The following is a 66,646-nucleotide window of genomic DNA, read 5'->3' as shown; positions in this document are numbered from 1 at the left end:
AAATGGATCATCAAAGAAAGGTTATTTCACAGGAAATGTCCAGAGATAATGAATAACTTATTCTCATTTGGTTCTTGAATGAAATATTGATAAATATTTATGAAGAGGTGTTTATGGAAGATATCGTTAATTCTCTTTGACAATGGCAAATGAGTGGATATATATTCCACATCTGTATTGAACGAATGTACAGGGAAATTCAAAAATCAAATCCTGAATTTTTTATTACTACATATTGGTCTTTATAGATATAGGTAGACTCGATAGACGTTGTTCTGTAATGTAGAGTTTAACATAAACGGAAAACCAAATTTCGACTGAAAATTCGATAGCAAATAATGTGCTAAAAACAAAGCTTTTCCATTTAATGTGTCGATAAAATTCGAATTCGAATCTGTCTGAAGGAAAATTTTTTATAATGTGACTGCAACACACAACTCACACATAGAATTTTACTTAAATCGTCCCAGCCGTTAAAACGACAGTCGCCTATTGTAGCTGGGGAGCCCACGATGCTAAATAGAGATATACTCAAGCGTCGTGGAGACCTAGTGGATTTTGAAGATTAGATGTGTAACGGGTTTAGTTTTCAAGGGTCTAATCTCGAGCGCCAGCTATTCTTTCAGTAAGGGAGAAATAGCAGACCCACCCAGGTACCTACTAGTCGGAGACAGAGTTCTGGGTCATCTAAGGTGGTAGCTTGAAAACCGAATTTATTACAATAATCTAAATTACAGTGAACCATACAATGATTTCCGAGTCAAGAAATATATACAGCTTATGACCCAGTTCAAAATGAGGAAAACAGAAATGCAACAATTATTCTGTCACGGTGGTCAGAAATTCAAAGTCAACACAGTGAAATTAATGAATTAAACAATATTCCAATTAAATATGTTCAGTCAAAATATCAGGCGTTAAAGAGAGAAAGAAATCAATATCGGTCACTTTGATTCCTTCTGAGACAATGAGGGATGTACGGGGTTTACACAAAATTTACAGTAACAGGTTGTCTCAGAAAGATCCAAGTCCCTGTAATCGGTTAATTCAGGGATAGTTTGATCCCGAGCACTTTCTGTGATTTTCAGTATACAGGCCAATCAGAATTGAAGCAATTAAATAAACGGGACGGGTTTGATTCAGGTGAAACACAATGCAAGGATTCACAGGATAACGGGGTAGTTTATCGTGGTCTTTCCGTGGCAACCTTGGGTGTACACGCCAAGCATTACCGGCGGAACGACTTCGAGACTTCCGTCGGTTGTTCTTGGTTCACCATAGAGCCAGGCGACAGAAGTCTGCGCTAAACATGGGGATTACCAATAAGGATTAACACAATTGAAAAAATAAAAGAATGCAATTTCGAATCACTAAGTATGCGGTATCAAGAAAAGACTTAGGGTTTGCTCCGGTACGGTACAAACCACCAATAAGAGAAAAGAGAAAAAAACAGATCGCAGGATCTTCGAATTTAGAAAAATTAATAGCAAAATCAAATCAAGAGCTTAATGAATGTCGCACACAGATTAAGACAATCGCCGAATCATGAATGAATAGCCTAATCATGAATTGACTGCCGAATAACGTTCGTCTGGTGGTGCGGCCCTATTTATCAACTTTCAACTTTCCAACATGTGGACGGTCAAAATTGCATCCAAAAGTTCGGTATTCTCGAATATTCTTCCCAGAAGAAATATTCTCGGTGGCGGTTATCTCTTTATCGGTAAAAGAAACTGTCGTTATCTGCAATCCACGTTGTTTTAGGCTGAATTCGGTATGTTTTTGTGGATGGAAAAGCAACGCCGAATGCAGAAAGACACTTTTTCTTTGTTTTGGATTATTACGGCGGATTACGGATGGGAATTTCAATCTTACGGAATTTGAATTTAATTTTTCAGGATCTGAAAAATATTTCTGAAATAAAACGGAATATCTATATTAAAACTGAAATCTTCATCAGACGGTGTTGCATTGCTTCAACTGGAAAATTCAGGGAATCGTACATTTAAAACGAGGCTTGATTTTAATATATAACAATCAAGTATCGTTACAGATGGTAGAAAGAAAAATAGGTTCTATGATGTATGCACTTTCAGCGGTTAGGAAAGCGTCTGCAAGTTTACAAATATATATATATATATATATATATATAGAATCTCCTCTGGTTCAAAAGCTGTAGTGTTAAAACATCGAAATTTGCCCACCCTGTACATTATGTCCCACATGTCGCCGATAACAAATTCATTTTAATCTGAAAGTTTTTCGAAGGATATGTTAATTGAACACTTTTCAAGAGAATGACAATTCGGACGTGACGCAAAGTCACAACGGCTGTACATACTCGAGCGTATCAGATTTTCATACAGATGGTTAATCTCCGTGTTGCAGACATTTTGACCCATCAATCTGACAAAAATCAGAAGGGGGTTCCTTAATCTGACAGACATTTTCGTCAGATTAGGAGAACGTATCCTTTTCACATATATCTGAATCTGACACGCTTGATCATGTACAATGATCGTTTCTTCTTAGTATTCTGACAGGTTGTCCTAGAACATTCCCCCTATATACAGGTTTAATTTTTGGAAGAGGTACTCTACGGGGTCAAAGGTATCTGCACTTAAATCAATCTGAGATGCTCGAGTAAATCCTGAATTTCCCTCTTGGCCTACCCAACTATTAGTCTGGTTCACGACTGACTTAACAATCAAACGAACAAAACGAATGTGGTTTCGATATCTGGAAATACCTATCTCAAAAGATATCCGAAAACCCAGATACCGGAGGAAAGATTCTCAAAGATAAGAAAATTTTCCATTATGAAGTTCTGGAATCGTATTGCCTGCATTCATTATTTTATTCAAGCGCTATCAGAGTCTTCAATATTTATAAAGAGAAATATATTCTAGCGTTCTCCGGGTAATTAAATTGTCCTCTTTCACACAATGTTTAATTTATTTACACACCTACCACACTAATATATGTACAAGGGCTTACTCTAATTTATTTACACACTTACTAATTCTCACATTTAACTACTTTGCAATTTGTAACTCTTCGGGAATTTTCTGTTCACTCAGGTCTGTTCAGAATACTAACTGCCAGGGGGTAAACGATGCATATCTTTTATATCCATACGCCCCTATTCCCTATTCTAGAACATTCGCAATGTTCTCGAGCGGCGGCAAGGGCCATTATTCAGGGGATTCGGAAGTTACACTAGGAAACGCCCTCATATTTTTAGTATTAAAAATTCTGGCGTGTGTTTGCCACATTTGATGATGAGATGGCGCTGAAAACGTACTGCCAATACAATAAAACTGTTTGAAAAGTTTTCTGTTTTATAATCGAAGGGCGCGAAATTCAAATTCTACCCCTTGTATTGTATTTCAATATCGACTTTGTTGAGACCAGAAAAAAAATACCCTGAGCCACAAAACAAAAATATGTCTTTTTTGTGACCAGGATGTTAGTTTTGTTTGGAATCAATTGATATGAATGCTATATTTATATTTGCAATCAATGAAAAATAAAAAAAATAAATCATGGACCAAAAATAAGGCTTTGAAATATAGATATAGTGATCTGTTATGAGTCAAAGGTGTTATTTCTGTACCATACATTATTTTGAATGGATAAAGAGGTCTATTCAGATGTCTAAAGGCGCATTTATACCAAACGAGCATTATTCGCGAACACTGTTTGCAAACAGTAGTACGGGCGGTGTAAACAGTCATCGGCGCCGAACAGAGTTCGCAAACCCTGTTTTCGAACGTTTCAGAGAGCTCGAGCTCATTTCGCCACATGCCGTTAAAGTAATGTTTCATTATAAGGGAGATCGGCCACCGAATGCGAAGTTGAGCGAAGCTGAGAGTTTTCAATGCTAAATGATGAGCTACGTCACTCGATTCGTAGCTTGTCGATTGTATTAGTACTGAAAATGCTCAGCTTCGCGCAACTTCGCATTCGGTGGCCGATCCGCCTAAGGCAATGTTTGCGATCAATGCACGCAATATGCACAGGCGGTGTAAACACTCATCGACGCCGAATAAAGTTTACGAAGCCTGTTTCAAAACGTTTTAAAAAGCTCAATCCCGTTCCGTCTCATGTCGGTAAACCGACGAATCATCACAGGGATTCGGATTTCCTTGCACATCTGACGTCATATCATCGAAAACACCTGTAGACCGTGATAAGTTATTGTGTCTTGGTATTTAATTTATTTTGAATTTTGGTGAGATCTCTCGAATACTGATTTCATAATTAATTAATTCATTTGAAATGGAGTCCATTTACGATGGCTTCACAGACAGACGGTAATAATTTTCGATATTGATGGTTTTGAAATTCGGTAAAGGTACATGACACTTCCATAAGAATCTCCCGTAGCCAAAAATCGTTAGTGCCACTCTAACTGACGCTGGAATGCTCTCTCGATAATTGGTGTCTTTCTTGACATTTTTTCCTCAATTTTGTCCGATAATGACATGCGGCAGAAATTTCTAAAAAGTTCAGTTTCGTCCGCTCCCAAGTCATCTAGCAGCTGGGTATAAGTTCTTCCTTTCAGAAAAGAATTCACCCAGGTTGTTCGTCTCCTCCTTTGGCGTAGTTCTTTAATTTGAGAGATTATTACTATCAGAGATTCTGATTACTATAGATTCAGTAGAAATTGCAATTTTAGATAATGTGGGCTCCATGTCGGTGCACTTTAGAGAGACCTCGTTGAATTATCAAGAACAACTGCTCGTTCGGACAGGCGCGGGCTGTGTGAACACCTCCCATTCTGAGTTTTCCAACGTTTGAAAACATTTCAAAACATTTTAAAACCTTCGAAAACAATGCTCGTTTGGTGTAAATGACATAAGACATATGAAGAAACATAAAAATCAATTGACTCTAGAATTTGAGGACAATTTAGTTAATATGAGAGTATCTTATAAATAAAAATTATATAATTCGTTATTGATCTGTCCTTTAAACTAATGCTTCGAAAATGTCTTTAACAAACACTGTAATTATCCGAATCGCGAGGTATCATAACCATGAAATACCAAAAATACCTTGGTACAAAATAGGATGTGACATACCCATTATATTTAACACAATTCACATAACGTATTTTCAATTCATTTCTTTCGATTAAATATCGCTGAATTTGCCATAAAACTCTAAGCTGTATCTGTCCCGGACGTTCATTTATCTGATTTGTTTCTGCCTCAAATTCCAACAAGAAAGGTGATAGTCCAACAACACATGAATTCTCAGCTGTAGTTCTTGATTATCCATACAGAAAACTGATGGTCATGTTGAATAAATGAATATTGTACAACCTTTCTCGAGGCTAATACATTTTCAGACACCAATAATCGCTTATAAATATAGCACATTAGCGAATCGTATGAATGTATTCAAATAATTTTCAAATATCAATTGACAACTTTCAATTATTTCTAAATAGCGCACCTACAGTGAGAAAAACGAAATATTTCTCTTATTTCCAATGTTGGAAAAGCAAAATTTCATCAGTGCATACGCCATGATGTTTTTAGAAATATTAGCCTTATCTAAATAACGTTGTAATGCTGTCATGTGAAGAATGTTGTACCTCCCACTTGAATACGTCATTTCTGCTTCATAATGACGTTCACGCAAAACTATTTGAAAAATGTTCAGAGCAGGAGATAGTACAAAAAGAACACAAAAAGTGTAATGGTGTCTTATATTTTATCTCTTGATCTCTAGATTTCATTCTAAGATCATAAAAACTAGCTGAAATACTTCGGCAGCCACAGGTCAATGGTCATAGACCTTAACCCTGAAGGAAGGTTACGAAATAACAAAAACATTGTTAAAAAGCTTTATTGTGCTGTAAATTTTATAATTAGTAAACTTTATAATCATTAAATTTTATAATTCTGCAGTCTAATTCTATATGATTCAATGAGTATTCTATATCATTTTGTTCAGAATAACACCAACGCTCATTTCGAGAATTAATTCATCTGCAGCATCATCATGAAGAATGAGTAAATACTACGTAACATCTAAAAAAAGAAATCAACTTCGCCAAAATTCATTGGAACATGATTTCACTTTCTTATGACAGTAAGATATAGATGAGGATTATTGAAAATAAAGTAATGTGGGAGAAACATTTGGTCCTGTTCCAGCAATACTGATGATATTTCACAATTTTTTTCATTATCCAAACCCAAAAATCACTACTGGAGTCGATATGAATTTACAAGAGGTCCTCAAATTTTTTATTGCGATATTTCGCCAAATAATAAATGAAACAAAATTTACCGAGAGATAAAATGGCTTCTCTATTATAAACAAAATTGATTTCATCTTGAGAGGTATCTGGAGTTTCATGAGAAAAATTATGTAATCTTTATTCATTTCTTTGTCCATTTCATACCAATCCATACCATAAGCTGCCTCTTGGATAATTTGACCCTAGAAAGAAAAAAACAATATAAAAATACAGACTGATCATTATAAATTTTTACAAGTACGGTATCAAACTGGTCTAGCAAAATACGCTTCTGACTGGCATGGAATGAATAAATATAAAAATGAAAGTGATCCTTATCTACGACATTTATTTCTGATGAAAAATGCTTTTCACAGCATAGTTTTTCAATGGCTTTGTCATAAAATGGTCTTCGAATAGGTCAGAATCTTAGTACGATTTTAATATTTTTATATTTTATTTTTATAAATTTTTTTCTTTGCTTTTCGTGGATCTGTTGAATTTTTCCTGCGTTTAAATTTGTTTTTTAGGAAGAGTTTTTTGTACTGAGAACCACTTTTTTCTTTTATTATTATCTGTGAATACAGCTTCGGGTGTGAAAGTCACCTGTTCGTATTCCTAATTTGTAAATAAAAAAATAAATAAATAAATGAAGAAGAAAAGTCGGAAAATATGTGGTCCTATCAAGGGTTTGATTAACTGATAGAGGAAAAGAAACTATTGTGGCAAGTTACGTCTTCAATATGTGATTATATTATAAAATAATCTACCCAATAGGCATAGACGTATTCCCAAAATGCACCTTCCAAAAATGGAACTTTTTTTTCGGTATCTGTGGTGTTAACACATTCCGTCGTGAAGACGGAATTACGCCAGGCGTCGTCAATGTGTTCTGCAAAGCTTCGGAGTGCTCTCAAATATATGATAGTTATACAAATGCATACTGTTGTTTTTTCATGAATATACCTACTCACTTTATTATCAGTTCACTCCATTGGCTATGATAAATATGATATATTGATTATCAGAAAAAAAATCTTGATACTTACCAAATCTGTAATTCTCTGAATGGAATCAAAGCAAATGTAGAATATGAAAACAGTTAATATAGAAATCTGTAAACAGGCTATATTGAAATCCTGAAAAGTGAAAAATATTATTCGAAATAAATCAATAGTTTAACACCGAAAGTCTATGAGAAATAACTGAATCAATCAGACTGGCAGAAATATACATTATGAGTAGGTATACCAAACATTTTAAAGGAGAAAAATTGGAAACGCACTCATATATCTAGTATATGGAGGGTATATATTCTAGTACTAAAAACCTATTACATTTTGGTCTGCGTTTGATACATTTGACAATGATATGGTACTTTAAAAATATTTTCAATACAGTGATCGATAATAGTCTATTTCGACCGGTAATGGCAGACATTTGTTAACGTTTTCGTTTGAAGGTCGTGCCTGGCCGCCATAGTCATGCCATTTAACTAAAACTGAAACATTTTGTTTAGATGAAGATATCGTCTAAAACTAGCTTAAGACCGTTTTATATATTCTGCTAACAGTGTACCGTGCTATAGTGGTGATCTGGCAGAATTCTGTTAGTTGATCATATAAACTATGTGTGTGAACCGTTGTTCGCATTGAGTTATTCAACTCAGAAAGGAGCCTACGTGAGACATAGATACATAGAATGGCCATTCAGTGCTACAATTGAATGTTTTGTTGTATTCACATATTTTGCTATTTATTCGTACTGAAAATTGATGTGACACTGATGTCCAAATCAACTGTCTCATTTGAGACATTTGTGATTGGCGACACTAAGCAACTATCTCACTCCAGTCTTGGGAATGTGGAATGATTATTTTCCATTTCATGTATCTATGTTCTAAGACGTGAGTATGGGAACAGGTATAATATATTGATAGAAAAATGCAATGAACTCGGAGTATATTTGTTTCATATTTCAGGTCAATTTTTACTCTAATTACGGCTGAATCCCAAAATCCATTTGGATCATAGGTTTCGACCATTAAAAAACAAAACAACAAACTTCACAGTCCCATCAACAAACTTCAAAAACAGTGGCGGCTCGAGCATATTTATCGTGGGTCGGCAGATATATATATATATATATATTTTTTTTTTTTCAAATATTTTCTATACCTATGTATTATGCAGGTTTCCACATCACCATGGGGTACTGCACTGGCTGCGTTAGTTTTTCATAGTGGAGTTTCGCCAAAATTTTTGTTTCTGTTTCAATAATCTCTGAAGATTATCCGGAAAATAGAAAATGATTGAGAAATAACTATTTTAGCCCTGCATACCACTTGAAAAATAAACATAATTTCGGAACAAATATGAAAATAAGAACCGAAAATACAAATAAAAATACTCTAAAAATGCTTATCCATAAAATAAAATTGAAAAAACGAACAAATGTGCATTCTAACGAAATTGAGATTTGCGAGAAATTAACATCACCTCGAGCGCAAACGATCGGATCGAGATATCCCGAACGATCCATTCTTCGAGTTACCGAAGAGAGGCATTCTAGGGTCGGCAGGGTGGCTGCCTGCCGGACCTATATGTCCTACACCGTGCGAAGTATTGAGCCAACAATATCAACTTTCATCATAGTTTTGGTCTTTATTCTTTGAAAAGGTCTTAAAAAATTGTCGGAATTTCATAACTATTATATATTCAGCACTCACGTTTATAAAAATTAACAAATACATTAAAAATTCGTTTTAAATAACAGCGATCTCTTGTAATTTGTTATGTGAAACTGAAACTATCGGATATTGACGGAAAAAACATTAAATAAGAGGCTTATCTAATTTTAATTGTTATCCGAATGAAATTCCAACAAAAATTATTCAAGTTTGAAGCAATTTGACTCATTGATATTAGCGCTTCTTCGATATGTTTACAATCTAGATCCGGCATGCCGTACTAGAATGAACAGAACGAACGGTCGGTCACTCGGTCGCTAGAGAAGGCATCTGCGGCGCTGTCTTCATAGCTCGATTGGAGATGAGCGTATTTTGTCTACGGACCGAGTAGGATTTAAATTGAAACAGCGTATTTCAAAGAGTTCCATATTCCATTGATATCAGATATCATATACCTAATATTTTTATGAAATTTATTGAGAGCTATGTAATGTTTGGAGAATTTCTAATACATTATTATTTTACACAAGTGAGAATTCACATTTTTGCTGCTCGCGAAATTTTGGGTCGGCATTGCCGACCCTGCCGTCCCTGACGGGCCGCCACTGTTCAAAAACCATTTGTCTAAAATTTATGAATTAAAAGTACTATTTCAATATAAAGTTCTTGAATCCTATTTTACTCACCCTCATAAAATAAACTGTTTGGGTTGCAGCAGCTGGGATGAAAACTGTGACTCCTGGAGCAATTATTCCACATATTATATCCCTTATCAATCCGAAACACCTATAAAAATAACATAAAGGAACTGATTGTGATTGTTGGTGAAAATTGGGAAGCACACGCTATGTTGATCTGACACGTTTCAATACAGAAGAATTTCAACGATTGCTGTATGAAACACACTGTCAATATTATGTTTTGGACACTATTGTCACTAAATAATGAGTTACAGTATAAGAATTAAAATTCCTACATAATAGGACAAATAAGAACGATACAACAAATTATCCTATAATAAGTTTGCAAATTCATTGGCTCTACCTGGTATGCCACCTCACAATCCAGAAATGGAAGTATGATCTATTGTCATTATGTTAAGAAATCTCAACCAACATAGTGTTTCTAGAAGTTTAAAAAATTAGATATGTGTGTTTTTAATATGTCTGTAACTAGAATAGTTTTGTGTAGTGTTATAGTCGATGCTTTGGTATTTGAACCATGATGTTTTTAAGACTCTAATTTATATAAGAAATCTATTGTACTTTTATGTTTGGTCACATGTGATGTCACATATCATGAACAGCTCATTTCTATTATAGGGAATACTTCTTCTGACGAAAATGATTTATTTTTTATGGAATAAGTTTGAAACATCACATTTTGAAATAACCATTTCAACCGTTTCCCAAAAAAATTATTTTAAGTACTTAAAAAGTAAAAATAAAAATGGGTATTGAAAATTTAAAACGTTTCGTTTCTATTGCACAAGTTGGCAACATCAACTGAAATATGCGTTGATAATAAAGGACTACAAATACACTATCTAGATGAGATAGACAAAGATGGCTGTCTATGAAGTCTGCGACGAACGAGGAAGGTCGTTAAATTTTATGGGATTTATACGGCCGGTTGCTGTTGAGGCTCGCCAGTGAGTATTTGCCTTCTGATGGCCCTAAATCAACAGCTGTTATTTTGTTCTTTTTATATTCTGGTAGGCGCTGTTGACAAATCGTAAACTAGAAACGAAGAGATTTAAATTTTAAAACCTCATATTTGAGGAATGATTTTGAATAGTTTCCGCGGGGCATTCGAAAAATTCATGAATGAAACTCATAATTATTCAGTTGGAACTTGCATATGCTTTGATAACCCAAATTGAGGAGAATTCCCCATTGATAATGTTTTGATCATAGATGTTTTATAAATCTATGGTTTTGATGGTGTAGGATTCTGTGATGGTGTAGGAACCACGAAAATAACGATTGAGTGAGTTCTTGCTGAGTATCTTTCAACCACCTGAGTTTGACATTCTGTGGCTTCTTTTGCAACAGAAGACCGCACCCTGTCGCCAACGTCCCGTCCGCATGCTGTCATGTCTCTACACACACTGACGATCTCCAGGCAGCGACTTTTTTTCCGTGGCTTCTCGAAATCACTATGTAAATATGTTTTTATTCTCGGTTCTTAATAATAGAAGAGTATACTATTCAACTTACTCGTGAAGTTGCTGATGATAATTCACGATATCGTGTAGCTTTTGCTTCACAATTCCTAAGTGCTGCTCCCGACTCAACGATGTATTGTGCATTAGTTCCATCAATTGTTTACTTTTGTATTCAAAAAGTTCACTGAGAATATAGGCATCGATTGACTGATGCACCGTTATCAGCACTAGACGGTATGTAATTATTACTTCGATAATTTGAAGGATTTCTCTCACTGAAAAAAATAAATGAAACTCAATTGCTCCTAGTACTTGCTGCATTAATCCAGCATCAGCTACACGTCATAATGATAAGCATCAACTTAAAGATTACAATATTGAACTGCTCTAAAATAATCAGTAATTGTAAACGTTAATGCATAATAGGTTCGTAAGTTAACTTTTATAAAAAAATAAGTTTTTTAACGGGAAAATGCCAATAACAACAGCAGCCAACAACAGTTTTTATGCTTGAAATAAAACGTTCACGTTTGAATAATTGATAATAATATTGTAGTAGGATTTATACAGATACCGGTGAAAGCGAGTTGCAATACTACAAACTGTGGTTACCGTCGAAAATTGAACTTCTTAGAGAGAAATGGCAACTGACTTTTAGTTTTACTACGCCTCTCCATATGCCTTGCCACCTCTCGGCAATACCGAGGCGCACAGCTACATACAGGGTGTTACATTAGTACGCTTAAATATTCAAGTGACGTTTCCCTGACACAATTTTAAAGAAAATAGTCTATATTTACTTGTCCCGAAATGCTTCGTTTCGGAGATTTATATCTCCGTTGTTGAAACTGAATTTTTTGTTCGATTTTCGAAATTAATTATTATTAATAATTAATTATTACCCGGGGTTTTTTTGACGTGAGAAATCATAATTTCATATTAGTTTTCAAATGTTTTTAAAATATAAATGTTTATCTTAACATCAGATTTGTATTCCTAGATGAAACTGATGTGACGTCATCTTGGTCCAAGTCCAAGAAAAAAACCAACGTTTAAGGTGCTCACAGATTACTCTAACGTGACGTGGGACGACCTCATATTGCGCATGATGGAAAAATCTAACATAGAGTTCACATTGTTTTGACGAGACGTGGGAATGTACGTCCCACGTCACGTCACAGCAATTTGAACGCTTCTGCGCAGAACCGTATGTTTTGAATCATGCGCGTTGTGACGTGGTCTCACGTCAGATCAGAATAATCTGTAGGAACCTGATCTCTTCTCAAGCATCTGCATGTTATGTGTCATTTATAATTTCTTCATAGCAAAAATAAATATAGTCAAACACTGATGTACTTTTCGTGGAAATAAGTAGATAAGGTAGCCCTTCAATTAGTTTATCTGTATGTTTGTTGTGTTCATCACATATTTTCGAATCCACATTTTCCGAAGTAAATTCACATTTTGATGAAATACATAATAACTGAGACTTCAACATACATGGGGAAGCAACATAGGGGTGATTTAAAACACAAAAATGTTTTGACAAGACTCATCACCTCACATGTTCGTACTATACAGTGTGAAATGTGTCAAATTTCCATGACCATCCGACTGCTTCCATAAAAGTGAATGGAGTATGTGAAATCACTAATTTATTTCTACCAAAATTAGCAAACGTAAATAAAACCTAAGGTCATGCAAATTACACGGGTCAACACCAAATTTGACTTTGACTGCAAAGCATAAAATTTCGATAGTTTAGATCCTACTCAGACGAAAAAAAAAATATATGGCATGAAAAAGTTTGCTTCTGTGTTTAGGAGACTGATTCAACGATAGCATTTACAATAAAAACAAGCAACATGTGGAGCCCATGGCTTGTCTTGATTCCAAACAGGAAAGTCAAAATATGCTTCATAGGCTTCAGAGAACGTGAGATGTCTTTAATTCGTATTTCACTTCACGAATTATAATAAATTGGCCACATATAAAACAAAATGCATCAGCATCGTATTTACACTTTCTTGACGATATTTGAAGTTTGTCTGGGCTAGTAAACAACACCTGATCATTGTTTATGACGTGAGTGCCCTCTAGCGGCACCTTGTAAACGTAAACACCCCACTCTCATCGGACGATCTTTTTGAATTATTAAAAATTATAAAAAAAATTAAGAACGACTATTAATACTATAACTATCACAAAAGCAAACTTTATACCAAAAAAAGTTATTTTTTTTTCGTTTTTGTGCATAATTAACCGGAAAATCTTAGTATAAAAGTTAGGACAAAGAACAAAATTTTTTTGTAGAGTCGTGTTATTTCTACTCACCTGGAAAGTAATTAGTTTCAATTGGCAACCATAATGGTACGTAGATCCCACAAACAAATCTCAGATCTTTATCAGAACAGGCACTAGCCTTCCAAATGTGAATAAACATACACACTAACGAGTTATAAAGATAGAACCTTTTGAATATAATTCTCTTCAGGGTCAATAATCTGTAAAACTCCCTCGGAGGCCGTGGTAATCCTTTGCATGTATCCATAAACTTAGTTATTAATTTTACCATATTCTCCGATTGCCAATAGTACGTCAATACTTGTGTGGGAGGTTCGTAAAATTCTGTTAAGCTGAATATAGCAACGATAATAAGTGGCTTCAACTTTTCATCTAAAAACAGATGTATTAAGTAATATACTATAGTACACAAAGAAAATGTGGTAATATTGATTGTGAAAAATTTTCTTTCTATCTGTCGACTCATTCTTGTAAAAACCGCTCTAAGAATTAACAGTTTAATTTGAATATATGCAAAAACTCGCACTGCTGGATAATAAAGTATTATTTCCCAAAGTTATATTCTTGGCATTTCTCCTCCATATACATATGATGGAATCAAAAATGGTGCATCCTACAGGACAAACGTATTCATTTTTACCAAGTTTCGTGCGATAAACTCAAGAAGTCTCAAAAATATCGACGAATTCTTTATTCATTGGAATACATTCAACGAAGCATTTTTGAAGAGCTTTACGCAGTCCGAATAACACAGAAAACGATATACTCTATTTGTTGGCAATGTTAATAAAACACCCTGTACATCCTTACAGTTGTTACCAAATGATTCACAAAGTGCTTATGTGATAGCTAAACACGTGATGAAATACAAGGATATATTGAAAAATTCTTAGCCTACTATAGAACCAAACAAAATTTCAATGTCAAAATATTTTATTACTCAACTAATACTTATTACTCCTCTAAATTGGATACATTCATTACAGCGAAACTGCAACGTCTCTAGACCTTTCGGAAAAAATGTTTCTTCTTGCTCTGCAGACCAGACCTCCTCGTTGGAAGAAAATTTGCGACCTTTTAAATTTTTTTTCAGTTGAGGAAAGAGATGGTAGTCAAATGGAGCCAAATTTGGTGAATAAGAGGGCTGTTCTAGTAATTCAAACCCTAAGTCATGAATTTTTTGTATGGCAACATGAGATCTGTGTGCAGGGGCGTTGTCCTGCAAGAAAAAAACACCTTTGGATAGCTTTCCGCTTTGTAACGGGTTTAGTTTGCAAGGGTTTAATCTCGAGCGCCAGCTATTCTTTCAATAAGCCATTTATTACAATAATCTAAATAACAGTGAACAATGATCTCCAAGTCAAGAAATATATACAGCTGATGACGAAGTTCAAAATGAGGAGAACAGAAATGAAACACTTAATAACTAACTCGGTGGTCAGTAATAAATTCAAAATCAACACAGTGAAATTAATGAATCAAACAATATTCAAATTTATTATATTCAGTCAAAATATCAGGTTTTAAAGAAAGAAAGAAATCAATAGCGGTCACCGGTTGTCTCAGAAAGATCCAAGTCCCTGTAATCGGTTAATTTAGCGATGAGTTTGATCCCGAGCACTTTCAGTGATTTTCAGCGTGCAAGCCAATCAGAATTGAAGCTATTCAATAAACGGGACGGGTTTGATTCAGGTGAAACAAAATGCAACAATTTACAGGATAACCAGCAAAGCATTACCAGCGGAACGACTTCGAGACTTCCGTCGGTTGGTCTTGGTTCACCAGAGAGCCAGACGATCGAAGTCTGCGCTAAACAGGGGGATTAACAATAAGGATTAGCACAATTAAACAAATAAAAGAATGCAACTTTGAATCACAAAGTATGACGTATCAAGAAAATACTTACGGTTTGCTCCGTACGGTCACACCACCAATAAGAGAAAAGAAAAACATATCGCGGGATCCTCGAATTTAGAAAATTAATACCGAAATCAAATGGCCTCATAATGAATGACGTTCGTCTGGTAGTGCGGCCCTATTTATTAACTTTCCAACATGTGGACGGTCATGAGACCAAAATTGCATCCAAAAATTCGGTATTCTCGAATATCCTCCCCAGAACAAATATTCTCGGTGGCGGTTATCTCTTTATCGGTGAAAGAAACTGTCGTTATCTGCAATCCACGTTGTTTTATGCTGAATTCGATATGTTTTTGTGGATGAAAAAACAACGCCGAACACAGAAAGACACTTTTTCTTTGTTTTGGATTACTTCGGCGGATTACTGATAGAAATTTCAATTCTACGGAATTTGAATTTATTAATCAGGATTCTGAAAAATATTTCTAAAATGAAACTGAATTAAAACTGAAATCTCCATCAAAAGGTGTTGCATTGGTTCAACTGGAAAATTCAGGGAAACGGACATTTAAAACGAGGCTTGATTTTTATATAAAACAATCAAGTATCGTTACAGCTTTTTTTCTCTTTAATTTTTTCCCGTAGAGTGGTCGGTAATGTCGAATAGCAATCTCCGGTTATTGTTCTACCCGTGTCCTAAAAATCTATCATGATTACTCCATGGCAGTCCCAAAAAACTGAAGCAAGAACTTTTCCAGGAGATTTTTGGACACGAAACATCTTAGGTCTTGGAGAATCATAGTGTCGGTATTCCATCGATTTGTTGCTTTGTTTCTGGATCGTAGAAATGTACCCAAGTCTAATCCATAATAACAATTCGGTTTAAGAAGTCTACATAGTTTTCAAATCGAGCACAGATCGAACGCGATGCTTCTACCCTTGCACGCTTTTGGTCAACATTCAAACATTTGGGGATCCATTTTGCAGGTTTTTCTTGTGTCCAAATTGACGTGAACTATATGATGAATGCGTTCGTATGAAATATTCAGTGCTTCAGATATCCGTTTCAGCCCCATTCTACGGTCTGATAAAATCATGTCATGAACTGCATCGATATTTTCGGGGACTAACACAGAAATTGGCCTTCCCGATCCGATCGGTCATCATCCTCAATGGATTTTCACCTCTTTTGAAGCTTGCAGTCCAATTTTTCACGGTCACATACGAAGGACATTGATCACCAAGGGTATTAAGCATTATCTTCGTAAATCTGCTCACCTCTTAACCCTTTTGAATACCAGGTACTTGATAATATGGCTCGATACTCCAATTTTTCGATTCTCACAATTTTCGTGAACATCTTCTTTCTTTTAATTCATTGCGTAACTCTGGTTTACTTTTTTGACCTCAAACTTCCCACTGACACTTCTAATGAGTTATGGTAACGCAATATTTATGCATGGAACTGGTCTAGGCTAACTAGATATCAATACATCCTCGTAAAAATCAATATGACCAGGATGGTTGATCACTGAGTTCACCAGTTGCTGCGACTTGAATAACTTCCTTCTTCTTCAGTAAGAGAGGAATGGTTGTTGGGATTTGTTTCAAATCGGTAACAAAAACAGTTGTTTTTGAATTCTTATTGTGGACGCTATGAATTCGTTTTAATCGATAATATCTACCACTACCTACTTCAAATATTCTCTTTACTCACCCGCAGAAGCTTTAAGTATGAATTGAATAAGTCCATAAGCGAAAAGAATCACCACCATCAAGAGAAAAATAAATAGTTTCAAGAATGCTTGAAATAAATTTCCTTGTATTTTCGTGAAATCTCGAAAATCCATATACTCTGTGAGTCCAAAGAAATCAATCTGTTGCGCAAGTACCAATCTAGCAACCATTATCTTCTCCTGTGGCGGCGTAACATCGTCGTCAGTGGAACGAAATTCTGCATAATCTGTGAAATTTAAGGAATATTTGAAATTTTTTTCGAAGTAGATTTTCAGCTTTTTTTTCAAAGTGGTGAATAATCACTTCCCGGAAATCTTTAGTTCATTTTTACTTTACATATGTGATTCTAAGACATCATTAAAACGCGGTTTAAGAGTAACACACAGTATTCCTGTGGAATAGTTATTTAATCAACTAGGTTATTAATGAAAGCGATTAATGATTGAGATATTTTGATGTGTGAGCGAAGCGCGCACGTTAATGTTCGAGATCATTAATCGCTCAATTAATAAACGAGTTGATTACAAGATTTTTCCGTCGACCACATTTTGAATTGAATGTGAATTCTTGATTGCAAAAATTTTCTATCGATACCTAGTCAAATTTGACACCTTATAAATTTTCTATGTTCATATCGGAATTTTGATATTTATGCGGCCGATCGAACAATTCGAGATGTCCATAGAGGACATAGCCATATTCCAGTTGTGACATTTTGAGTAATAGTAGGTTTACACATGCAATGATTTACTGGCGCCGGTGACTTCTGGCGCGCCAGTAACTTTAAAAAGCATATGTAAACACTTACTGGCGTGCAAACGTTATCCAGGCATGCATGGATTAAAAATTTTGGTCGCTTCCAAAATTTATGCGCCAGTATCTTTTCTTGCGCCAGTGAAATTACAACTTGCAAATGTAAACACATTCCGTGCACGCCAATGAATATTGTTTATGCAGTGGCAAATCACTTTTAAGGTTAGGGGCACAGTTTAATAGTTTACTTTGGTTCTTTTGTGATTTTGTGTTTTAACGATGAACAAAAAAGAGAAGAAATGGAAATCAGAAACCATAATACAGTTTTTAGAATCGTATGAACAAGTTCCTTGTTTTTGAGACGGTTTGTGGGGCATTCTGGAATGTACAAAAATAAAGATGCTAGGGAAAATGGCTATTTACAGATTGCACGATTAATGAATATTGAAGGATTTGGTGCATCGGAAGTTGAAGCCAAAATACGTAGTATATAAGGAATACTTACACGTCAGAATTGGGAAAAATAGAGAAAAGCAAAAAATCTGGCGCAGGTACTGATTAGCTATAAACACCAAAGTTACCATGGTTTAAAACAGCTTATCTTAATATATTCTTCCAACGCAATATGAATAGCTTCACAGACTTTTGGCAGAAACTTCGATGTGGTACATTTTGGGACACGACATAAATATTGCAAGGAAGCAAAGGAGTCACCACTGGCTAAATACCTTAGAGTGATTTGAAGTTTAAGTCTAGCACACAAAGCATCTCTCATATGGTTGTCTTTTTTCTCAATTAGTGGTGTGACACGTTGTAAAAGAAAATTAAATCCTTCTTCTGTCATTCTTAAATGATTTCGAAAGCTTTGGGGGTCTTCCATTGAAAGTTCTTTTGAAAGAGAATTTGAAGCACCCATCATTGGTCTCCGGGAAATCCAATTGCGCACCCATAAACGACCTTTTCTTTTATGTCGTTTCTTCCGTTCTGAATCTTCAATCATACTATCAATTATCGATTTTGCAATTTTTCGACAATTTTTTACAAGCTCCTTTCGTGACATGATGTAGGTACCTACTATAACGAGAGTATCGATAGTAGCAACTGGCGTGCAGAACACTGAAAACCGTGTAAACGCTTACTGGCGTGAAAGTTGAACTGGCGTTAAGACTGGCGCCGGTAAATCCATGCATGTGTAAACTTACTATAAATCACATTGATATCGTTCCCTATAATATCTGTTAATGAATGTGTGGAGCTGGTGGAAGCTGGAGTTGTGTAGTACATATACATATATATATTGAGTACTCTCTCCATCATAATTTTTCTGCAACCTCCACAGTTCATCTCTTCTCAATTCACCCGCTAGGTACTACGAAAATCAATGCTACATAGAAATCACAGAACATAAACATCAAGAGAATGGTAACTCCCGTGCTAATCTTCTTGACCGTGTTTTTTGTCTGCGATACTAGCGCTGAAACAGCGTATTGTGGAACTACGTTCTTTTTGCCAGTGCGGCTTCCGCTTCCTCCCGTCCGGACCTTACTAGAAGCAGGCGGGAGATTCAAATCGACGAGGACGCATTGAAAGAGCGCCGAATCAGAGAAATAATGAAAAATTCGAGAAAAATTTTGAGTTTTATAAAGGAAAATAAAGGATGAAAATAAACTTTTATGATTTCTTGTATTTCTTTTTCTGATGGTACTCAGAAAAAGTAATGAAATTATGAACAGGAAGGTTTTACTTCTTTTATTCTCCCTATATTCAACTTCAAATTTTCTAGAATTTTTCATTATTTCTCTAATTCGGCCATCCTTCAATGCGTGCCCCTCAATTTGAAACAGCACCTCGAGTTATTTTGCAGGGGTGAAAAAATGGCCAAAACAAAAAAATGGTCAAAACAAGTTTTGTTTCTTATGTTTTCTCTTATCTCACGTTGTCCAACAAAGTATTATAATTATTATTTCGAGAAGTTATATTGGGATTATTGTCTGGGTTTCTGAATAGAAATATTGATTCCGAAAAAACGATTTTTCTTTGCGAGAGTTTTCTGATAAGTTCAATTGACGATTTAGAAATACAATTTCATAATTTTCATACTTCCAAATGAATGCTTTTTTTCATCTGTAGAACTTGTTCCATGAGCTGAAACATATTTATGTCTCTTGAGATTTCAGTATGAGGAATTCCTATATCATAACATGGAATTGAAATATTTTAAATAGAAACTTTAAAACTTCCACTTAAACGCTTTACTTATCATGATGTTTAGCTTCTACCTCCTTCACAAAGTTAGTATATGCTACCTCAACATTATAACTAAGATGTCTAAAACTCTGGTGTATTCACTGATTCGATATTGTTTTTAATTTCGTGGGGATATCGGACCAGTTTCGTTTTTCCCACTGTAGGTAGCGCTGTTTAGAATTTGACAGAGCATTGTCAATTGATATTTGAAAATAATTTGAATACTTTCCTACGACTAACGAATATGTTGTTATCTGTGGTATTTATGAGCGATTATTAGTGTGTGAAAATGTATTAGTTTCGAGAAAGGGGTGTAGAACATTCATTTATTCAACAAGTAAGTTCAGGTTTCTGTATGGACAATCAAGAACTACAGCTAATAATTCGGTGTTGTTGGAATTTGAGGCAGAAAAAATCAGATGAACGAACATTCGGGAAGGATATAGCTGAGTTTTATGGCAACTTCAGCAATATTTCAAAGAAACTGTATTGAAAATACGTAATGTGAATTGTGAGCATGTATTGAGAATCAGAAATTGATAAATCTATTCGAGTTTGTTCTTCAAATATTCTTCCTGAATAGATATAGTGAAAATTACCTTTCCATCAACTGAAGATATTGGATATTTGACCAATCAATTGTGTTTTATTAAGATCATATTGAATTACCCCCCTCACGAGTTCAAGTTGTCAAACGGAAATTATCTTGAAGAAGAACAGTAAATACTCCTTTGAACCCTTATTCGGTAGTGTTGAAATGTTGACAAATTTGTTTTTACAACGAAAATTGAACTGTAAATCACAAATATTCCTTAACAGCTGACAAAATGGGCCAGTTCATATTTTGCACTCGTTGATCGATATTCGATATCAGCGCAAAACAAAATAAAACGAGAGAGTATCTTGGACTTCCTTTGATAGAACAAGGATAAAACGAAGCAAATGACATGGTGGCGCCGCCACGAAACTGATCTCATATCCCCGATTTTCTGAAATGTTGATGCTTGCAAAAAGTGACAAGTGCACACACCAGTATTTTAGACATCTTAATTATAACCCAGCTTTACTTCAAGAAAGAATCTGTGAAATACTGAAATAATAGGAATTTGTGTCTAGGTACAATGAATCACCAATATCATCGCTCCACAATTCATCCCTTTTAAATGAAGTATTTCCAAAGAATGTTTATCTTTCTTTACGAAACTGAATCAGTCAATTCACTTCCGATAATTCCGATAAATATCTTGATTTACTAGAAAAACTCTGTTAGGCCGTATAATCTCGAAAAGAGTACTGACAAACGTCAAAGTTTGTTTACATTTCGAATTTTATGGTTGGATTTGCCGATTGCGTGGTTGCCAATTGGGTATTTCTGTGTTGCCAAGGAAAGCGACACTAGCGCTCTAACAGCGTACGCTTGCAACTCGTGGTCCAAAATTATCTGAATGAGTTGCCACCGCCTGATAGAAATAAAATAATTATTTGGTGAGCTGCTGAATACTTTTATGCTCGATTACCCATGACAATAATGCATTAATACGAAATTAACCAATAAAAGGGTTCATTAACAGCTAATTTCGTGTACGTTAAACAGTGCTATTATTAAGAGGTCGGCGGAAAAATATTTCCATTATCAATATGAATGTAAGAGAAGAAACGCGGGTTTGTTTGTGGATGAAACTCTTCATTCACAAAAGCAAGATGGCGTACGTTTATCTAGCAAGTGCCGTGCTCTAACAAAGGAACAGTTAAAATGTGTACTACACTAGTATAGTGTCCCAGACCTATGCGGTGATGAAGTATGTTACTTTAGAACACATAATGTACTGAGCATAGATTCAATACTCTTTTTTCTTCGAGATTCAGTTTCCGGACATTATCACTATATACCTAATAAAGGGGGTCGTCTTCTGACGCCCTGAGCTGAACTGAGGCCTAATGGCCCATTGTTGATCCGCTTGTAGTTGGAGAGACTCAAATCCTGAGACACGCTGACAAAAATGCAACAAGTCGATAGAGGAGTTCCTCTCGCCATAGGAATCGTGGGTGTTGTGTTTCCTGAGTGTGTCATCCTTAACTCAACTTGCTCATTGTCAAATTCACCGCCATTATCTGACAATATCTCCCTTATGCCATATCCTGCAGCTTTGATCTCAGCAATTACTATTTTCACCTCATATATGACTTCAGAATTGTGCTTGATGAAATAGAGAAAACGGTATTTGCAATAGTCATCTTTGAAGAGCACATAGTAGAGGTAACCAGATTTTGAATTGTTTTCGAAAGGTCCACAAACAACTGAATGGATGAGTAAACCAGATGAGCTGGCTCGTTCTCTCGTATCAAACCTGAGTACATGAGCTTTCCCACACATACTACTACATACTAGGTTGACTTCTATGCCTAGTTCACGCTTCAATACCGTTCTCAAATGCCTTTTGTTCTGATGGCCAAATCTTTCTGGGTAAAGCTGTAATACATTTCCATTATCAATAAAGTTGATTCAATTTGGAGTTTTTGCTCTTAGGGCTTTTATATCAATTTTATATAAGCCTCTGATAGACTTCTCGATCCCTCATTTAATTTTTCTACTGATAATTTGAAATGGCATTATTCAGCCTTGGAAACAGATTTACTGACAGGGTTTTTATCCTGAGCAGACAAAGTTGAAAACTAATTTTTCCTTATATTCGGGACGTACCATACTTGTACACGAATTTTACCATATCCAATCGCTAGTACGGAGTCCCCATTTTGTGGTTTCTTGGTGATGTTGATTTTGATCAAATGGTTCAATAGTTTCAAAACCCTGATTTTGGTTGGTGAGGTGATTTGTTGAACCATTATCAACATACCATTTGTCATTATCATTCTCGCAAAACAACACCTCACTGAAGACTGTTAACAAAGAAACGTTTTTTGTTTTCACTCCATTGTTTTTTTTATGTTTCTCAGGTTTTGAAGGACTGCCATCTGCCTTCTTTTATATACTGCAGTATGAAGAACCTCTTGTCTGCTTGTAGACTTCGATGTTAGTACTTTCTCATATACATATAACTGGCTTGTCAAATTGTCCACATTTTCATTTGTATCCGACATTTGACTCAGCTAGACTTGAATGAAAAATACTCTGCAGGCAATGATCTCGAAACGATTGGATTAGATATGTTGATGTTGACCTCCCTTCCTTTCACATTCATCAGGGATCTGGAGCCGGAGTCTACAGTCGTTGACGGCTGAATGAACTCAGTACCAGTCTGGAAAAGTCGGCGACAGCATTTCAGGAAGAATCTTCGCCATTGGCGTATGCGCCAACCATTTGCTCGACATGGGTTGGACGGTTGGGTCAATAAAAATCCTAACGGGTAGTCAAGCTGCCATTAAATCTCTCGCAGCAGACAAATGCTATTCGTCACATAGTCCAAGAGGCAGAGCCAAAATAAGTCTCTGAATTTATTAAGCCTGGTTTTTCTCAGGTGATTACAATCATAATATACAATAAAATGCTGCGGTCACTCAAGTGGATATTAGAACAGGTGCCTCAGGTGCGCGGCCAAACATTTTTATACAATTTATTGTATAATATGATTGTTATCACCTGAGAAAAACCAGGCTTAATAAATTCAGAGACTTTTTTGGCTCTGTCTCTCCGTCTAACAGGTATTCGAATGCAGATCAAAACTCTCCAAATTGGTAAGTTTAAACAGACTGCAACTGCAACGATTGAACACATCCCCTGTGACTGGTCGGCGACAGACAGCAATCAGTAATCAGTACTGTGAGGGTTTTCTTTTTCCTCCTCGAAAAAGTAAGGGGCTATCACTTCTACTTCAGATATAGCACATTAAACTGTGACTTCAGGTGAGTGGTCATTCGTGGAGTTGAAGGGGATTTACTGCAGCCTAGTGTCGATAATTTTGCGCCGAAACGCCCGTTGGGTAGCGATCACAAAACGCTTATTTTCATAAAACGTACAAGCACTAGCAGGCAAAGCCCTGATGTATTCCGGACCAAATCTAGTGCCTGCTCATAACTGCAGACCTAAGGAAGACAAAGGGTCCTTTCGCACCTATCTCCCCCACTACAGCCCGAGTAATGTCCATTTTATGGCTGCCATACGTCCCGGTACACCGGGACATGTCCCGGTTTGAGGCATTGAGTCCCCGTGTCCCGGTTAGTTGTTCGGTTGTCCCGGTCTTTAATTTGGTCGTTATAGTGATTCATATTTCCTAACCTATGGTAGTTAAGAGGTGAGCACGTAATCAGCCGACGTCTCCCTGGCAGTCCAACAAAGGAGGGTCTACGCTACGTCTACACTCTACGCAATCGCACACCAATGGCATGTCACCCACACCCCACGTACGGCGTCGGCGCGGCGGATAATAAGTTTAAGGATACACTACATCAATCCCTAAAATCAGTTAATGCTAATCATAACTGGGAACAACTAGCGTTAGACAGGTCACAGTGGAGGTCTTTGGTCCACAGTTATAATGGAGAATCGAGAAGGATACAGCGGCGGCCAGATCTGGTTGGAGACTATCCATGCCCTGAGTGTGGAAGGATCTGCAGGTCACGGTTGGGTCTCTTTAGTCACAGGAGGGCACACAGTCGCAACTAGCACTAAGAAGTTACAAGTCTGTTCGATTATTTTTTTTTTTTTCCTTCTTCTTTTTGTAGATTTATTCCCGGTAACGGGATACAGCAATGAATGAATGAATGAATAAGTACATATTCACCATTCAGTCGAAAACGTACAGCGCTGCCCAGTTTTACGTAGGATTTGTAATAATCGTAATACTCAATATTCAAAAAAAGTTATGCCGAAGAGAAAGTGTAGTTTTTCCGCCGAATACACTAAAGAGTGGTTATTCATTAAAAAAGGAAGAAATGACCAGGAAGCTTTATGTTCAATTTTTGAATTTTATATATCCGTAAGTCATGGCGGTAAATCGAGTGTGAAAGATCATATTCAAAGCAAAAATCACAACTCCAGATTGTCAGTTGCATCAACGTCGAAAGATATATTGTCTTTTATGATCAAACAAAATTCGACAGAAGATACTCTGATATGCGCTGCTGAACTTACCACTGCTTATAAAGTTGTGAAGCACCACCAATCGTTTAGTTCGATAGATTGTTCGACAAAACTGAATGCTATCATGTATCCGGATTCGAGCATCGCAGTAGAACAATCAACTGCCAGAACCAAGGGTACGACAATAGTTAAAAATATTTTATTCCATTTTGACGTTTATACACGACATAACTCAACCCATAGAAACAAGGGTAAGTTGACATTTATCCATTCAGTGAAATAATTTTTTTTTAACTCACAAGTTGAATCAAATAACATGAACTAAACTAGATAACCGTCATCTTGATCTTGTCGCTATGGATTGAATAATGCCCTAGCAACATTCATCCGAAGAAATAAACCTACTCGCCCTTCGGGCTCGTGGGTTAAACTTTCTTCTCATGAATAAACATTCATTCAACTCACTTGTTGTATAAATAACTATTAGCTCCACACTCCATTGAGCAAATCAAAACAGAAATGGAAAATATTGTAGTAAATAGGAATTTTGACGAGATATATATGCTGTAGAATATTGGGCTAGGAAATTCTTTCTCGGGCTCTCAACGAATTGAAAATAAAGGTTTTGATGACAAGCGTATGAATGATAATTTTCCACTCGGAAGATAAGTGTCGAAGAAGTAGAGTTTCATGTCGGACATGAGGCCGATTTTAAGTTAAAAGGAAAACCATTTAGTTTAGATAATAACTCGCCCATAAGAGCTTATATATCAATTCAATATTCGAAGATAATTGATTCGGCGTTGTAAGAATTAGCAGGCTCTTGAGTTTTAACCGGCTAATTCAATTAGTTCAGAAAAATGCAAGGTTAGCGCGTCGTGGAATAATTGGGGAAACACCCACGAGAGGTGGAGAAGGAATTTGGGTTTTTGATCTAAGAAGGGGAATGATAAAAGGAACCAAAAAAGGGAAGGGAGTTAGTCGAAGAAAATAGACGTCGAGAAGACGGGAAGTAGAATCCGGGATTTGAATAGAGTAGATTTGGAAGTCCGAGAGTAGATTCGGAAGTTCGAGAAATTTAGAAGTATTTTTCGGAGTTAGGTCTCAAAAAGGGAGACGGGTACAAGCTATTCGGGGAATAGTGTAAGAGAATTTGTACCGTGGTTAAAGTCAGTTTAGGGCGTAATAATTGTTTTTATTTGTGGTATAGATCGGATATAGAATTTTAGGGATTTTCGATAGAGTCGAAACGCAGAGCGTTAATCGTTGACGACGAAAAGTGCGGGAAGTGCGGTAGAGTGTAAAGAATTCACCGTTCTGTGCGAGGAAAGTTTGGTGATCGAAAAGTTCACCAGCAGCCCCAGGCGAACGACGGTCGCTGGTCGCAGAAAAAGGTAGAAGGTTCCAATTTTTGTTTGTCCAGAGTCCTGAAAGCTCCTCTAGAATTCATCTGATTTTTGATCATATTCTTATTGTTGTTGTGCAATTGAGAAAAGAGAATTTTAATCCAAGATTTTATTGACGGAATTTTAATGTTTATTGCTTTGCGTACTTTGCATGTGTGAAAGTAGTTGAGATTTTATTTTGGTCGTCATCGACCAAATACATGCTTGTGAAGAAGTATTCAAATTTCTGCAATAGATTTATTCGTTAAATTTCACCTGAGTTTCATTAAAATTTTCTCCCCAGAAAATATAGAAAAATATCAAAGACCTGTCCTTCGCGCGACGGGCCGAATCCACCATTTTTGCCTTTAAAGGGGCCTTCAATTTTGTGTAGTTAACATCTTAAAAATAATCACCCCTGTTCAGTGGAAAGCCGCTCTTCCATTGATTCCAGATAAGGGGTGTTTTATTTCAATATTCCGTTTTATGGAATTTCAACTGATTCCAGTAATCATAAAGCCGAAAAGATGTTTGCGGTTTGGGATCAAAATTATTAAAATTAGATGCATTGCCAAATAAATCGTCTGATTCATTCTTCATCAAATCTTCAGAGAATCTAAATATTCCAATACAAAATATTGCTGCTTTCAGCGCGGATAATACGAATGCTTATTTCGGAGGAAAAGATAGGCGTGGAGTGAATAGGTAATGTTTTTTTTTTAAATTAAAAGAGATTTTGTCTAAAGACATCAAAGGCATCGGTTGTCCTGCGCACATACTTCACAATACTGCTTCCAGTGCCGCCGATATGATGTCCATTGATGTGGAGTCTATTGTTCTCAAAATTTTCAAATTTACCTACTGTAGGGGTAGAACGACTGAATAGCTTTTGTGAGTATGGTGAAATAACTTATAGCAATAAACTCTCTCATTCTAGAAGTCGATGGCTTTCACTACTTCCAGCTGTCGAACGATTGCTAAAGTTATATGTGCCATTGAAAGAGTTTTTCCCAGATGATCATACAGTCCATAATAAACAAATGATAAATTAATGACATGTAGACAAACAAGACATCAAACATAAAAATAATAATAATAAAAAAAATCATAAACCTATCAGATGAGTTTTTAACGTTTAGGATTTTGAACCTTCTTTTGTCTTTGTCCCGGTCGATATTCCGACATTTATGGCAGCCCACTCCATTTGAAACTCAGCTCGGCCGCACCCTGTATAAGCCCAACTGAATCAAAGCTGATCAAGATTACACAAACACAATATTCGGTATTGTACGGTAGTTATTTCACAAAACTCACCTCTCAACAAAAATTCTTCGATGCACTTCGGTATTTTCATTTTTGAGACAAAGATTTCGTCCGGTATATAACTATCAACCCTTAGCTCTACTCGAAAGTTGTTTCTTAATTCTGAAAACCTTCTAAGTTCAGTCAATTCGGTATTCAAGAGTAAAATTTTTTTCAGGACCGCATAATGATCGATTAGCTTTGCTGCTTTAATTACCTCAATAATAAAAAGAGATCATTTGGGATGTGTTGGACTTGGTTCTATTTAACAAACAATCGATTCCTTCAACTTGCGACTTGGTCGTAGTATTTTGAGAAAATTACTAATTCATTTCGTCTACTGAACAGATATTTCTGATCCTATTTACTCATAATCGATTGAATGTGAATTCAATGAGCATTCTTCAATAATTCAATAATACCTATAATGATAAGAGGTTTTAATTTCACTGATGATTTTGGTTAGGTACTTGGATATTTGGATTATTCTGGGACTAATGAATATACATATATACGTTTTTCTCCACTTGATCAGCACGTAATGTAATTAAAATAAGTACATGAGCATATTTTTAGCCATATTTTGGCGATTAAGCGTCTCAATCGATGTCTCAAAGCGTCTTAAAGAGTGACGTCATTAATTTTGTTGTCGCAAAAATAGAATATCGCTGATGGTTGAGTCATCTGTCATTGTCATGAGACAGCGAAGCGAATTGTGAATTTTCAAATTCCTAAATATTTACTTATTCTAAATGATAATGCAGAAAGTGCTTTATTGGGAGTAAAAGTATTCTTCCCTAGTAGAAATTCAAATCAAATTTAATCAATATAAGCAATATATTCTCCCTTCTCCTTTACCTCTTTCCGCTTAAGACGAAACAGGCGTTCTCCAGAGACCGCAAGGTTCCGCTTAAGCGTCTCAAGACTGACGTCATGACTTACTCGCTCGGATAGCACCGCTTTAAGACGCTTCTCTCGTCTTAATCGCGAAAATATGGCTTAGGTATAAAATTATCAGATTTGTCAACATTTCCATCAAATCCCGAGATGGTTTATCATTTGTTTCAAAAACCATTTGAGTAATTATGTTCCTATCTCTATACCTACTGCAACATTCAAGTGAGAACTAGACCAAAATAAGATTTTTTCCGACCTACGTATAGAGGGCTTCCTTGCATATCTATAAATCTGTTGTAAAACCATAGAATGAAGTGAGTTTCAATATTGCGCAGAATTGAAAAGTTTCTTTTCAAGGGAGCATTATAATGTTGAGGGTATTATAATTATTTTGCTTCGCGAAATTCAAGGTAATTATGGGGATAATATGGTACTATCTGGAATAGTGTTTCATTCACCTAATATGGTACTGATTATTTTTCAGCCACTTCACACTCAATCACCGGATGAAAGAAAAATATTGTATTCGGCATTACTTAGGAAGTACACGAGGAGGATAAAGAATATCTATAGTAGAGGTGAAGGGTCATTTCGGTTACAGTTGAAAAGTGATTGGCAAAAACTTTTGCTAAGTCGGTAAGTTCACTAAGCAGAGCATAGCCGGTGTCAGAGACAATTCACAGAGACATTCAATATCGAAAGATTTTAAAATCTGTCAGGTCAATGCAACCGACGTAGCCTACTGCCTTGAGAAATAAAAGCCACTAATACTATCAAGAAAAACATTGTATAAACTTCAAATTTACAAAAATGAAGAAAATTTTTTCAATTTTTAAATCTTCTGATATGAGGTCATAATCCTGATAGTAACCTGCCATTTCCTTTTATTCCTCTAATAATAGTATATTTCGACATATCAAAACGGCGGTTTTCCAAAAATACTTTTTTCCGTAAAATTCTCACGCCAAACTAACCGCTACTGGACTTAGTCAATTGCAAATTGACAACAAACAAAATCAAATTGACAATTCTGAATTTGAATTCTCGATTGGAATAAAATGTATTTGATGGAAAAATTGAATTGGATAATATACCCAGTAAAAACGTAATAATTAATTAAAACCATTCGAGAACGACGAATTTTCTCAAAAAATTAAATCTTGCATTTCCAATGCAGAATTAATGAATCTTTGAATATGAGCGATAAATTTTGAATCGATCAACAACTAAGGCAATATTGTCATGAACGATATTCTCCAATCTCCGAAAATTGAATTCCACCATTTCTTTTCATCTACAAAACAGAGACGGAAGATATCCACAATCACAATTCCACAACTGATTCAGTTCCATTCTAACTTTGATGTTCGAATTTGACAGCTTCAATTTTATTTTGTTTATTGTCAATTTGAAAATTGATAAACGCCAGTTTGAACTTGATTATTGCCAATTTGCTTCGAATTGATGCCAGTTTGAAATGTATGTTGCCAATAAGATCTTGATTAATGTCATTTTGATTCTGACTAGTGCCAATTCAACTTGAAAAGGTATAGTCTAGTCAGGAAAATCCTAAAAAAACATAAGATGCGTTCTTACAAGCTCGAACGACTCCATCCAGCTTCCGTCATAGCGAAGTACTTACTTCGTAATCGGATTCATAAAGTAAGTCATGGGTCTGTTCTGTGATCGGATTGAAATTTTGGACATCTGGATTATTGTTTTGAGGGAGGTTTCATTGCACTGCGACTGCGAGTGTTAAGAGCAAATCGAATCGAGCAGCTGCAGCTTCAGTCTTCAATACTGTTTCGGCTCGAAATGCACCAATGACGATGTCGGACCTGAGAAATCTCTCCCGCGAATTCCTTACGGAGATCATAGAAATTTAAAGATCCTTCCCATCTTTGTGGAAAACAAAATCGAAAGAATATATGGACCGATCGAAGAAGAATTACCCATATAATGTCTTACTTGCTAAGTTGAAAAATCCTCAACAGTTGAATCGGTAAAATCAAAAATTAACACCCTTCATTGTGGTTTCTGACGGGAATTCAAAAAAGTTTTCGAATTCAAACGATCAGGCGCAGGAGAGGATGAAGTTTCCTCTCTCGAAGCAACTCAATGGCTTCTTTTTCACCAAAAAAGCGTGCGCCACTGCCATCAGAAAATATTCCTCATCTCCTACTGATGACATTTTGGAACTGACGAATTCTCGCATTATTCCGCGTTCTTTTCTCTCATGTGTGTGGGCAATAAGTGCGAAAGTTGATGGTTGTCATTCTTTGTATGTTGCATGTTGCACGCCGTCTTCTCTCTGTGTCTGTGGCCGGCTTTATACTTCGGGTTTTCACCTTCTCTAGTCGAACGGGCTTTATTACTTACTGTTTTGCGTGTTTGTTTATATTTATTTTTTGTTATATTTTGTATTTCGTTTTTAGTTCTATTTGTGTATAGCTCATTAAGAATAGGCGATCAATGTTTTAGACACATTCTGAAATTTATTGAGGAAATAATTAAGATTCTGATTCTAATTCTGAAACTATTTTCTGTAGGTACATTTTGCTTTACCAAGGTTATGCGCCTACCAAGGTGACCAGTAACATATCAACAGATATGTTACAATGTTTTCTTGGGAGATCTAATAAGAAACTGTGTTATGTATTATTATTCTGTAACCATTACGTGTCTAATACGATATTTGGGATGTGCCTGTTCTGTATGCAAATTATATCCACATTTTGTGACTATCATGTTTCTGCTCCATGATTTCCACGTAACATATTTGTAACTTTGTTCTATATTTGCCATGTATCCAGGGTCTTTGGCAAATAGTTTGATTTACATATTGGCCTGTAGTTTTCTATAATGCATCTATCTCCGCTCTTGAAAACAGGGGTTATATAACTTGTCTAATAGTTTTCTCAGCGTCTTCCATAATAGACGGACAGAAATGGACTCCTTCCAACATTTTCAATAATTATCGTCATATTTCAAACGAAATCATAAACAAATCCTGGCGAGTGTGTAGTAGCCCCTTCATTTCCTCTGATTCCCGATGACCAGGAATCCAGGATATAAAGAAACCTTGTTATAAGAATCCTAAGTTATAATAACGAATTAGGCAAGAGCCATTTTCGTTTAGTTCATCTTCAGCACTCCCATAGCCTCTTAGAATCGATGATATGATAGCTCAATGTCTTAATCGCAGCCTGAATGTCAGAATCTATCGCTATATCTTATTTCTGGTTCTTTCTAGATGAATTTCAGAACATCTTTCGATCGTAAGCATTATGTCTGAAAGACATAACGTTAGTGAGTCCCCGTAGTGTTTTGAGAACAACCTGCATACCATTTAATTGATTGTATTCTTTTTGGAAGCTGGGATTTAGGGCTGCCTTTCTTTTCTTCTTCAGTCTTCTTTTCTACATATAATCGTGTTTGAAAGTTCCTGGTGAGATATATTTGGACAGAAATAACCAAGATTTCTCATTCCTAAATGTTTTACTGCCAGTACCTTTACCTTTCCTGAATAGTCTCAGTATGGCCTCATGGGCTAATCTATCTATCTATCATAAAATGAAGAAATGTGAGATCCGTAATGATCTCCAATGCCCTTAGTTGGGCACGTTCTCATATAGCTGCACTGGCACAAACAATGACTAGCCCTTTGTATTCCGTCGAAGGCTCTCCTCGTACTCCTTTTGACTTGGTACCAGATATATTGCTCCATAAGTTAATGTCTCACAATCATGACGTAAATCCATCGCAGTATTTTTGGTTTCCATCCCCAAGTCCTACCAGACAAATTTCTGCACGCCATCAAGTCCTTTGTTACTTTGCTAACAGTAGACCTCAATGTATGGTTGTTCCACAGATGCATACTATCTTGGGTTATTCCCATGTCCATTTAGAGAGAAGGATCTCATAGTTTGAAGTTTCCTTTTTTCCAGGTAAATGGGATAACAGTGGTGCTGGTTACTGACCAGCTCGATAATGATCAAATAACATGAAATGGTCTCGAATTTTGCCATCTATGTGTATCTAAGTCTTTCCACCAAGAATGTCTTCGAAAGGAAAATAAAATAAAATAAAAGAATTTATTTATTTTATTTCAATAGAAAAAGTACAACCGCAGTAACATCATTTCTAGATGAAACATGCAGTGGTAATTGTGAGTACAAAAAGGAAATATTACGTTGAAAAAAATGATCACCATAAATATTATGTAATATTGAGAGGTTCAAGTTGTTCAATTACAATAGGACTAGATTTCTTCTTGCTTTCACGGGTCTGGCTCAGGCAGTTAGTGAAGCATGTATCACCATTTCCAAATTTTTCGCCTTCTTCTATTGTTGACGGCATGATTGTTCCAAGTGTCTCTGGTAGGTATAAAGTCAAGTAACCGGAAAAAATCGTTATCACCCCGAAAATCATGCATGGTACTTTAGGATCAAAAGAATCTAGTAGGAGGATGATAGGGGTTATGGTTCCTGAAATTCTGGCACACATACTTGCGAAACCAACAGCGGAGTTTCTTGTCATGGTAGGAAATAGTTCAGCCGAGTGAATGTATATCACGGAATAGGAACAAGCTATGAGACATTTTCCCGAATATACGAAGACATTCGAAGCAATACTACCCATTGTCAAACTGACCGATAATACACAACAAAATCCACTTATGATCATATTGAAAGCAATCAAAAATCTTCTTCCCAGTTTACTCAGGAAGAATATAACTACGACATATCCTGGAAGTTCTAAAGCTCCCATCAGGAAGATAACCATGAATGGATTTCCTTTCATGCTCTCGTTACCAAGAGATAAACCATAATACACTAAAGAATTACTGAACCAACAAAAACCAACAATGAGTATCCTTTTCCTCATTATCGGCATTTTGAATAAATCCAACAAACTGGCATCTTTTCTTTTAGTTTCCGATTCACTCCTAGGAATTATTTTGTCTATTTTCAATTTTTTTGTACTTCCATTGAACTTCAATGCTTTTTCTATGATTTCTAGGCTTTCCTGATAGCGTCCTTTAACCCAGAGCCATCTTGGTGATTCGTCCAAGAGCCACCAATGTAAAATCAAAGGTAATGCGTGCATGCCGTAGCTAATCTGCAGAAATTGCCTGTCTTTTATTATATATCCCCAGAATGCAACCAATATTATCCCACAAGCAAAAACTGCTTGATATCCCACACCAACTGCAGCGCGTTTGTTCGGACCAACTAATTCCATTGTCAATACGAAACCTGAAAAAATATCAAAGTAATTCATGCATAAAATTTCTGGGGTCTTTATAAATTATCGCAACATCGTAGTTGGCTTCGAATTATTCTATCACACTCCTCAATTAAGGGTTTCAAACTTAAGATATGAGAGAAAGTCGCCATTATGTTAGTTGAAGCAATTAATATTACAAAAATGCCGAAAGTGATTGAACAAAAGAGATGACAGGGTTTGTGGAAGTGCTCTTTAGAATTCAGGACCGCTCATTCAAATAGTAGGTACCTAGCCCTGGTATTCTAATATCCACCTACAATATGCATATCAGACGGTAGCGAATATATATTCAATGTAGATAAGTGAATTTATATAATGTTTCATGTGAATCTAAACTACTAAAATTTTAGCTGAATGTTTGTTTTCACAAATCAGAAAGATAGTGAATTAAAAAGATGACAAAGAATTTAATTCTTTCTATTAGGAGACCGAAAATGTGTTGGCATTTGAGAATTTTATTTAAAGGTGAACGAATGCGAAAAATTTCTAACAACAGGACTTTCGATGAATGTCATCGTAGAATGACTTCCAGAAAATTAATTATTCTGTTTTTCATTCGACTTGTCCTATACATTGTATATGTCTTAAGGGGTCAATAAATATATAATTATTATTATTATATCGAAGTATTAAAAATAAACAGCCATAAATACGAGCCAGTTGTCCTGTTAATTGTTGATTCATATGGAATTTTTGTTTAAAGGTGTTAAAGGTTTCTCTTGCCTTGAAACTTTTTTCAATTATTTTGACTTCCATTGATGCAAGATGATTTTTGTTGAGGAATTAAACATTGTTGTAATTAACCGTTAATTCCTTCGTGAGATACCCATTCCCTACCACTGCATCAGATGCATTTCATCTTTGGGTTGATTTTTTCAAATTATACAACTGATGTAACGTCATCAACTTTTAGCCAATACCTAATTAACATTAACTCTCCTCAAGCTACGCATATGTGTGAATAATTGAATAACAAAAATAAATATATTTTTCTACAAGCGTGCGCGTTCAACCTTTTTCCCGCACGCATTCCAAGTTGCAAAGAGTCACTTTCCCAAAGAGTGCGGGAAAAACGCCTGCTATTTCTTTCCCGCACGCATTTGCGTGCGGGAATGGATTAGCAGGGGTTTTTCCCGCACGCAAATATTATAGAGTAAATTAAATTCTATCATCTTTCTATGGACAGAACGTCAACGATGAGAAACCCTTAGTAACGACATGCAGAATAACGTCTGTCATTATATATGAATTAATCAAATGAGATATGATCTGTTTCGTAAAATGGATACATTTATATATTTCAAGCGCTTGTAGAAAAAATATTGTTCCTAACTCTTGCGGAAAGTGTCTTGCCCGCACTCAACTGCTTACCCGAACTCTGCTTCGCATCGTTCGGGCAACGGCAGTTTCGTGTGGGCAAGTATCACTTTCCGCACTTGATAGGAAAATAACTATTAAATACTGATCACTTGTATTTTCCATGCAAATAACTAGATTTGGTATGCCGTTAATCAGTTTGTATAAACGTCAATTATGTTCGTCACATATTTATTTTTCGACTTGATATTTTCCGAAGTGATTCGACATTGTGATAAAATATATAATTACTTTTACGTAGAACGGACAACATAGCGCTGAATTAAGACCCAAAAATGTGTAATGAATCCGAATTTTCTGAGAAAATTAGAATTCATTTCAGTGCATTCCTTTCATTTCACATTTCCGCCTTCAAAAATATTTAATTCTCAAATCTTCAATGCATTCATTCCGATAAGCAGAGTAAATGTAAAAAACCGTCTATCTGTGTTTAACGTTGTTTTTCTTGCATGCCGTTGAAGATTTCGACGTTTTTCTGATGTTGATATGCGATAAACCGGAGCTGACTACGTTTTTTACTCTTGTCGCATTCTGGAATTTTCAGATTTTTAACGTGTGGGGGATTTGCCTATAAAAGCAGATATTCCCCCGCGACGGTCTCTTTTCTCTTCTCTCTGCGATTCTTCTTTGATTACCTGTGTTTACGACGAGCCGTTCAACGAATTAAGAGTAAATTTTGTGTTGCGAGGGTAAGTACTTTTGGCAATTAATTTTTATTTTTCGTTTTCCGCGAGTGCCTTGAAATAAAGGAGGTAGGTCCCCGTTCAGTTTCTTTATTAGACCTACACCGGATATTTCTTTGACACTGCTGTACTGTATCGCTTTCTGTTATATTTTGCCATATTTTACCCTGTTTCGCGAGTCTGACTTTTCCTTCGCTATCACTCATGGTGCGTAAGCCCGAGGGGTAGTGAAGAGGAAGTCCCGTCAACCCCCCTGTTCGCGTTCCCGTGTCATAAGTGTTGAAATAGAAATCTATTCTTTTCTATCAGTCATGGAGCGTAAGCCCTTGGGGTAGAGAATAAGAGATACCGCTCGTCGTCAGTGAAATCCCGTAGTTGCGCTCAAAATAGACCTTTTCTTCGCTATCAGTCATGGAGCGTAGCCCTTGGGGTAGTGAATAAAAGTCTCGAGTAGATCCGCCCTGGTTGTGTTTCTTTCGTTTCTGGAGAAATACAATTAATTACATCCCGATACCGTATAGCGTCATTTCACTTCGCGAGGTCATCCTTAGTATCCATTTCGTCAGTTCTGGTTGGCGCATTTTATTGAACAACCTTTGATTTTTTCACTGTACCAGGTATAAACTTTATAAAGTGCTCGTGATCGGGTCGAATTTCCAGAATGTATGTTTGCTGATCGATTCGCTCATATTTCATACCTACACATATTTCCGTTGTTTATATAATCAGTTTCCGAAGGTGTGAATAAACTGGTACATAATTTAATTTTGACTACTTCGTTATCGCTACCACCCTAGATAACAGCGAATTCTGTCTCCGACTAGAAGCTACTTTGGTAGGTTTGCTATTCTTCCTAGTGAAAAGAATAGCTGGCGCTCGAGATAAGTTTTCTCCGAGGAAACCACGTTACAAATGTTTTAACAAGCGTTATAACCCCACATTTTTCTTACTATACAGAGTGGAATCTGTCAAATTTCCATGGCCATCCCAGTGCTAAAATAAAATTTAATGGAGTATACTCATTTAAGTTAAATTCATTAGCGTTACTTTCCTTCACGTTATTTCAAAATAATTTCACTTTTCATGACAAGTCATTTCCATTTTCCTCCGGAGGGAAAAATGTTGCTCTGCCAACTTTTCCGTCCGCCGGTGAGAAATGATAAATTAAAATAAATTTAAGATGACAACAGCAGACTGCAACCTTGTCTAAATAACTCAATTATAACGATTGCAAATATAAATCTAAAACCCGCCTAAGCCTGTCCCAAGCCAGGTTGAGAAAGGGTGAGGGGGAGGAGTAACAACCTCGTTAAAAAACCAGGGTTCATCTGGCCCGGATGATAGCACCCTGTAAGGGCTCCTTGTCTAGGGTACAGATGAAGACCACAACAGCGAAGAAGGCGGAGAATACGGAGTTCAGAACGGCGGATACGGTGGAAGTGGCAATCCTGCTTTTGGATGAAATAAAAGCTAAAGGACAGAAACCTTGAAAAAACAATTCTCTGGTCCTCCAGGTTGGGGGTTGGGACGTCAGGTTGGTTACCTGTCACCCGTTAAACCTTAATATACTAAAAAGCCTAATACAAGCCTCGGAAATTCGGATGGGATACACGGTAAACGACTTAAGCTACGGAAAAGGATAATGAATATGGGCACCTGGAACGTGCAGGGTATATCGGGCAAGATGGAGGAAGTAATACTGGAGGTAACTAGACTGAGGGTGGATATTGTCGTCTTGACGGAGACAAAAAAGAAGGGAGTTGGAGTGGAAACAGCGGGGAATTATATTCATGTACATACTGGAGTTGAAAGGCACCAAAGGGCAAAACGGGGAGTTTCGGTTCTGATACATAAAAGATACCAAGGAAATATCACCTCTTATGAAGCAGTTGATGAGAACATAATAAAGGTTAACATGAACTTGAAAAATCGGCCTTGTACTTTGCTTGGAGTCTACGGCATATCCAATGACGAACTATATGCTGTTAAGGATGAATTCTTTGAAAAATTGAACGATGAAATAACAAAAATCGGGAACAATCGAGAGATAATAATTATGGGAGATCTAAACGGAAAAACTGGCCGGAAAAGAGATAATAAAGTAGTGGGACCCTATGGGGAAACAAGTCGAAATGATAATGGAGAGAGACTTATTGAACTCTGTGAGAGTCATGGGCTGAAAATAACGAACGGATTCTACAAACACAAAGAAATACATACCTACACATGGGTGCAGACAACTCGTAATTTAAGATCTATAATTGACTATGTTATAGTAAAACAGAGTACGGCCCTGCAGATAAATGATGTACGAGTTTACACAGGCGTTACATGCGGTTCAGACCATTATTTGGTGAAAAGTAGAATTCTCTTTCCATTTGGGCCATTGAAAAATACTAGGGGGGATAACGAAGAGCAGGCAGAAAAGGTTGTTTGTGTGAAATATAACTTGAACAGCCTAACACATGAGAGTACGATAACACTGTATCAGAATAGATTGGACGAGAAACTGACAGATGAGCTCCGAGAGCAGGGTGTAGAGGAGGTATATGGGAATATCGTGGATAGCATCAAAAAAGCTGCTGAAGAAGCGCTTGGACTACAGAAGCCGAAAGAGAGTAATAAGCTCTGGTGGACGGAAGAAGTTGAAAACATAATCAAAGAGAAAAAAAAAGCCTATTTATTATGGCTAAGTTCCAAAAAACAGGAAGATAGGGACGAATATATGAGCATAAAGAGGACAACCAGACGGGCAGTAACAACAGCCAAAAGAGAGATGTGGGACCGTAAATGCCAGGAAATCAACAGCTGTATCGGGGGAAGAAGATGTTCAGAGTCATGGAAATTTATAAACCAACTAAAAACCAATGAAAGAACACGAACAAATATCGAATCAATAACACTGAAACAATGGAAGGAACACTATGAAAACCTACTTACGGAAAAAAGAGATGAGTACAACAGACTCTCACCCTCGGGGGTAGTCATTGACGGAGAGCATATAGTGGTGGAGAACGAATTCGTAAAGAGATGCATTAAAAAGTTAAAAAATGGACGATCTCCTGGCCCGGAAGGAATACCGGCAGAGCTTATAAAAAACGGTTCAGAGAAGTTATTCGAAGCACTTACATGGTGTATAAATCAGTATTTGAATGGTGCTGAGATACCCAAGGAATGGAAGAACGCATACATTACATCTATTCACAAAAAAGGAAATAAATTGGATTGTGCAAACTATAGGGGCATAGCCGTAACTAGCACGCTGTGTCGCCTATATGGAAGAATTATTAGGGATCTCATTGAGACCGAATATGAGGCGCTGGAGGAGGAAGAGCAATCAGGCTTTAGAGCTGGAAGATCCTGTAATGACAACATATTTTGCCTAAAACAAGTAATAGAGAAGAAATCGGCAATGAATCAGGAAACCCACCTTATGTTCATTGATCTACACAAAGCATATGACACCGTTCCAATAAATAAACTATGGAAAGTATTGCAAGAAACAAATTTAAACCATACACTTATTGAAGCTTTAAAAAACATGTACAATGGAACAACATCACAAATAAAAGTGGGGAATAAATTATCAGAGAAGTTTGCTGTCAATAAAGGACTGCGTCAGGGTTGTTGCGTGTCGCCTACTTTATTCAAGATTTATATTGCCAAAGCCCTAAATCAATGGAAGCGTAAGTGCAAAGGCATGGGAATTGATCTTGGGGAGATATGCCTATATACTCTGCAATTTGCAGATGATCAGGTCATCATAGCCAACGATAAAGATGACATAGAGTATATGGTCAGAAAATTACAAGAAGAGTACCAACGATGGGGCTTAGAAATTAATATCCAGAAGACGAAATACCTTCCTATAGGAACTAACCTTTCGCATGTCCAACTAGAAAATGACGAGGCAATTGAAGCATGTGACGAATATTCCTATCTAGGAGTTATTTTCGATACTACAGGAAAAGACGATAACGAAATAAAGAAGAGAATAACTCAGGCTAGAAAAACGATAGGATGCCTCAATGGAATATTTTGGTCTCAAAAAATAGGTAAACAACGAAAATACAACATATATGAAACAATCATCAAAAGCGGACTTTTGTATGGAGCCGAGACTTGGCGAATAACAGAGAGGAACAGAAGGAAACTTGAAGCGGTGGAGATGGATGTATTCAGAAGATCCTTAGGAATATCTCGTAGAGACAGAGTTAGGAATGAAGAGGTTAAACTGCGAATGGGAATAGAAGGATCGTTAACAACGGAAATTGAGAGAAACCAGCTGATATGGTACGGGCACGTCCAGAGAATGCCGAACACAAGACTACCTAAGAGAGTGATGGGGTGGATACCGATGGGACGAAGGAAAAGGGGGAGACCAAGAAAGACATGGAAAGAGGGTGTATCGAGGGCTATGAGCGAGAGAAGCCTTACAGAAGATCAATGCAGTGACCGAAGGACGTGGAAATTGGGCATCGGACAACGTCGCAAGACGTTCTAAAACCGAATTATATATATAAATATAAATCTAAATCTAATTGAGCGAAGCCCCCTCCGACCTTTCTCTAGTCGACGCTCCTGACCAGCTCCGGTAGCCACGTATAGTACCCCGATTCTGCGGTGCGCTAATTGACCGAAGCAGCAGCCCCACTCTCGGTGTCTTTTCAGAAGCGAAAATTACATATTACACATTTTCTTATTGATTATCTCTGTTCACTTTATTGAATCGACTTCTCAATGTTCTCACTTAGATTGTTGTAAAACTTCTTTTAACTCTTTTTAGTTTTCTCATTCAATTCTCGTGCTAAATTGTTCTACTCAAAAGGTAATGTACACTGAGTCTCCTCAAAGTTATTAATTTAACCATTTTCATGTTCTGAATGAAATGTGCCCACGTGTGAATTATTTCAGAATCTTCAAACAGGTTTATAATTCTTACTAGTACTGCTCAATTAATAAGTCAAATCGAGTCAAATCATTCATTTGTCTGCTCAGAACTATGTACTTTATTGTACTTTATAATTTACATAGATTTTCAGACCTATCTAGATCTTCTTACATGAAAATGGGTATGTAGAACCAGGATTAAATTACTCAATTACTTTAACTGTTGTCGAGTTTCAGATGAATGAATCCTCATGTTCTCCAGGGTGGACCCTGGATTTAGTAGTTTTCCTTCAGAACACGATGTGAACATCTCACTTATGGTTCAACGATCAATGGTAAACCATGATACAAGTTGATACGTTCTCGTCCCTGGCTCCACCCTGGGAGGCCTGCTCTGGTAATCGTGCACACTCAATTGGTATGATCTAATCATTTTAACTTGTACTCTCATGACATTCTCACGTTTATTCATCTTGCTCGATATACTTGTTAGTTCTCAGCCTTCTGCACCTCTCGAAACCAACGATTAGTGGTTATCTCAGTACTCTCGTTTTGCACTTCTCATCATTTATCAATTGTATCATTGTATCTTCTGTTTTACTGATGGACGTTCTTATCGTGCTTGCTTGTAAGTAGTCCGTGTCTGTAAATGTTGTATTCAATGATAAATTTTAGCTCCCTTCAAGACCATCGTAATGTATATTAATTATACTATTCTTGCCTTCTCAGATTAATTATGATTGTTCTTCTCATTTTATTAATTAATTGTGATCTTCTCATTTCATTGTAATATTCTAGCACTTTTCAGATTAATTAATTTTTGCTTTTCACATTTTAACTTGTACGATTCATGCACTGCTCCTACTTACTTCATAATTATTGGTCAACTCACATTTAATGTATTTATCTCTCCTTGTTGATCAGACTTAGACAATGTAGTTTCACCTCTTCTGGCCTATTCACTGCTACAACTCGGTCTTCTCATAAAAATTCATCATTCTAACTTTCTGTTTTTCTGCTGGAATTAAGAGGCTCTCGCACAATCAATTTTCATGGATTGCTCTGTCACTATAAACGCTGTGTTAATTTTGAATTAATTAAACTTGTCCAAGTCTGACCTCTACTCTTTTTTGACAAAATCATAACAACCTCGATATTGAACAAATTCAAAGGTTGATATCCAGATCAGTATGAATTACAGAATATTTGAAGAAAAAATGACATTTTTCATTTGGGGCAGAAGTGACTTTTCGTGGCTCGTCCTCAATTACAAACACAGGCTCGCCATGAAAAATACTACTTCTCCTCTTCGTGAAATAATATACATTCTATGATTAGGTACTTTAAAATAGCTACAACGGTCCTGCGGCTCAAAATCTGTTTCCTCTCAACAGTGTTTCTATTATACGGAGTCGGTATCTTCTGATTAGGATTCAAAACACCCACGAACCGCCACTGCTCACCTGTCGTGGTTCCAGGTACAGATGTCATGCCCAAAATAAATCTCAGGAATAAAAACAGATAATATTGCGTGGTGAATGCTACACAAACACCTGATACAAAGCAAATTGACGCTGCCCAGCAGAAGACGGGTTTTCTTCCAATTCTATCTGCCAGATTATTGAGAATTATGCAGCCAATTAATATTCCAAACATGAATATTGACTGGGAAACAGATCCCATCCATCTTCTATCACAGACGAAATTCCATTCTATTGCTCTCGAAGAAGGGTGATATGTGGTATTATACACCCAAGAGTGGCATTTAATGGTTAGACTTGTTGTTGGATCTATCATATAACATGACTCAAATGCACCGTCAGTTTTCAGTGGTATATATTTGGCCAAGTGAGTATAGTTTAGGAAAGCCATCGTTTTGTTCACGTCCAAGTTTGGGATCTCACATCTGAAAGAAAGGTACACAAATTATATCGGAATTTTATTCTTCAGTTTCTACCAGCAAAGAACTCTATCGTTTTGGTCCCTCAGAAACATGCCAGTGATGAATAGGAAACCAAGAGGTATATGTAAACAATTTCAGGTTTTCAATTTTTCCAAACTGCATATTCGTGAAATTCATGTCAGTTTATTCGACAATGAAATAAAAGACTCTTGTAGAATGAGGAGTTAATCAATAACGTAGCTTCATTCCAACTTGCAAATGACCTCTATCGTGCTTTGTAGAAGGTTCTTACGCTGAAAAATTTGAAAAAGTTGCCTGCATGGAAAACAGGGAAAATCAAGATAACTAAACGAAAAATGTATGTTGGAGTTTTCCACGGACAAGTGATTGTCACTAACTGGCTGTTTACAGTTGACGAATCAACAACACGCCATTCAATTGATTGATCTCTGGAATAATTGATTCAACATTCTCAAAGTTTGGCATTTTGGTTATATCAGTCAATAAATTTTTGTGAGCCTGAGTGATTAGTTATTATTAGACATATTTCTCATAAAGTGAATTACAATTGTGCCTTGCACTTTTTTATTCACTTTAAATTCTGGTGAGATGTTGAGTTTGGAAGCTAGATAACAGACTAACAGCGGGTTTCACAAAACTTTAATTGTCCAATCTACGATTTGACAGTCACTTACTCAAACAAAATCACTGATATCTTTCCATTACTGACTATATTGAAGGAGTAGCAATTGAGAATAATTGAATGGATGTGTGAACATGATAATTTGATGCGAGAGTGATATTCTGAATGATCATGACTGAATTATCGATTGAGGACAATCAAGCGTTGATTCCCCGATCAAGCTTTATGAAATCCGGTGTTAATGTACTCTTTCAGTTGAGCTGCAACACCAGTTAATGTTACCATCAACGCAATGAATGATTTCCTTTGTTCAAAACTGCAATGCATCATTGCCATCCGATGAATACAAAGATTGTTAGAGCTAATCAGATGCCATTGTTGTTGTGGATGACAACTTGGAAATCTCTGATATTGTTTTAGCGAAACAATCAGCTGCAGTAAGTGTATGAAACTCATAGGTAAATATTCCTATACAAACTCGACTTTCATAACAATTTGGCTACCGAATTGGCATGATCCGAAATTATCTAGGAACCCCTCGAAAAGTTTCCGGAGAGAAAAAGGGCGAAAAGAAATGTCAAAAGCTGGAATAATCGAAAACATATGCGGGGAGAATATTTTTTATCTTTCACCTTTCTAATTCGATCAAAAATTTTAATTTGGTTGTTCCACAAGCTCTATGACAAACTTTGACAGAAGGTAGCTATGCTTCTTTTGAACATTTTTTTCCTATGAAAGTAGGTCCGATTCGTTTTCGTTTAGGAGTTACAAGTATTTGAAAATTTTTTTTTTCATGTTTTCATAGTAGGCGGACAGAAAATATCGGTTTTTTAATTATTCATTTGACACTTGTTCCACTAAGGATGGTATCAACAATAAACATAATGAACATGTATGGGCACTTCAGAATCCATATAGCAGTAGACAAAGACAATTTCAGCAACGTTTCAGAGTAAATGTTTGGGGTGGGATTTTCAAAAATGATTTGATGCCAGTACATGTTTTAAATGATCGTTTGAATGCAGATTTGTATAAAAAATTTTTGGACCACAATCTTTTCGAATTCATTGATGACTTAGAGCTCAACATTGTTCGAAATAATATGTGGTATCAGCACGATGGTGCACTACCAAATAGAGGGAGGCAAGTAGTCAGTTGACTGAATAAATGGATAGATCAAGAAGGACCAATACATGGCCACTTCGTTCGCCTGATCTAAATCCCTTAGATTTTTATTTATGGGGACATAAGAAGCAGCTTGTTTATCATGTTGAAATCCAATCTCATCAACAATTACTTGATAGAATTCAAGATCCAGCGGACCAAATACGAAACGACCCAAATCTGATCCGCCGAGTAACGGCATATTTAGTTCGTCAATGTGAAGCTTGCATTCAAGCCGAAGGTGGACAATTCGAACAATTTTTATAGTCTCAAAATTTCCATTTATTATTATAGTTTGAACATAAAAATATAATTTTTCAAATGCAAACAATTACTTAAGAAAAAACTAGGAAATTCTACTTGGAGAAAATAAGCGTTCCAAATGTTATACATCAATCGACAGATATTTTCGCTTTGATTTGGCTTTGACGTTGACTAAATTGATAAAAATGTGCAAAATGAATGACAATTGTGTAAGAATGGCATGGCTTCTAGACTTAGGCAGCACAAAAACCAAATGAAGCAAACTACCTAAGAACATCGAAATCCCAATTTTCATATTCTGGAATTTTTCGTGAAATTATAACATTAACTTCAGAAATAAGCTGATTGAAACCGAAAATTTCAAAACCTTTGTCTGAAAGAATTATCACTATTATAATTATACTTCAAAAAGCAAATGATTAGAAAAAATTACCCGGTAGATTAACTAGAGTATGCATTATAATTACAATTAGATTTAAATATTGCGCAAAACGTTATGAACCATGAGACTACGAGAATTTTACGAGACTCGCAAAAGACGCGAGACGAGAATCGAGACGAGACTTCAGTAAAGACTCGTCTCGTTGGTCTCGTGAGCATCACTAAAATATGTCTATTGAGACATAACTTATTGAGAGGTGTACTTTTGGTAAATGTGAATATTTCCTATCTGTTGTTGATAATGGCCCATCCTTTCCTTTATGTTAATGATTCTCTTTTTTTGCTAGATTTTTTCACCTGGAAATGGGTATGTAGCACCAGAATTAAATTTTCTCAAGTCTTTCTCATTGATAATGAATACTGATTTATTGCCTTCTCATGCTCATTTCTTTCATTTGAATCAGTGTATTTCATTTTTCCAGACAACTCTGATGTTCACCTCTTACATACATCTATCTAACCAATTACTGTTGTCGAGTTTCAGATTAATGAATCCTCAGCCTGAATGTTCTTCAGGCTGGACCCGGGATATAGTAGCTTTCCTTCAGAAAACAGTGAAAACTTCTCAAATGTGCTCAATGGTAAGTCATGATACTGGTTGATAGTCTCTCGTCCTTGGCTCCACCTTGGAAAGCCTGATCTGGTAATCGTGCCCACTCAATTGGTATGATCGACTCATTGTAATTTGTACTCTCATTGATTCATTCTTATATTCATTCATAATGCTCGATATACATGTTAGTTTTCAGCCTTCTGCACTTCTCGAAACCAACGATTAGTGGATTACCTCATTAGTACTCTGGATGTGTACCTCTCATAATTTATTAATTGTATTTCAATTTTTCTGATGGATGATATTACTTGTAAGCAGTCCGTCTCTGTGAATGTTGTGTTCATTGATAGATTTCTGCACTCTTGAAGACCAACATTGTATATTAATTATAATATTCTTGCTCTTTTCAGATCAATTATTCTTGCTCTTCTCATCTAATTATAATATTCTTGCCCTTCTCATATTAATTATAATATTCTAGCGCTTCTCAGATTAATTATTCTTGCTCTTCTCATCTGACTTATAATATTCATGCTCAGCTCATATTTAAATTATAATTGTTGGTCAGCTCACATACAATGTATTGATCTCTCATTGATGACAAGGATTAGACAATTCAGTTTCACCTCTTGGCCTGTTTCACTATTACAGTTCAGTCTTCTCATTAAAATTCATAATTCCATCTGTTTTTCTGACAGAATAAATAAGAGGCTCTCGCAATCAATTTTCATTGATTGCTCTGTCCCTGTGAACGTTGTGTTAATTTTGAATTTATTGAACTCCTCGAAGTCTAAGTCTGTCCTCATGTGACTTCTCATTTGAACTATACTTGATTATCTCTGCTTTTAGTTGAATAATGTCTCTGTGAGTCTATAGATGTTGTTAATTTTTTTATTACTGTATTAGCTTCATGCAGGTGACTTATTAATTTTATGATTGTGAACGATATACAATAAATGTTTATATACTATCTTCAACTCAATTATCTTGTCATACAGTCCACTTACTCTTTTTTTACAAAATCATAACACCAGATTTTGAACATTTATTGATTATTATGCACGAAAACGAAAAGAAAATAACTTTTTTTGGTATAAAGTTTGCTTTTGTGATAGTTATAGTATTAACAGTCATTCTTCATTTTTTTATAATTTTTGATAATTCAAAGAGACCGTCCGATGGGAGTGGGGTGTTTACGTTTACAAGGTGCCGCTAGAGGGCACTCGAGTCATAAACAATGATCAGGTGTTGTTTACTAGCCCAGACAAACTTCAAATATCGTCAAGAAAGTGTAAATATGATGCTGATGCATTTTGTTTTATATGTGGTCAATTTATTATAATTCGTGACGTGAAATACGAATTAAAGAAATCTCACGTTCTCTCTGGAGCCTATGAATCATATTTCGACTTTCCTGTTTGGAATCAAGACAAGCCATGGGCTCCACATGTTGCTTGCAGTTTTTGTAAATGCTATCGTTGAATCAGTCTCCTAAACACAGAAACAAACTTTTTCATGCCATATATTTTTTTTTCGTCTAATTAGGATCTAAACTATCGAAATTTTATGCTTTGCAGTCAAAGTCAAATTTGGTGTTGACCCGTGTTATTAATTGTTATTACTTTTCGATCTGATTTTTCATAGTGAGCTTTATTGATTTTCTGTTCATTATCTTTCTTGAATTATTTCAAATCCAAATATATCTTCACTAGCGTTCCACACAGAAATATTACGAGGGAGAAGCCGCGGGTTTCAAGCTAGTATTTTAATATATTCGGAAACGAATGATTAACATTTAGAATAACCAACTGTCCCCCACTATCCCCACTAAAAATGGAGAGCAATAAGTTAATACTTTGAATTTCTGCAGACAAACCTGTGTTCTGGTACTGCAGCTACAGTGAGCAATGAATACATCTGGATCCCAGATAATAATGCTGATGAAACCTGAAGAAGGTATTGCCATTTTTGGTATGGTCCAAAATCCCCTGCAAGATAAGTTGAGCAGATACAAAATTTCAAGAAACAAAATAATTTGGTGTTCATTATGCAGACCAAAAATAGCACGAAACGATTGCATGTTCCATATCCAATCAGTGTTCATAAAAATCAGTACACTCTTCGCGGATCTTATAGATTGTTTGTTCAGTTTTGATTTAATATGAATATAATAATAATACTAATAATTCTTTATTTCCAAAGGAAACGATACCCAAATATAGGAAATAAAAAAAATGTGATCTTGCAAACATTGTTCAGAAAAGGTTGCAGAATTTGATCAAGAATTCTGATTGAATATGATACAATATACTTAGTGAGTTTTGAGTATGAAACACCTCAATATGTTTGTGATGTACAATACCGAAGGATAAGCACTTAGTGAGTAGCATTTTAGTATTGTGCACGTGCTATTGTGCTATACAAAATTCATCCTCAGATTTGTCAATATTGCGAAATATTTAAGCAGGTTGACGGAAGACGGAATATATTTTGAGTGGCAATAGTGGGATATGTGGTGTAGGGACGACTTTATTAATAGTCTGAAACAAGCCGGCTCCTACCTTAAGCTATTCCCAAACCAGTCGAAAGCTCATACACAGGGTGTATATGAAACAGAAAGTAGAACTGGTCAAAACAAAACGTTTCACCAAAAATCACCTATACAAAACTTTCAGAATGAAGAAATTAAAAATTATTGCTGAAATAGATCCTTATATGGTCAAGATGAAGTGAAGAAAAATGAAATAAGTCCTATTTTTAAGCACCAAATTTTTTTCATTTTGATTAAATATATCACATCTTTAGACAAAGAGAAGATTATACTAATACAAAAAAGAAAAAAGGAGAATTAAAAAAAATTGAAAAGACGTGGAGCACATAAGAAACCAGAATGGAAAGTACGAATATGAAAGAAGATTCAGAACAAGTTACAGAGAACGAAATACTATGTATGAAGAAGGCTCCTCTTTCACATCAATATTTTTTTGGTGTTAAAACAGCTGAAACAGCGGTCCGAGAACAATATTTGCTTGTTAATTAATTAAATTAAGGTTCGTACTAGAAACCAAAAGGACAAAACGAATTTCAAGGACTTATCACAATTATTTGAAGATTCAGCTGTAAACTAATGTTTTATAAGGTGTCGAGGGTCATAATCTGGTCGGTTTATACGGGAGTCGAGTGAAAGCCACCAAGTTGGGCTGGCAAATTCCAATATAGGACGGACAAAAGTTTCTTACAGTAACTTGCAGATTTGTAGGCTATTGAAAGAGCGGAACAACGAATAGAAAAATTTTCGCGCCTTAAGGCAAAAATTGTTGTTGCACATTTTTGCGATATGACTAGACCATGATAGAGTAGAGGTAACTGTAACTCCAGTCACAATGATCATAAACATCCTTCAGAAGCTGGTTGCGTATTGTATTGTATTGCTTTATTTTCCTTAGAGACAATCTTACATATAGTTGTATAAGGAATAGTCAGAGGAAGAAAAACAGATAAAAAATCAAAAACTAAAACATACATTACAAGAACTCGATCATATTATTGTAGAGACATTTCCTTAGGAGATATTATTCTGCAGATTTTTTTAAACTTCGCAAAGAAGAATTTCAATTGCTTCAGGCAGCATATTATAAACCCGAAGTCCCGTGAAATAAGGTGCTTAATACTTGTTTGGTCAAACGTATGTGAAGCATTCTTTCATATTTTCTTCTTTTGTAGGTATAACTCATAAGTATATAAACTGAATATTGTTAAGATTTTATATTCCCTAAAGTACTGTGAGCAATACTGTATACTACTTATGCCTGCGATACTTCTTACTATGTAAGGCTTATTATAAATGATTTTCAAAATCCACAATTGCACAATTTCCAATTTGGATAAGTAGGATTTACCGACACCACTACACGCAAGCAAACCATATGATAGATGAGGCTGAACCAGTACCATATAAAGTGTTTTCAGTAGTCCGGTATCACAAAAACTTTGCAGTTTCGCTATTTATTTATTTATTTATTTATTCATAACAAGAACATATACAGGTAAATGCTATAATCATCGTAGTTCCTTAATTGTTCTATCTAGGTGAAAATTCTACCTCAGATGTTTATCTACAATCAATCACACCCAAATACTTCACCGAATCTCAAGCCCGCACGACAACTGATTGTCCAATTGAAGTGATGTGAACGAAGGACAGAATGTAGCAGAATTAGAAAATGGTACAAACACAGTCTTTGTGTAGTTCAGGGACAAATTTTTAGACCGAAAATATACCACAATCAACCTCAAGTCACGCTCCGCCAAAGGCTCTCAACTCCGCCTAAGTATCCTCCTCGATATCTGCTATATTGTTATATGAAAAAAAGCAAATTTCTCGAGAACAATAGAATTTCATAAGATATCGGTTTTTCTATATAGCAACGCAATGTATCGAGAAAATGACGAAAACGTACCGAGGTAATGAACTCACAATCACAGAACACACCCATCTTGACTTACTTTATTCTCACAATTTACCCAATATAAAGAACCCCAATAATTCCAAACTCCTAGCCGAAAAACTCCTTATGTTCACAACAACAGGAGGTTCAAACAAAGAATACCCTGCGCCAGTTACCTAAAGATTAAAATTTTTGGCTGCATTACATTTACACACTGTAAAACTGTATAACAAGAAGAGATTTAAAAAAATTACCCTGCGCTAGTGGCATATAGGCGAAGGACACCCCTTACATCTAGGGGTGAAAATCCAACATCATCAAAGTAATGTCGAACTTATCACTAGTCAAAATTAGGCAATATTTCAGGTATCTCTCTCCATTTGCTGCTTAGATTATAATACTAATCAATCTAAACTCCCGAACCTTTTAATCATTTACTTGGGAAAATTCTAGAATACAATACATCGATGTTTGTGAACAATCATTCAGAAAGATAAAAAAATATTTCTCCAATTCCAGCAATATACAATCCAAACTTTACCATAATTATTCAAACAGTTGATAGTATTGAAGGAGTTGGTGCAGTATTCCAAAAAAATTGATCAATTAACCCAGTGGCATAAATTGAGAATGTTTTAGATATCAGGGAAGCAATTTTGCATTGAATTAGCTAGTAGCTTTCAGGAAGTGAATTTATGGTTCTTTCCGACCATAAACCTCTTGAAAATTCAAAGGTGAATTCCAGAACCGATAAAGAAGGAGTTTCATCAGTTTTCTATCTATCCCAATGGAACTAAAGTCAGAATCAAGAAGCAGAAATCCGGACTTGAACATTTGAAAATAATAATTGATCAATTGCAAACTGGCTTGAGGAATGATATAAATGATCAGATGAAAATGAACATTACTTATAAAAATAATATTACCCAGAAAGAAGTAAATTTCCTCAAGAATCATCAAATCAACATATCTGAAAATTCCATGCATATATGGATCTGTATGATGGTCATTCAAATTTTCAGACCAAATATTGGAAATTTCAGAACTTTTCGAAATATAGCTGACATTCTCAACATAACAACTTTTTATGCTTGAAATTATATGATTTATCCTGATTAATGTTCAAAATACCTACAGGGTTATGAATTGGTATAACAAAGCAGTGTGCTTCGAAATATTCTCATTCTTCAGTTTTCAATAATATTCACGATTTCAGAAACACGCAATTTGAATAAGTATAGAGAAAACAATAATTAGAATGGCTGTGGACTATGATATTTTTTGTTCGGAACCATTAAGTAGGGAAAGCAAAGAAAAATTAAAAGCTCACTACTGCGATTTTCCAATCATTTACAAAGACTATGTACAACTCTATGGAAAATTAATAATAAATTATGGATTAGTCTATACTCACCTTAGGTCAATAAAGCTTTCCATCATTAAAAACTCATGGATATATATGTTATTTCAAAAGACTCACTCACCTAATCTAAACATTAAACTTTCTAAGACATCCGGCTGCTTCGTCTGGTCTGTCATGGTGATATGTACAACAAAGGATATATTTCACGTTGCAATAAGTCTAGTGCAATTTGCATGGCAATCATACCAGCGCGAATGAATTCAATGTTTGCTAATAGCGTTGATAGGTTATACTGAAATGATAAGCTTTCACAGTTTGCTACTTGGAGAAGAGGTTTTTTTGAACTAGTCTGTGCAGATCATCGAACGAAGTAGCAAAAAATTTTTGTTCGTTAAAACTGCTGAATTTTTTCCGCTAGTTTCTCAATTCCTTTGGAGAAAAGACATGAACGTATGAGCATGCTTCTCAAAATTTTGGGAATATTAAACATTCGGAAAACAGACACCATTCCGCATTAGCCATATTTATACCATTTTTATCCTTCAATATGCTCATACAACCTAATTTACTCGTTTATCAAAATAATTGTACCTCTTCAAGTGTAACTTACCGTATCACCAAGATAATGACTTCATCGCTAAGAGTTCAATATATGAGCAGAATGTATTGGAAAATCTAAAAATTGTTTCAGATTACTACCATAGTGGAATGAAACACTTTTCCGAAAATTCCTTTATTTAGTTGACGTCGGTTGGTATTTGGATTCATTTCCATTTCCGTTACAAGAACCATAAACCAAAATCATGTCTATTATTTCGTATGAGTAAACAATTGTGGCATGTCGTAATACACTTGTTACAGATTATCTATATGGACATTAAATTCCATGGAAAATTTTCTATTTGAAATATTTTTTTGTCGACCTATACCTAATCATCTAATTGAACATATTGGGTCCTTTCGTTTGCATAAAAAGTGTAGCACTTTTCTACACTTTAGTATTCGTTTGCTGATTGGATTTACACCTGATCTACACTGGTGTAAATCAAATCGAGTGTATAAAAGTGCTACACTTTTTATGCGAACGAAAGGACCATTTTATTACATACTTTTTTGAAACCGCAAATGAGTGCATTATTGGACGAAATTACTTTACTGTTTCATAGAAACAATCTTTTTATTAAAAAACCAGAGGTGTAAATATGAAGTAATTTTCTGTATCGAATGATTTTAGTATATGAACATAAAGGTGGATTTGGATTTTGATGGAAATATTTCAGAACTTAGGAACAGCTTTGCATGTTGCAGTTTTACTGCCTAGTTCAGAATATTTCCACTGTACTGGAGCACTGTACTACTCGAGCATAATTTCGATATTATTCTTTTTTGGAAATTCTCTCTTGGAAAACTGGAGGATTGCCAAAAAAAAATTGAAAACAACGGAATCATAACTCTTTATGGTAGAATCTGAAACGGATAACGAAGTTTTGGAAATGCAATGTACAGGGTGGGCAAAATTGGTGATACCTGAACTACAACTTTTTAACCCAACAAGATAGAGGAAAAAGAATGTACCATTCATGTCGTCTTTTTTCGAGAAACTAATAATGCCATCAACTGCATTCCTCTATCTTCTTTTGCTTTCGAGTCTACATAATACTCTTCATTTTGCATTCAACAAAGATACAAACTGTATTTTTCATAATATCTGAACGAATCTGAGGGCGATGTATGATGTATGATATATTTCTGAAACGGAAAAAAAATGGCGATTCTTTCTAGGTCATTTTAAACGACTGTTTCCATAAGAAAAAACACAACTTTATGTTGTAGCTCAGCAAATATACCTGTTGGAAAAAATCATAGTACGCCACTGGATTGCTATCAAAAAAGTGTCTGTGTTTTCATTTCAACATTTTAGCTCAAACAGGAACAAAGATAATGATCAAAGTTGGAATCGCCCAAATTTCAATTTTGGCCTATAACTCGAAAACAAAAGAAGATGCAGTTGATGGCATTATTAGTTTATCGAAAAAAGACGACATGAATATTACATTCATTTTTCTCTATCTCGTTGGGTTAAAAAGGTGTAGTTCAGGTATCACCAATTGTGCCCACCCTGTACAGGGTGCTTTGTCAACCTTCACCCTTGAACTGGAATTATCAACGCGAATCAATATTGCACTACAGTGAAAATGTGATCAAAATTGAATGAGCTTTACCAAAGTTATTGATGAAAGTAAAATCGGTCGAATAGGACAAATCACATTGTAGAGTCTCAATATATAGAGGCCCCAAGCCATAAACAAAACATTGTTTCGAAAGTGTCTTGACTAGTGTAGGTAAACTTCTCCTAAAATCTGAGAGGACCATTTGTCAAAAACTTTTCTAAGAAAAAAATTCTGAGGTACCATAACTAAGCTAATATTGTTGGCTGAATAATTCGGACGGTAAAACAGAGGTCCGGCAGACGGCGATTGCCTACCCTACGATGCCTAGATTCACGGGCCGCCACTGGTTAGTACCCCCAGTTACAATGACTTTCTGAGGTCTGACTGCTGTTAGAATTAAAGAGATGTTTTCACAAAAAGCTTGACAGTTAAGTCTTTTGGCCTTCCTGATCTCTTTATGATTTTTCAGTGTACCACTGTCAATTAAAGTTTGTCCGGACCTGTTGAAGAGCCGACGGACCTCCTTTCTGGGGTTTGACAGGTTTTCATTCCACCAAGGAGCTTAGTTGCTTGTTCGAGATTTAATAAATAACTAAGTGAAATGCCTCTATTATCACCCCATTGATCCCCATTCTTCTTTTAACTCCAGATCGGGATGATTGTGTTTTGCACCCATTATTTCGATCTGTTTTGAATTATTTTTCTTATTTTTCATACGGGTCCTGTGAAGAGACCAATGAGTACTAATTTCTAAGGTTCCGAATCAAGTACGACAAGGTGGTATCTCACTAGAACTCGATTACCTTGTGCTCAGAGAGTGTTAGTTCGTCCATCACCTTCCAAGAAATAAATAATTTTCCTGGCAGCAAAACATGCGATGGTTACGTTCAGGACTTTTTCCCTGCTCTTGTGACAAAAGTTGGTGTTCTCCCTACTTTCAAGGTCACGAGATTAAAGGTTCGGAGACAATGTGTGATTCTAACATTTCTAATCAAGATATTTTTTCAATCTTCAAATTATCTTGTATATCTTATTTTTTCATGGCTTCGACACTCTTTGGAAATGGCATTTCAGTGAAAAAGCAAGTCAGTTGAAGGATACCCATTTATTGCAGAATGATGCATTACAAAACAACAAATATAAAAAATAAACAATAATTAAAACATCCATGTTGAACAATAAATTCAATCAAAAACCAGTTTGCTTTTATTTAAACTTAATCTTTCTGATTTTCTTGATGGAAGTGGAGTACCTGTTGAAAAATAGATTATTCGATCTCAGCAATCTTGAAAACTGAAATATTACTCACCTTTAATAACACGACTTGAACTCAAACTATCATTATCACCACCTGTACTATCTCTCACATTTTGAAACACTACGGTTTTTCTCTTTTCAGATTTGACGGAACTTGACTTCAGAATGCCTCTTGCAGGAGTAGATATCTGTAATAAAATTGAAACTTTCAGAATTTTCCTGCGGTTTTTTATATCAGAGGTGCGTGAAAACGATAAGACTGATATGGAAAACATGGATTCAGTTTTTCTAACCTAACCTAACCTAACCTAACCGGAATTTATGGAATATATAAAGAATCCAAAAACTTGACTAATTACTTGGATTATCCACAACTAACAATTTTGAAATTGAGGAAAAATTCTGTGCAACTTACCTCATTTTGTTCTTTATTCTTTGACCGTCTGCTTGGAGTGTTTTTCTTACTGGCAATTAAGATTTCTACGTCCGAGTCAGATTTCAAAGTTTTCATACGGTTTTTTCTAGCAGCTGGAAAAAATATTGATTTTAGTTCAAATAGCTACTACTAACTAGAGAATTATTTCGGAATAAGATGAAAATGGCAACCCCAGGATATCATCCAAAACTGGTTGTAGTGCTACAGAAAGAAGGATAAAATAAAATCTTCGGCAGGAACTATCGACAAATTTTCATTTCGTTTTATTCAGCTTACAAAAGTATCTACTTGAGACAGTCGATTTATATTTGATTTTAAATATAAAGCAGGTATGAAAGTCAACTGAAACGAAGCTCTAGACTCTAGATTGTGATCTTCACAACCCACTTAGTCCACACGACGCCCGAGTAAATCACCATTTAGCATTGTGGACCATTACTACTAGGTGATAGGTTTATCTTTCCCTAATCTGACCAACAGATGAATTCCACCGATATAGTCGAGCCTTACGTCCAGTTTCATAATCAAATTAAAAGTCACTTTAAGCTTAAAGCTTTCTTTATTGTCATTTTTAGTAGGGTTAAAGGAAGCTTTAAAACTAAGGCGACTTTAGGTTTGATTATGAAACCGGCCGTTAGACATCTAAAACGGCACTATACGACCGCACTTTTATCACTAAAGCATCTAGGGCTCTAGGCTTTAGAACTATTCGCTACCGGACGCTCTACCGGAGAGCTTCAGATCTTTTAAGTACCAAATAAATAAACTTCCATCATATGCCAAGGTGAATTTCTCCTTTTAAAAGCATATAATAATAATAATAATAATAATAGGCCTTTATTACCAATTCAATGACACAATAGAAACATAATTTATCAATTACAACACTCACAGGGCGGAGTTCAGATGGGTGAATGCCCTCTGTTCTTCCACTCAAACCCTGATAAAAAAAAAAAAGTTATTTAAAATTCATAATACAAAAAAAAAATTCATAATACAAAGCACTGAGTCCCACAAAAAATAAGGAAACTTGATATCAAAGATTGACTCGTTATAAGTCAGAAAGAATTTTAACATCAACAAAACTAAATAAGACCCCGATGTACCAGCCTACCGGCGCGCACGCTGTTCACTGAATAATTGATCAAAGACACGACACCTAAAAGCAGACACGGAAAGAGTTCGGAAATCAATGTATTGGTTGTAGAGTTTATAGATATTGAATGAAAAAGATCTCTCAAATAACGTTAGTCTATGGGGAGGGGACGAGATGAGGCCACGATTCCTTATATTCAGATTATGAATATCGGATCTAAATTTAATTTTCCTATGGAGATAAGAAGGGATTCCAGACGTCAACACCCTGTGATAAAGAACCAGTGCAGAAAGCTTGAACCTATTCATCATATTGAGCCATTTGATTTCATCGAGCTTATGACTTATTCTGTCAAATTTCCTGATACCATAGATGAATCTAAGACAAGAATTCTGAATTTTCTGAACCTTTCCGATAGTCTCCTGATCCAAACAAGCAAAATAAACTGCCGAACAATAGTTAAAACCAGAAAGAACTAATGAATTGCAGAGTGTAGCTTTCAAATCTCTAGGAAGGGAACGTCTGTGCGGATAAAGTAGGCGCAGACTCAATATAGACTTCTGGACACAAGATGCAATGTGGGTTCTGAACCGCAAGTTATGGTCCAAGAACAGACCCAGATTTTTCACACAATCTACTACCGGAATCATTACATTCGCGATCCTCAACTCAGCATTCAGACTCAAGGCACTGCAGATATCCCCATTACCGAAAAAAATGGCCTTTGATTTGGACGGATTCAAAGTGAGCTGGTGAGCTTCAGCGATTTCACTCATAATTTTGAGATCCTCGTTCACTCTCGCAATGCCCTGCTCTAACTGATCTTGAGGAAAACTATAGTATAGCTGTGTATCGTCCGCATAAAAGTGAGCAAGACAGTACTTCAAAAAAGTAATCATATAATGAGTATAAAGCACGAATAGCAGCGGTCCCAAGATCGATCCCTGAGGAACACCCAGCAAAACCTTCAAGGGATCTGAAATGACATCACCAAACCTGACCTGCTGAGTCCTATCTGAAAGATAGCTCTTGATGAAAGCCACGGCACTCGATGAAAAACCTGTGAAGCGCATAATAGAAAATAGGACGTCATGCACCAACGTATCGAATGCTTTCGAGTAATCCAATAAAATAAGGACTGTTATCAATCCCCTATCCGAAGCGGTCAAGATGTCATCAGTCACCTTGAGTAGGGCCGTTGTACAACTATGTCCCCGTCTAAAACCCGACTGCTCCTGTGGAATCACACTATACTTGTCTAAGTGCTCCCGGATTTGAACAGCCAATACCTTTTCCAAGATTTTAGACATAGTTGGAAGAATACTTATAGGACGTAAGTCCCCATAACTTTCAACCTTAGAAGATTTGGGTATAGGTAAGATGATCGACTTCTTCCACAATTCAGGAAAGTAGCTTTCAACAATGCAACTATTTATAATGTGGACAACGAACTGCAATATAAACGGACAGCATAATCTCAGAAGTTGCGAGCCTATATCATCAATACCTCTCGATTCCGACTTGATCTCACAGAGATACTTAGATACTATGTCTTCGTCCACTAAATGGAACTCAAGTTTCTCCTCAAACTCACAGAATGAGTTACTGTCGTAGAATCTCATCACCTTCTCAGACTTCCCAATATCAACTTGTCTTTGAGAACCATTGAAGTAATCATTCATCTCATCTACATTAGTCAGACTGTCAGGAACATCAATCAGCTTTTTCGTTCTGTTGATATTCAAATATTTTAGCTGTTTCCACATCTCACTTGTATCAGCTCCACGAAAGACATGTGAGAAATATTTTTTCTTTTCAACTCGAATAAGTTCAGTGGTAGAATTTCGGAGCAATTTATAAGCGTTCCAGTGATATTCCGATCTTGTCTTCTTGAATTTACTCTTGGCGGCGTCTCTCTCCTTCATTAGCTTTTTAATATTAGAGTTCAACCAAGGCGCAGGAGGTTTCGTGATGCGCTTAGAAACATATGGGGCGTGTTTATTAAACAGATTTAAAATAACAGAGTTGAAATAATGTATTTTATCATCGATCTTACGTATCCTGAAGATCGCCTGAAGATCAGAGCTAGCTAGTTCCTCCTGAAAACTTTCAAAGGAGAATTGAGTGAAATCTCTAAAAGTTGCGTATCGTTCAGTTCGCTCAGTTGTGAACCCACCATTCAAGGCAAAAATCGGCATATCGTGATCGCTATAGTGACAGTCCAAGACATCCGTATATTTGAACAGCTCAGGTTTATCTGTGAGAATATGATCAAGCAAAGCACGCTTTCTGGTTGGCTTTTTGACCAACTGATGTAATCCAAAAGTTTGAAGTGAGTTCAAATATGAAGATGAGTCAGAAGAATCAGGTTCCAAAACGTTGACATTCATATCCCCAACGACAATAAGATTATCAGCCAATGGCAAGGAAGCCATGGTGAGATTTTCTAGGTCATCAACAAGCACATGAGTACCCAATCTTCCCTCAACTTTAGGAGGCTTGTAAATCACACAGAAGAGCACTCTTTTAACTCCTCGTTCAAGTATAATGCATGTATTTTCCAAATTAAGATCCAAGTTGACGACTCGATAGTGTAAATTCTTTTTTATATAGATACCCGTGCCTCCCCCCCTAGTAGTTCTGTCATTATGAACAAAATTGTATTCCTCAATTTCAAATGAAAATGTTTCATCAGCACGAAGCCAAGTTTCCGTAACACCAACCAAATCAAAATTATGATTCAATATTGTATTTCCGAACTCTGAAAAATTGGCAGAAAGCGAACGAACATTCAAGTGGGCACCGGTAAGCATAGGTTCTGATCCCCCATTCATGAGATAAGAGTAAGAAAAAAATCGATACTATATAAAGAGAAAATGAAAGAGAGAAAAAAAAAAAAATATATTTAATAACAAAAATAAATAAAATTGGACCTTATTCGCCCGAACCAGTGCTTCCTCCTGCTACAACGGATTCCAGTCTCCCTCCACCCAACTTAACCAAATCAACATCAGATCTTATGAGCATCTTTCCAGAACCAAATTTAGCATAAATTTTTCCATTCGAAGTCCAGACATCCCTACCCCCGATCCTCTCCATAACACGTTTAAGAAGGGAGTAGTTATACTTTGTCAGATCCTCAGCAATGACCAGCTTAGTTCCCTTCAGCTTACTTTTATTTTTGAAGACAGTGTTACGGGACTGCAGTGAAGAAAAATGTACAATAATGGGTCTCTTCCTCATCGTATCAGATCCCACTCTATGGCAAAGATCGATCTGTACATCACCTCGTTGGAGTTTCAGTTTTTCGCAAAAGGTTTTTTTGACAACTGAAGAGAGGTCTTCACCTTTTTGCTCTTCCATACCGAGCAGCCTTATACACTTGCGACGACGCTGCTGATCAAAATGATTCAGCTGCTCCCTTAAAATCACATTTTCCTCTCTAAGAACGTTCAATTCAGCTTCAACAATGTCAATCTTCTCATTCAGGGAATTCCATTTCTCATCCAGTTTATCAATTACCAGATTAGCGACAGTATGTGCCAGCGTTGATAAGATTAGTTTATCGTTGAATGATTCACGAATGATATCTTTAACATCTTTCTGTTGTTGTGTTGTCAAGACCATTTCGATATAAGAGAGAAATCGCAATCAATATCTGGTTATTCTTACTAGAATTCAGGCTATTCGGCCGTAGGTTCGTGAGCCTTAATGAAGAGGACAAGATGAGATCTCCAAAGTCCGAACGACAATTATTATGAAGAATTGAAAAACACAAAGGATGGAGCGAACGACGGTACGACTAGCTTGTACTACAACACATGAGCGAATGAATATGAGTGAACTTACCTTTAGCAACTGTGAAAAAATGTGCAATCTTGACAAACGATTTTAATAAAAAATTGATTATGAAGATAGATGTAACTCACCTAAAATTGTTTCCTTCAAAGTTGAAGAAGCCTTCAAAACTTTTTTGGGACCACTTTTCTTCTTTTCCTTGGCAGCAATTTTAGGAGTTTTTATCTTTGGTTCTTTTTCAAGCCAGTTGTTCATCTTCATATCTTCCAAGTTTTGAAATCTCTTGTCCAGATCCGATACCTGTTTGTACATCATATCCCAAAAGCCATGGAGGTCCTCGCATTTTATCCTCATATCCAGTTCATCATTTGTTTGACATTTCTCTATTAGACCACGGAACTGGTTGAATTTCTTTGTGATCAGAAGATTGGATTGACCAATAGTCATATCGATTAGACCACATGCGTCTTCGGAAAGATCAGCCTCATCCTGGAAGAAGAAATAGGAAAGCTGAATATACAGGGTGTATTTGAAGGTGAGGCTTTTTTTGAACAGAAGGCAGAACTGGTCAAAATGGAGCGTTTCACCTAAATCAAATATAAAACTTTCAAAATGACAAAGTTGAAAAAAAATTGAAAATGATTACTGAAATAGATCCTAATACGACCCTAGACCGTTTGTTAGCTAAATTATCGCAAAGCAGTGGGAAAAACATATCTCATGTGGTTTCGTTTAGGATATTGGCTCGTTCGATATTTACGTGTTAATGAAAATGGAAACTTGGGATTGCCGAATTGTTCTTATACTTTTTTAGTAACTTATACGATTTTTTTATATGGCTCATTCCAATACCAACTGACAGAAGAGACTTAGGACACAAGTGTAAAAATACAGGGTGGTCCAGATCGTAACCAAGAAATTTTAACCACGTGTTCTACATCAAAAATAAGCCTTAGTTTGTCACATAAACATATGTCGAGAAATGTTTCCTCTCCTAGATACGGGGTGTTAAAATTATAGAAAAAACAATGTTTTTTATTAATAACTCTCACACTGCTTGAAATATTTTTATGAAATTTGAGGAATAGGTTTTGAGCGTCAAGGAGCACTTTTTGCATAATATCATTTCTTTTTTATTCTACCAGTGGCGTCCGTACTGCAGCGAGACTGAATATTTTCAGATAAAAAATGATACGCCACTGGTTCTTCCGATAATAAAAATTACTATTTAAATCCTTATTTAATTTGGAGCAAATTCGGTCTCTTGACTTTTTGCTGTACGAGGCACCGTTTCCGGTTAAAAAAATAAAACACATTTTATATGGTAGGTACATAATAATAATAAGACTATTTTTGCTATATCAAATTTTGGCGATTTCTTCATGCATGAGAATGTCTTTTATTTTTATAACCGGAAACGGTGCCTCGTACAGCAAAAAGTCAAGAGACCGAATTCCCTCCAAATTAAATAAGGATTTGAAATAGTAATTTTTATTGTCGGAAAAACCAGTGGCGTATCATTTTTTTATCTGAAAATAATCAGTCTCGCTGCGGTACGAAAGCCACTGGTAGAATAAAAAAAAAAAGATATTATGCAAAAAGTGCTCCTTGACGCTCAAAACCTATTTCTCAAATTTCATAAAAATATTTCAAGCAGTATGAAAGTTATTAATAAAAAACATTTTTTTTTTCTATAATTTTAACACCCCATATCTCGGAGAGGAAACATTTCTCGACATATGTTTATATGACAAACTAGGGCTTATTTTTGATGTAGAATACGTGGTTAAAATTTCTTGGTTACGATCTGGACCAGCCTGTAGAATAATAATACTTCGAAATCTCACCAATAACATTCGTCTAAATTATTCATGAATTTTTTCACAATGGGCATGACAATATTCTTGCTTGAACATTCCAACAATCGTCGTAAAAATGGGATGAAATGGAGAAACATCATAACACTTTTTCAACATAACATAAGCACTTTCAAGAAACTGCTTCGATTTTCTACATTATTTTTTACCCTAAATTGCACGACACAACAATTATGATTCCCTCAAAAGTGACCTGATGCATCTAATCCGATGAACTTGGTACTGAACCATTCATTACTGTCCAGCCATATATTTATGTTTTGTTTCGTTTTTGCGATGCCGTAGTCACCTTCCACAGTCCCGTACTTGAAATTCAATTAAATTTTGTCGAACTTCTAGGGGTTCTATCTCAGCAATCTTGGATATTTTATATAGACAATTTTTTGTTAAACGACTTATTTTCATGATTTCTGGATGCTTTGTGTCTGTATTGATTTCGATTATCACTGTCTGCCTTGATTTTGAGTAGGTTTTACCTTTTGCATTATATTTGCTAGTGTATCAATTTGAAAAGGTACCGCCCCTAATTTTTTGGTTTCCATAAAAAATCTGAAAAATGCAAAAAGAGGTAACCTATGGTTTGCGGGGGATATTTTATAAGGTTGATTGCAATCATTTTGTACCCTGAACACATGATGACACATAAATAAATTTAAAAAAGTTTTACATACTTTGTAATTCTGCCATTTTTCACACAAGTTCTGAATCCTTTTTATTTCATTCTCGAGTTGCCTTGTGAAGTAAACAGCAGCCGCCTTAGGACTTCTGGGATCTGATGTACCAGACATGGAAGTATTGAGCACAGAGCCTAAAAAAATATTTTGCTTAAACAGATTGGGAAAAATGCGTTTTCAATTTAGGTACGAATAGTAAAGAAATTATTGGCAACAATATCACTATTGCTGGATGGAAACTTGTTCGCAAATTCTCTTTTTTATTCAAAAAACTAGAACGCTGTTCATTTAAAACGAAGATCCAGAGCGAATTTTTCAACAATTTCAAAATGTTATTAGTGACCTCTGAACCCTGAGTGTCCAGGTACCCAAATAATTTGCAGTCTGTTGCGACCCAATTTGGAGAGGTTAGATCTGCATTCGAGTATGTGCCTGTGTCGAATTGCAGAAATTTGATGTCAGCCTGACTGTTTGTTAGGATTTTTATTAACCTTCCCTTCCAGTCCCTGTCAAGTAGGTGATTGGCGCATTGAATAATGGGAAAGACTAGCACTGAGTGGTCTGTGACTGTTGACTCCAGCATCAGAGCCATGTTTGGATCTAGAACCATCAGTTAACAAGACCCTTGTAGATAGAGTTCCTTGTAGATATAGTTCCTTGTGGTAGAGCTAGTAATCTCAGTTGGCAGCAGAGCAAATAAGGTTCTGTCTGGGCTGGTTCTTGTAATTACCAGATCAGTTCTCATGCCTAGCACCTCGTCAGCCACCAGTTGGGCTAAGAGATGGTTTGGCACGAAAATAAGTTTGTCATGAACGTTCACGATTAGGTTGTAGAGCCTGTGAGTTGCTAGTCTCGCTTCTCCATGCACAAAAATGTGAAGGAGAGGGTGGTCTAATAGAGTCTCCATAGACGCGGTTGGAGTAGAGCGGAATGCCCCTCAAATCACGAGGCAAGTTTGTTTGTGTTCTGTGCAGGACATCAGGCAATGCCGTCGTAAGTGACTACTGGTCTAATCACCGTGACATAAAGCCTGTGGAGCTGCTCCGGCGCTATCCCCCAAGTTTTTCCACAAATTCTTTGATAAGCCCACAGAGGGTGTCTGGCTTTGTGAATGATTTTCTCCAAAGGGGAGTTTCAATGAAGCTTTCTATCTAGGTTAATACCCAGATATTTGGCTTCTTCCACAAGTGGAATTTACCTACCATGAAGAGTTGTAATTTGAAATTTTTCCCTCCTTCCTAATGAAGGACACAATCATGGTTTTCACCATTTTCATCATTCTTTGTTTATAAAAAAAACGTTGGAAACAGGCCATTCGTTTTGCCCTAGCTCTTCTAGTTTCTGAGATCCCTTCAAGGAACATTGAATTTGAAACATCCATCCCAGAATAACTCACCGTTGAGAGATTTCCTCTTCTCAAATTCCCTTCGGGCTGCTACTTTTCCTCGACTCACAGTAACAAATGGACTGATGTAGCAAATCTCTTCTGGTCCTTTACTAGGAGTATTTGTAACACTATCTTCATTCAAATCAGAATTATGTTCAATGGGTTTCTTTGATTTAACAGGAGTGCTTTTCAGAGAACTTTCATCAGTCCTCTCCTTTTTTCGCAATTTCGCAGAAGATATCGATTCTTCTTCTGTAGTTTTTCTTCTTGTTCTCCTGCTACTTCTGCGGGGCGTTTTCTGCTGAATTTGTAGGTCAGCTGAAGTATTATTTATGTTAGAGTCCAGAGCATTCTGTGTCACTGATCTACGAGTCCTAATTTTCTTTTTCCCACATTGAGAGTCATCATCCTCTTTTGTCTGTCCATCTTCATGGTCCATATTTATTTTTCGACCTTCAATGAGGGAATTTTTAGAAGCGCTTCCATTTTCAACTGGAAGTTCAGAAATAGATTTCCTTGTAGATCTCTTCTTTGATATCAACTCCTCAGTATTATCAGTTTTTACACTCATAGTTTTCTTTTGGGACCTTGTTATTTTACGTGGCACTTCGGATAATGAACAATTAAGGTCATCAGTAGATTGCTGAAAAATTTCCGGCTATAACCAAAATGATTCATATTAACTCAAAATAATAATCAATTTGTTGTGTTCAATTGAGGACAAAATTTTTATTCATTGAAAATTACAATAGACTAACATTCAAACAATAATTTGAGTCATTCTAGGTAAATTTCAGGTGCTGAACTCTAAGTTGCAGCAAATCCGAACTAATACCATCTGATTTCTTAGGAAGAGTTCTAACTAAAAGAAAATAATTATTGAAATCTGTAATGGGGCAAAACTGGTACTGGAGTAGAAAATACATATAAAAGGTGCTAGAATATTTAAAATTGTGGAAGATGAGAAATTTTTTATCAGAGAATGATCAGAATTCACCACAATAACTTACTTGGGATTTACTTTTTATAGTACTGTTTATTTCCAAACATTTTCCCTCTGAAATTTTCTGAGCGCTAGGTTGAATTTTCTCATTTGTTGTTTTAATTGCTTTCCCAGACATCCTTGAATTTGTCTTTGAATTCTTTAAATTTTCTTTCTTTCTTTGTTCCATACGAAACTTTGAACTGATAGTCTCACATTTCTTGACTTCTTTTTGCTGTTTAGCAGACTTGAATCGAACTTCACTGCTAGGATTTGTTCTATTAGGAGCATTTTTCTGTTTGAAGTCTTTGGTTTTCTCAGATGCCTTTTCTGTCAATTTATTCTGAAGATTGCTGCTTACCGATTCAAGATTAGTTTTACACTTACTCCTAAAACTAAGCATTCTGAAATACTGCCAAACCTTTCAATAGAACTTACTCATTCATTTCTTTCTGAGGATGAAGTTTCATTGGTACATTTCCCCTGGAAATTATTGGCTTCCCCTTGATAGTTTTATATACATCATCTAATTTATCTGTTTGATCTACATGAAATACCTTGAAAGGTGGCTTAGCTTTTTTCTTGGATTCTAACTTTTTTTTCTCCCTCTCTTCCCTCCACTTCTTAAGTAGTTCCATCCTCTTATTATTACCTGTTACTCCTGACTGAGAAGCAATTGTACTTTTACCTTGTACCTTCTTTACTTGGGATACGTTAGGGGTCATAAGTGGAGATAGAGTATTTTCAGGGATGTTACGAAATTTGTTCAATAAAATATTCCGGTGCTCCTTCCTGTTAGTATGTAAAGCACTTCTCCGACTTTCCAGAGTTGCCGTACCAAACCCTCCTTTGGACTTAAATTGTTCGCGAATCCATTGGTCCATACTAAAATTAAATGGGAATTTAGGAAATTGCATCGATTAATCTCAAAATAAAATCACCAACGTACCTTAATTAAGAATTCAATGAAATGAGCAATGGTAATATAAAGATAACAATTCTGTAAGAATGTAAAAGTTTTTTAACTATTTGATGAATTAATCTTGACACAAACCTCAAAATTCAAACTTTCAAGAACTTTAAAACTTTAAACGGTTAAGAACACAGAACTTCTGCACACAGAATGTCCTATCTTCTCTTCTTCTCTCTGGTCTAGAACAGTGTTCTGTGTCTGGAATCCACCCATTTATTACCAAAGACTCCAAAGAGGAATTAATCTTTGTACTTGTATATAAAATATCCTATATCATATCTTTCAGCTCTACGAATTTTTTTCGAACAGATTGATGGCTGGAGAACACTGGATGTGTGATTG

The 66,646-nt window shown here is 35.9% G+C and overlaps 5 protein-coding genes across 9 annotated transcripts; 1 reads left to right on the top strand and 4 right to left on the bottom strand.

Moving 5' to 3' along the window:
* Nucleotides 1-5,869: 5,869 nt before the first annotated feature.
* On the bottom strand, nucleotides 5,870-14,212 carry LOC123318970. 3 transcript variants are annotated; one of them, XM_044905753.1, is made up of 6 exons: nucleotides 13,447-14,212; nucleotides 11,165-11,387; nucleotides 9,632-9,731; nucleotides 7,306-7,395; nucleotides 6,307-6,459; nucleotides 5,870-6,044 (listed from the first exon to the last, which is right to left on the bottom strand). In XM_044905753.1, exons 1-6 carry the CDS (start codon nucleotides 13,880-13,882, stop codon nucleotides 5,994-5,996), a joined length of 1,053 nt encoding a protein of 350 aa, XP_044761688.1. In that variant the 5' UTR covers nucleotides 13,883-14,212; the 3' UTR covers nucleotides 5,870-5,993. The 3 variants fall into 3 exon arrangements, with proteins under 3 accessions (XP_044761688.1, XP_044761690.1, XP_044761687.1); XM_044905752.1 differs by lacking the exon at nucleotides 5,870-6,044 and having other exon boundaries at nucleotides 6,064-6,459; XM_044905755.1 differs by lacking the exons at nucleotides 5,870-6,044; nucleotides 7,306-7,395 and having other exon boundaries at nucleotides 6,061-6,459.
* An 18,551-nt stretch (nucleotides 14,213-32,763) lies between these two features.
* On the bottom strand, nucleotides 32,764-51,845 carry LOC123319375 (organic cation transporter protein-like). Of its 2 annotated transcripts, XM_044906293.1 has the most exons (4): nucleotides 51,775-51,845; nucleotides 47,719-47,830; nucleotides 42,338-42,780; nucleotides 32,764-33,893 (listed from the first exon to the last, which is right to left on the bottom strand). In XM_044906293.1, exons 1-4 carry the CDS (start codon nucleotides 51,827-51,829, stop codon nucleotides 32,854-32,856), a joined length of 1,650 nt encoding a protein of 549 aa, XP_044762228.1. In that variant the 5' UTR covers nucleotides 51,830-51,845; the 3' UTR covers nucleotides 32,764-32,853. The 2 variants fall into 2 exon arrangements, with proteins under 2 accessions (XP_044762228.1, XP_044762229.1); XM_044906294.1 differs by lacking the exon at nucleotides 47,719-47,830 and having other exon boundaries at nucleotides 51,775-51,831.
* LOC123319376 (craniofacial development protein 2-like) lies at nucleotides 37,236-38,995 on the top strand. Its single transcript, XM_044906295.1, has 2 exons — nucleotides 37,236-38,798; nucleotides 38,848-38,995. The coding sequence occupies exons 1-2, from the start codon at nucleotides 37,627-37,629 to the stop codon at nucleotides 38,882-38,884; spliced, it is 1,209 nt and encodes a 402-aa protein (XP_044762230.1). The 5' UTR covers nucleotides 37,236-37,626; the 3' UTR covers nucleotides 38,885-38,995.
* A 3,065-nt stretch (nucleotides 51,846-54,910) lies between the features above and the next one.
* On the bottom strand, nucleotides 54,911-66,412 carry LOC123318813 (disks large-associated protein 5). 2 transcript variants are annotated; one of them, XM_044905558.1, is made up of 9 exons: nucleotides 66,281-66,412; nucleotides 65,770-66,216; nucleotides 65,360-65,720; nucleotides 64,359-65,007; nucleotides 62,960-63,096; nucleotides 60,543-60,900; nucleotides 55,497-55,609; nucleotides 55,134-55,269; nucleotides 54,911-55,076 (listed from the first exon to the last, which is right to left on the bottom strand). In XM_044905558.1, the coding sequence occupies exons 2-9, from the start codon at nucleotides 66,213-66,215 to the stop codon at nucleotides 55,009-55,011; spliced, it is 2,268 nt and encodes a 755-aa protein (XP_044761493.1). In that variant the 5' UTR covers nucleotide 66,216; nucleotides 66,281-66,412; the 3' UTR covers nucleotides 54,911-55,008. The 2 variants fall into 2 exon arrangements, with proteins under 2 accessions (XP_044761493.1, XP_044761494.1); XM_044905559.1 differs by having other exon boundaries at nucleotides 64,359-64,992.
* Nucleotides 56,339-59,447, bottom strand: LOC123318815. The gene is made up of 2 exons (XM_044905560.1): nucleotides 58,670-59,447; nucleotides 56,339-56,457 (listed from the first exon to the last, which is right to left on the bottom strand). The coding sequence occupies exons 1-2, from the start codon at nucleotides 59,445-59,447 to the stop codon at nucleotides 56,420-56,422; spliced, it is 816 nt and encodes a 271-aa protein (XP_044761495.1). The 3' UTR covers nucleotides 56,339-56,419.
* Nucleotides 66,413-66,646: the final 234 nt, after the last annotated feature.

This window comes from Coccinella septempunctata, chromosome 8, assembly GCF_907165205.1.
Source record: "Coccinella septempunctata chromosome 8, icCocSept1.1, whole genome shotgun sequence".
Taxonomy (NCBI): domain Eukaryota; kingdom Metazoa; phylum Arthropoda; class Insecta; order Coleoptera; family Coccinellidae; genus Coccinella; species Coccinella septempunctata.
Note: the sequence above shows the minus strand (reverse complement) of the source record. Positions and strands in the feature narration are given on the sequence as shown.

Bases quoted from the DNA above. Each gene is read 5' to 3' on its own strand.
- LOC123318813 (XM_044905558.1), bottom strand. From the start codon at position 66,215: ATGGACCAATGGATTCGCGAACAATTTAAGTCCAAAGGAGGGTTTGGT. The intron at 63,097-64,358 runs GTGAGTTATTCT...ATATTTTTTTAG, and splicing joins GAAGAGGAAATCTCTCAACG to GCTCTGTGCTCAATACTTCC. The intron at 55,270-55,496 runs GTAAGTTGCACA...ATTTTATTACAG, and splicing joins AGAATAAAGAACAAAATGAG to ATATCTACTCCTGCAAGAGG.
- LOC123318970 (XM_044905752.1), bottom strand. From the start codon at position 13,882: ATGAGTCGACAGATAGAAAGAAAATTTTTCACAATCAATATTACCACA. The intron at 11,388-13,446 runs GTGAGTAGAAAT...TATTTTTTTCAG, and splicing joins TGAAACTAATTACTTTCCAG to TGAGAGAAATCCTTCAAATT. The intron at 7,396-9,631 runs GTGAGTAAAATA...TTCACTTTTCAG, and splicing joins AAACAGTTTATTTTATGAGG to GATTTCAATATAGCCTGTTT.
- LOC123319375 (XM_044906293.1), bottom strand. From the start codon at position 51,829: ATGACAGACCAGACGAAGCAGCCGGATGTCTTAGAAAGTTTAATGTTT. The intron at 47,831-51,774 runs GTGAGTGAGTCT...CTTATCTTGCAG, and splicing joins AAGTTTAATGTTTAGATTAG to GGGATTTTGGACCATACCAA. The intron at 33,894-42,337 runs GTGAGCAGTGGC...ATATTTTTTCAG, and splicing joins TGTACCTGGAACCACGACAG to GTTTCGTATTGACAATGGAA.
- LOC123318815 (XM_044905560.1), bottom strand. From the start codon at position 59,447: ATGAATGGGGGATCAGAACCTATGCTTACCGGTGCCCACTTGAATGTT. The intron at 56,458-58,669 runs GTAAGATCGATG...TTTTTTTATCAG, and splicing joins TCAGGCGATCTTCAGGATAC to GGTTTGAGTGGAAGAACAGA.
- LOC123319376 (XM_044906295.1), top strand. From the start codon at position 37,627: ATGAATATGGGCACCTGGAACGTGCAGGGTATATCGGGCAAGATGGAG. The intron at 38,799-38,847 runs CGGGGGAAGAAG...AACCAACTAAAA, and splicing joins CAGGAAATCAACAGCTGTAT to ACCAATGAAAGAACACGAAC.